The sequence below is a fragment of the Primulina huaijiensis genome, chromosome 17, assembly GCF_012295235.1.
Source record: "Primulina huaijiensis isolate GDHJ02 chromosome 17, ASM1229523v2, whole genome shotgun sequence".
Taxonomy (NCBI): Eukaryota; Viridiplantae; Streptophyta; class Magnoliopsida; order Lamiales; family Gesneriaceae; genus Primulina; species Primulina huaijiensis.
Genome location: NC_133322.1, coordinates 7,830,176 through 7,887,682, shown reverse-complemented (window position 1 = coordinate 7,887,682; position 57,507 = coordinate 7,830,176). Strand labels below are relative to the sequence as shown.

The 57,507-nt window shown below is 32.8% G+C and overlaps 3 protein-coding genes across 3 annotated transcripts; 2 read left to right on the top strand and 1 right to left on the bottom strand.

Annotated features, from left to right (window-relative positions):
- Positions 1-6,929: 6,929 nt before the first annotated feature.
- LOC140962580 (uncharacterized) lies at positions 6,930-8,066 on the bottom strand. Its single transcript, XM_073421532.1, has one exon. The coding sequence runs from the start codon at positions 8,064-8,066 to the stop codon at positions 6,930-6,932; it is 1,137 nt and encodes a 378-aa protein (XP_073277633.1).
- A 13,398-nt stretch (positions 8,067-21,464) lies between these two features.
- LOC140962415 (beta-galactosidase 15-like) lies at positions 21,465-25,698 on the top strand. The gene is made up of 17 exons (XM_073421290.1): positions 21,465-21,648; positions 21,760-21,968; positions 22,131-22,197; positions 22,281-22,373; positions 22,486-22,629; positions 22,719-22,807; positions 22,895-23,000; positions 23,100-23,187; positions 23,284-23,402; positions 23,483-23,644; positions 23,709-23,902; positions 23,996-24,099; positions 24,193-24,302; positions 24,373-24,600; positions 24,689-24,900; positions 24,986-25,262; positions 25,456-25,698. The coding sequence occupies exons 1-17, from the start codon at positions 21,484-21,486 to the stop codon at positions 25,567-25,569; spliced, it is 2,481 nt and encodes an 826-aa protein (XP_073277391.1). The 5' UTR covers positions 21,465-21,483; the 3' UTR covers positions 25,570-25,698.
- A 20,370-nt stretch (positions 25,699-46,068) lies between these two features.
- On the top strand, positions 46,069-47,220 carry LOC140962252 (FCS-Like Zinc finger 13-like). The gene is made up of 2 exons (XM_073421100.1): positions 46,069-46,771; positions 46,884-47,220. Exons 1-2 carry the CDS (start codon positions 46,173-46,175, stop codon positions 47,041-47,043), a joined length of 759 nt encoding a protein of 252 aa, XP_073277201.1. The 5' UTR covers positions 46,069-46,172; the 3' UTR covers positions 47,044-47,220.
- Positions 47,221-57,507: the final 10,287 nt, after the last annotated feature.

The following is a 57,507-nucleotide window of genomic DNA, read 5'->3' as shown; positions in this document are numbered from 1 at the left end:
AGAACGGATTGTATTTCATTGAGATAATGATCAATGAAATGACAATCACAAACTCAAAACAAAATCCTATCTTCTACTGCTCAAATCACCACCATTTCCACATCATTTTTTTTTCATTCTTCTTCTGACCGCCTCTTTTATTCCTCAAATTTAGTCCTTTCATCATGTCTTTTATACTCTTCACGCTTTTTGTAGTTATCTACTTCTCTTTTCTAGCATCGTTTCTTTGCATATAGTTTAAAATTTCTTGCAATTGGCTGCAAATATTGGTCTGAATATGATCTAGCCGGACCTCTACCAACCTGACAAGGTTAGAACCAAAGATTCAGGCTGATGTTTGATAAGAGCTAGATCGGTGAAAAAAAAGCATGTAGCTCTTCTCTAAAGAACCAAGATCACGAATAATATATTTCCAAAAATTGTCAAAAGCAGCAGAGTGTGCAAACTGCTTGATTTTGATATTTTTGACCATTTTGGAGAGGTTTTTGATTTGCGAGTAGACTTGATCGAGCTAAACTTTTGAAGAATTGTTGTAGAATTCTGAGAAGACATAAATATATATCAGAAGGAGATTATTCTTTAAGAATTAAAGAGCCTAGTTGAAAAGGCAGTTGGTTAAGAAATAGAATAGAGGATTTGTCGATTCAAGGATTAGAGGTTGAATCAGTGGTTGGAATTTACAATTTTTTCAGACCTTGGATCAACCACTTTTTCCAAATCAGGCTGTCCTGAGAAGATAACAATCTCTTGAGCTGGCAAAATTTTGGTTGAAGCACTGAGGTCTTCAGAAGTCTGATCATTGACTGGATTATTGATAAAGATTCTAAATTTGGTTCTCCCTCAGTATAAATCCCCTCTTTCTTAGTTGTAGAATATTCAATCATTGGAAAAAGAGGTCCATTATACTATAATCAAACTCAAATATGGATACACTACGGACAACTTCGTCTATAGAGATCAGGGGAATCTCTGGCCTTTGGGTCAATAAAGGGTAGTCCGAAGAATCTGGTGACTATTTCAGGTTCAACCAGCCTAATACTTTTCAGACTAGAAATGGGAACGACTGGGATTGGTGTCGGTACCAATGGCTCGGAGACATGCTTTCTCATTTTAATCTTCTTTGGTTTTGATTTGTCTGTTTGTTTCTTATTCTCTAAAAATACTTGTGTCAAGGGAAAATTTTCCCTGGCATCTTTAGAATCTGTTTCTGAAAACAACACCAGTTTCCTCTTTGTTTGTTTAGCCGATGTCTTAGCCGGCTTGGAAGCTTTCTTCTATTAACTTTTTATTTCTTCACCTCCAACAGTTCAACTCCAGTATGTTGGTTTTTCAAACGGTATTACTCCATTGTAGCATAGTCAAAAAATTTTACCTTGTGGAGATTCACAGCATCCATGACCTTCACTTTTATTTGCTCCAAAATATATATAAGAGTAGCAAACTTTTGAGACTGTGCTTATTTCTTCACCATGGATGTGAAGATTTTGAACAAAATATCAGACCAATTAACGTTGATCTTAGAGGCGATGCTTGCCATAACCAAGAATTTCTCATTTGTAATATTTTCAAACTCCCCTATCTTGGCCAACAATGGCTTGACCACCAAGTCAAAAAGAAGTCTATACTCCACCTTCAAGTCTTTCTTCTGGCTGATGGGAGAGGTGAGAGGAGAACCAAACAAAGAGAATCTAATCCTCCATTGTGCAGGTTACCATCTGGTAGTTGAGAGAAGGCTGTAATTATGACTGTTTGTAGGTAAAATATTTTTGCAAACAGCTTCTGGGTAATGGTAATGTTTGTTCCCTTAATTATTTAGATGAAAAAGACATATTCCATTTTGGATGTCTCAAACAGCTCCTTCAATATTGTCTCTGAATATTATAACCTGCAACCCAGAAACTTCCTCAGCCCAGATGCCTCAAGCATCGTGAATATGTTTACCATAGATTCGTCATTTGTGGCAAGGACAGAAGCAAAGTTAAAAGCAAGAGTGTTGTGTGAGAAGATAGTCATACTTGATGTTTGAAGGAATATGTCGAAATTTCAGCAAAAACGATCAGAAAGCAAAGAACAAATGGAGAATGCAGAAAATTATGGAATGCAAAATGTTTGCTTAATCATAAAGTGTGAAATGTGAGATAGATAGTACATATATACAATCTGATTTGAGAAACAAGATAGCCCAGGTGTATGTCCGTCACTAGATGAATTTTAAAATTTGAAAAGTCAAAAGTGACTTTTGACGGTTTAGATATCTAAATAAAAGTAAATAATTTAAAATATAGATAATTATCGTTCAATCAAATAAATATGGGTTATTTGTTGGCAACGTCAAATAGTTTTAAAAATATTTAATATTTGAAAAATTGAAAATCGGACTGTTAAAAAAATATTGATATAATTGAGAGAAAAACAATAGGAGTATATGATAATATTATATTTCCATATTTTTTAACCGCAAAGGTCAGATATGTGTATTTTTAATACTTTGTATTACCAACTCGGCTTCCATTCAACCTTAATTTCTACATTAAATTAAATCAACTAAGCCAAGTATATTCTTAAAATAAGATAATTTAGCATCTATTAGCGGTTTGGCGAAGATGTCAGTCTGTAGAAATGTATTCCAGTTGGATATCCTTCTTTATTACATGATCTCGGATGAAGTGATGCCTTATGTCAATGTACTTGGTTCGAAAGTGTAAGACAGATTGTAGGTGAATGTTATGGAACTTGTATTTTCACAGAAAATTGAAGACTCGACGACTTGAATTTCATAGTATCTAAGTTGTTGCTGAATGTCACGCCCTAAACCCGAGACGTGTCATCGGCGTTGCTTAAAAATTTAAAATCGTATAACAACAAGACACGAAGTACATCAAACTGCCAAAAACCAGTCTATTACATAAATCAATAATCGTCTTTACAATGCGATTACAACGAAATGCGGAAGTGTAGAACACGATAATACAACTAAAAGATAGAATGACAAGACTAGTATTGAATTGGTTTGACTTCATCACCAACCCGAAAAGTATTCTTGTTCTTTATCTTCGATTTTTTCCTCGTTCTTATCTGGGGTGGGAATGTAAGGAGTGAGTATTTGCGAAATACTTAGTAAATGGGGGTCGATCGGACATAACGAATATCAAAATTATAATTATACGAATACATTATAATAATTTGAATCATAAGCATGTTGAAGCGAATATGAACAAAATACAAACATAGCACTGAAAATCATCTCATTTCCATGGTTTACTGCTTACTCTCCTATATGTTACTCCTCTAAGGGACGAGGCTAAAAGAAAAGTTATTATAACCCACCGCATCAGGGCCTTAAACAAAACATATCAAATATCGGAATTTCCTTGTCATTTCTAATTCGAATCATTACTGTGCATTTCAAATATTTCAGACATGCTTTCAAATATTATAACTAATATCAAACAACAAATTGTTCAAAGGTTTTTATAACAATTAGGAACGAATATATCATGCCGATCGAATTTCAAGAAACATACATAGCGTATTTTTAAGCAATTGTGGACATACCTACGAAGAATAAGTATGTCGTTGTATATATATATCGAGTAGTACACTTATGAAATGCAAGTGTAAGTAAGAGTATAGCAAAACCCCACTTACTTGATGATAATCTTCAAAGATTTGAGGGAAAGACAACTAAAATTCGGACCCGAAAGCTGCTGGACTGCGTCGACCGGACAAGAATTTGTCTGCTGCGGTGCTTCGAAAATGGACAAGAATGAGTTGCTGAAATGCTGCTAGAAGGTGTGATTTCTTCTACCCTTTGGGCACTATTTATAGGCACATGGAAAGGAGGTGAAAAGGCTACCATTACAACCATGTATATGGCCTTCTTAATGGCCTTAAACACCATTAACATGTTGTTATGGCTCTTCAAATTCTTCTTTGAATTCATGGCTTGAATGTGTTTTTAATTCATGACTTTGTGTGTTAATTCTTTGGGTCTTCACATCCTTCCCGCCTTATGAGGAGTTTCGTCTTCGAAACTTTGCTATACCCGATCTTCAAAGAGATAAGGATATTGTTCTCGCATCTTTTCTTCCAACTCCCAAGTAGCTTCTTTTTCGGTGTGATTGGACCATTGTACTTTGACATATGGAATAGTTCGTCGTCTCAGTACTTGGTCTTTATTACCCACAATTCGGATTGGAATTTCTTCGTACTTCAGCTCCTCATTTAGCTTGCTCTCAACCAGAAGTGGTCCAGCCTCCAGAATATGACTTGGATCGGAAATATATTTCCTTAGCTGTGAAACGTGGAAAACATTGTGGATTCTTGACATATTAGGTGGAAGTGCTATTCTATAAGCAAGTGTTCTCACTCTCTAGGATTTCGAAAGGTCCGACGTACCTGGGATTCAATTTCCCAGTTTTATTGAATCGCATCACACCCTTCATGGGTGACACTTTCACATATGCTTTTTCGTCCACTTCAAATTCCACGGGTTTTCTTTTAAGGCCAGCCCAACTTTTCTGTCGATCCTGTGCAGCTTTCAGTCTCTCTTTGATCACAGCAACTCTATCCACTGTTTCTTGGATCAGTTCGGGTCCAACCATGGCTTTTTCCCCTACTTCATCCCAATATTGTGGCGATCAACACTTTCGTCCATATAGAGCTTCGTACGGTGCCATTCCAATACTGATGTGATAAGTATTATTGTATGCGAACTCGATTAAGGACAGATGTTCGCTCCAATTACCACTGAAGTCTAGAGCACATGCTCTCAGCATGTCCTCAAAAGTTTGTATTGTCCTCTCAGTTTGGCCGTCCATTTGAGGGTGATATGCCGTAGTAAGAGTAACTTTTGTCCCCATAGCTTTTTGAAAGCTCTTCCAAAAACGGGATGCAAACCTATGATCTCTGTCTGATAGTATGTTAATTGGAACTCTGTGTAACCGTACGATATTATATATGTATAAAGTAGCTAGTTTATCCAGATTATAGTTCATGCAGACAGGTAAGAAATGCGCAGATTTTGTGAGTCTATCTACGATTACCCATATATAATCATGGCTTTGTCTAGACTTTGGTAAACCGACTACAAAGTCCATGGAAATATGTTCCCATTTCCATTCCGGAATTTCCAAAGGTTGAAGAAGTCCACCAGGTCTCTGGTGTTCTGCCTTGACTTGTTGGCACACTTGACACTTGGAGACAAACATTGCAACGTCTTTTTTCATTTCATTCCACCAGAAGTTTTTCTTCAAATCTTTATACATTTTAGTACTGCCGAGGTGGAGTGAAAATTTTGACTTGTGTGCTTCATACATTACTTCCTGTCGAAGATTTTCAATGTCAGGTACACACAATCTCCCTTTCATCTACACAACTCCTTTGTCATCTGTCTGGAAATCCGATGATTTTCATTTTTCAGCTTGTTGTTTCAGTTTCACCAAAGTAGGGTCTCGATCTTGACTTATCTTGATCGTTTCCCGGAGGCATGGTTGTGCTGAAAGTGAAGCTAGGATTACTTTGCTCATATTCTTCCAACTCAAAGCGTCAGCTACCCTGTTTGCCTTGCCCGGATGATAGCTTATCGTCAAGTCGTAATCTTTCAGAGGTTCAATCCATCGTCTCTGCCGCATATTTAGTTCTTTTTGAGTGAACAAATATTTGAGACTTTGGTGATCAGTGAAAATCTCACATTTGGCTCCATAAAGATAATGTCTCCAAATTTTCAGCGCAAACACCACTGCAGCTAGTTCGAGGTCATGCGTCGAATAGTTTTGCTCATATGGTTTCAGTTGTCCTGAAGCGTAGGCAATTACTCTCCCATCTTGCATGAGCACACATCCTAAACCTCTTTTTGAAGCATCACTGTAGATGGTGAAGTCTTTTCCTTCAGTTGGCAATACCAATACCGGAGTAGAAGCAAGTTTCTTCTTCAAGGCCTCGAAACTTTGCTCACATTCTTCACTCCATTGAAACTTAGAGTTCTTTTGCATGAGTTTATTGAGGGGCATGGCTATTGAAGAAAATCCTTCAACAAATTTTCGATAATAGCCTGCTAATCCCAAGAAGCTTCGAATTTCTATCACATTATTTGGTCTCGACCAATCAATGATTGCTTCTACCTTCTTTGGGTCCACAGACACTCCTGCTGCTGATATTATGTGTTCCAAGAATGTGACGCACTTTAGCCATAATTCGCATTTCTTGAACTTGGCGTACAGTTCTTTTTCTCTATGCGTCTGGAGGGTGAGACGAAGATGTTCTTGTTGGTCCTCCTCACTTGATGAATATACCAGAATATCGTCAATGAACACTACAACAAACTTGTCAAGAAACGGTTTTAATACCCTGTTCATGAGATCCATGAAAGCTGCCGGAACGTTTGTTAACCGGAACGGCATTACCATGAACTCATAGTGTCCATACCTTGTTCTGAAGGCTGTCTTCGGAATATAGTCTGTTTTGACCTTTAGTTGGTGGTAGCCTGACCTTAAGTCGAGCTTTGAAAAGACTGTAGCTCCTTTGAGTTGGTCAAACAAGTCATCTATCCTTTGAAACAGATATTTATTCTTGACTTTGATCTTATTCAGTTCCCTGTAATCAATACACAATCTCATGCTTTCGTCTTTTTTCTTCACAAATAGGACAGGAGCTCCCAATGAGGATGCTCTTGGTCGGATTTGCTTCTTATCCAACAATTCTTGAAGTTGTTCTTTGAGTTTTTTCAATTTTGCTGGAGCCATTCTGTACGGTGCTTTTGAGATTGATGTAGCATTGGGTACTAAATCAATCTCAAATTCCACTTCGCGGTCGGGGATTGTGCCAGGGAGTTCTTCAGGAAAGACATTTGGAAACTCTTGTACTACCGGAATCTCTTCTAGTGCAAGTGTGGTTCCTTCCTTCATCTTGTTTAACATATCCAGGTAAACTTATTCTCCATTTTTCATGGCTTTCCAAGTCTGGGAAGCAGATAGTAAGGATTCTTGTTTCTTGACTTTGCCATAGTAAACGATTTCTTCTTGGTTCGGAGCCCTTAGTTTGACGTTCTTCAAGCGGCAGTCTACAATTGCGTGATTCTTTGATAGCCAATTCATTTCCAGAATGGCGTCGAACTCCACCATGTTTAGTTGAATGAATTCAGCTTGAAATAGGTGATCATTGATACAAATCTCACAATCTCTGTGCACCCTATGTGTTTCAATTGTTTTACTAGTGGGAGTTGCTACTCTAAAGGGTTCAACAAGTATTTCAGTTATCAACCTTAATTTCTTAGCAAACCTCTTAGATATGAACGAATGAGTGGCACCACAATCAAACAATACATATGCTGACATTTCATTGATTAGAATGGTATCTTCCATGACATCGTTTGAGTCATCTGCCTCTTTATGAGTCATTGCAAACACACGAGCGTAAGGCTTATTTTCCTTTGGCTTGCTGGGGGTAGTATCAGTATTTGACCATGATCTTTTCTTAGGCTCGGGACAATCAGCAATTCGATGTCCTAACTTCCCACAATTGAAGCATGCACCAGTATTCCTTTGGCATTCCCCAGAATGGAGGTTATTGCAGATGGGGCACATCTTGGCCTCTTGGTAGGTTGGACTGGATGAAGCGCCTTTGAATGACCCACTGGACTGATTTGGTCTTTTGAATGGCTGTTTCCCTTGAAAATATTGTCCAGAAGGAGGTCTCTTATTCTTGTTATCATCCTCCCGGCGCTTGATGTCTGTCTCGCCTCTTATTGCTGCACCCATTAGATCAGCAAAGCTCGTGGGTTGGTAAACTGCTAAAGATGACTGGATACGGATATTCAGACCACGCTTGAACCGATGCATTTTCAAGGTATCATCAGCCATGATAGTGGGTGCATAGGTTCCAAGGGATTTGAACTTTGAAGTATACTCCACCACAGACATATCCAAAGTTTGAGCGAAATTTTCGAATTCACTCAACTTCTGTAATCTCACTTCAGCAGGGTAATACTGTTTCAAGAATACCTCTCTAAACTGTTGCATGCAATAGGTCCATCTGCTGTCAAAGCTGGTGAGACTGTCTCCCACCATTTGCCTGTTTTTTCTTCTAAGAATGATGTCACCACATCCACCTTGAACTCATTGGGAATCTCGAGTAGGCGGAGTTGGGTCTCGATATTTTTGATCCAGTTTTGGACAATTTCGGGGTCCGGGTCTCCTTTGAATGTTTGAGTTAGATTCTTTCGCCACCACCTTGTGGTGGCGGATTGCCATTGACGTTTGTGTTTCCCAACCCTTGGATGACAGTAGCCACAATAGTTGCTATGGCCATTAAGTCGACTTGACTTAGGCCCAATCCTGGTGGTGGTGGTGGCAGAGGAAGGTTCCCTTCATTGTCAATGTTATTCCGGTTGTTGTTGCGATTTCAGTAACGCGGGTTGCGGTTGTTTCGTACTGGTCTTCCGTCCATGTCCTACAATGGTACAAGCTTCTAAGATATTTGTTTGCCAACATATATATGAGTTAATCATGAACTGAAAACGACCATTGACAAAACCAAATAAACTTTTTATTGATTCAAACGAAAAAGGAAAAAATAAAAATCTAAGTTTTAGGAATAACAAAAGGAAAGAAAATTCATGAGAAAGCAAATGGATTAAAAATCCTTATTACAAAGCAAATGAATTAAAAATCCTTATTACAACTAGTCGCGACACTAAATCCTCAATCATCTAAAATCTCGTCATCTCCTACTGCTTCGTCTTCCATTGGCTCTTCTATTGGTTCCATTTCAGGTTCCAAGTCGATATGGGCATCCTGAAGTTGTTGAACCTGATTTTGTAAGTGTTCATTATGCATATTCAGATGCTGCACCGAATCTTTCAGTTCTTGAATGATCACTGCATCTTGCTGATGTCGTTGGACCGCTATGAAAGAGGTCTGCTCCAAGAGAGCCTGGTGATGGGCTTTCTGTTCCTCCAGCTCGTGCTTCTCTTTTTGCAGAGTATGTAGAGTTACAATCAGTTTCCCATTGTCTTTTTGTTCTCGGGCGAGAGATGCTCGGAGATCCTTAATGATAGTATCTTTGTCAGGGACTGGTATAACACGCATGCGAGCCGTGGTCCGAGTGCGAGGCATAGAATAATTTGAAGCTATTTCTTGAAATAAAACAAATGGAAAGGCTTAGAACAATAGAATAAGATGTATATCAACGTTAACGGATAGTTTAAAGTGTTTCGACACACGAGAAAATTTCCAAGAGTAGAAAGTTCGGAAATTTTCATAGTGAATTCTTGTTTCAAAAGGATTTATCATGCATGGAAGATGTAATTCATGTGCTAGATTATGATGAAGAAATCAAAATAAGACTGAACCCGAGGCTCCACACTAAGAAGTCTAATTAAGAGTCCTATGTTACTTGGTAACTAGAATTTTCTTTTGATATCTTTTTTATTCGTAATAAATGCACGTTGGGAAAATCCCAGCCGGATTTTGGACCTAACGGCTCTGATATCACTTAAATATCACGCCCCGAACCCGAGACGTGCCATCGACGTTGCTTAACTATTTAAAATCGTATAACAACAAGCCACGAAGTACATCAAATAGCCAAAAATCAGTCTATTACATAAATCAATAATCGTCTTTACAATGCGATTACAACGAAATGCGGAAACGTAGATGTAATGCCCGAGATTTAATTACTGTAATCAGAAGTGGATTAATTAACAGTATTGAGATTGTAGGAGCTCAAGTGGAGAAGCTGGGCGTCGGTGCAATACAAGCCAAGATGTTGGACAGAACATCTGGCGCCCGAGCGGTAATTTTTGACCGCCGAGCGCCAGTGGATAACAAGCAAAGTTCTCGGACAGAACGTTTGGCGCCCGAGCGGTAGAAAATGACCGCCCGAGCGCCAGTGTGTCAAAACTTGAGTACTCGGGTAGAAGGTTCCGCGCCCGAGCGGTAGATTGTGACCGCCCGAGCGCCGCCTGATATGCATGAAAGACAAGTGTCCTAGCCACGCATGATTGATAACTTTCATTCCTTCCTAACTTAGCAAAGGAAACGAGAAGAGGCCGAGGAAAGCTTCAGAGAACTTGAATTTGAAGTTTGTGCAAGATCCGCCCGTTAGAATTTCAATCCGAATGCGGTACTGTGTTTCTATCGACGAGAGCTTCAACTAGACGTAAGTTTTATTGAATTTTGATATGGTTTGAAATTATGGTATTGTCAGAATCGGATAGGATTGATATCATCGTAGAACCTAGAACAGATTGAAAAACAGATTATTTATACATTTTTTATGATTTTTCAGAGATGGAATTGAGATTATTCAGATTTCTGAGATTATGGATTATATTGGATATTGGTTATGATTTGTAATTGATATATATTGTTGTCTGAGTTGACGGGAATATCAAGACTATACTGTTATGCCGTCGAAACAGAATTAGATTGAGTATTGAGCAGAATGAGTACTGATATAAGTTGTATATTGATATTGTTCCTATTCGACACATTATTTCAGATTGGTATTGACAGCTTCGAATTCAGGACTTCGACTTCGTCAGAACTACGACAAGAAAAGTATAAATCAATGTTAACCGGGAGATTGACTGAAGTCAGATTGGACTTGAGTTTCCCTAAATCACATACTTGTATGTTATTGGTTTCATACCTTTATATTGTTTGAATGAATATTCTTAGTCTATTGATTTATGGAAAAGCAGAGAATAACAGATAGCTATTGAGTGAGAGTCGCTGACAGATGTGCCAGATTATGACAGAGTGATCATTGGCTCATTGCACAATGTCAGAGTAGGCATTGGCGGATATGCCAAGTCTATGGCGGATATGCCAAGACAATGGATATTTGATTTATATCGATGTTGCTTAGGAATGGATCGAGTCCTATCGCGGAAATTCGGTATATTGTAATATCCAGGAACCGGGATCCCTAGATTAGAAATGAGTCGAGTCTGAGATGACGAGTCAAAGAGTTTTATCTGTATTCACTAATGTGTCATAAATTATGATTTATGTTTTGTGATACATGGTTTATGCTTTTGTATATGATTTTATGCATTGCATGTATACATTGTTTATACTGGGATTTTATTCTCACCGGAGTTATCNCCCAATGAATAGGAGATCTACACTTGCGGCCATACAATGCTTCATACGGTGCCATACCAATAGAAGACTGGAAGCTGTTGTTATAGGTGAACTCTATNCTTCTCAGGGAGTTGGGAGTCGAACTTGCCATTGGTAGAGTTCACCTATAACAACAGCTTCCAGTCTTCTATTGGTATGGCACCGTATGAAGCATTGTATGGCCGCAAGTGTAGATCTCCTATTCATTGGGGTGAAGTAGGAGAGAGAGCAGAGCTGGGTCCAGAGATTATTCAGCAGACTGTTGATGTAGTAGCCCGGACCCGTGATAGAATGAGGACTGCTCAGAGTCGACAGAAGAGCTATGCAGATCAGAGAAGGAGAGATTTAGAGTTCGCAGTCGGCGACCATGTTTTCGTGAAGGTGGCACCTATGAAGGGTGTCATGAGATTTGGGAAGAAAGGGAAGCTTAGTCCGAGATTTATTGGACCGTTTGAGATCCTCGACAGAGTTGGGACGCTAGCTTATTGTGTTGCTCTTCCGCCGAATCTGGCCGGAGTACACAATGTGTTCCACGTCTCCATGCTGAGAAAGTACATGGTGAATCCTTCACATGTGCTGAATTTTGAGCCGTTGCATCTCACACCGAACCTATCTTATGAGGAGAGGCCAGTGCAGATCCTAGACAGGCAGGAGAAGGAGCTTCGGAACAAGCTGGTTAAGCGAGTGAAAGTCAAGTGGCTCAACCATTCAGAGGAGGAAGCTACGTGGGAGTCTGAGCCAGAGATGAGGAGTCGGTACCCTGAGTTATTCGGTGAGTTTTAATTTCGAGGACGAAATTCTCTTTAAGAGTGGAAGGATTGTAGAACCCGTAACTTAGACTACGTATAAGTCATGCATAATTCTAGTATTTAAATTAAAATGATTTTTATTGCTTGAGTTTCTAAATTTTATTATTTTACGTATTAGTTTAAATTTTTGTCGTCTCAATTATTTCAGTGAGGCCGGACTGGAGTTGGAGTTTTGAGATAGAATTTAAGATTCAGAAAACATTTCCAGAATTTAATTTAGCTAGCAAGTAAGTTAATTTAAGTTATTAAGGAGGTTTGAGGATTTATTTAAGCACCTTGAGGTGAGTAGAGAATAAATTCGTTTAAGTTCCATAATTAAAGAATTAATTCACTAAATTATTTAAGGGATAGGTAAGGCTTTTAAGGGTTATAAATTTACTAAATAATTAACATTTTCCCCTCCACTTAATTAATGAATTTCGGCCACCCTTAGTGTCTAGACTATTTCTTTGCCAACTCACCTTTGACCAACTCTTTGTCATCTTTTAGCATGCTAATATTTTCAATTATTGACCAACCTTAATTAATTAATTATTAACCAATATCCTAACCTAGTCTAGCATGAAGAATCGATCACCCCATCCATTTCTCTCCCCAACAAATATTTGTTAGCAACCAAAATTCAAATTTCAAAAAATAAAATGGAGACTTGGTCTTGCTTTTTTTTCCACCTATATTGCACTCATTTCCCCTCACTCTCCTAACCATCTTTCCCCATCCCTCTCCACCGAATTCAGAGCCTTATCAGAGTAGAAAAACCGTGAGAATATCAGTGTAATTAAGAGAGAAAAATCGAGTGAAGAACAAGGTAGCAAGAACACTCCACCTCCTCCGCGCCGAGTCGTCTTATTCATTCGTTTTTCTTTCGAAACGAACCAGGCATGCATATGTTCTTCCTTGACTCTTCAATCAAGTCCTATTATCAATTATTTTTCATTACATGATCATCATTTCCATGTTAAAACCGAAATACATTAAGAAATTTCAGAAAATGCAACATGCAGAATTTTTCGGTTTTCTCTTGTGCTTCACGGGTTGCTTTGTTTTGTGGATTTCAGGTATTGGTTCCATTCCAGGCTCCCAAGGCGACATCTAGACATGTAATAGGATGCGTTAGGACCATGTTGGTCCATTCATTGAACCCCATGCACGCTTGAAGACACGAAAATGACAGCAACTTAACATTCTTGCCACTTGAGTCTTCGAAAAGAAAAAAAAAATCTGTTGCTGCTGTCCAAGGGAATGGACCTGATCATGGCTGCCCTAGGGGCCTATAGCCATGGTTAGATCACTTCCCTAGTATGTCTAAGACGTGACTATGTCACCCTTTTGGTGGCTTGGTCCATGGTGCATCGGTTTTTAAATAAAACTCAAGAACAGCCCCTTTCCCCTTTCGGCTTCCTCTCTTTTTCAGCTTGTGTTGTTTCGAATTTTAGGGAATGGTGTGGATCTTGGTTGGCCTATGGCCCTTAGCCACGGTTTACACCATGCCCCTAGATGTCTAGATCATGTCATGGTCAATAAAATGGCCATTGGAATGATTCGTGACAGCAAAACAAAAGCAATGCATCCTACGTGCAGAATTTGTTCTCGGTTGTAATGTTTGGTTCATTGCTGGAATATTTCGAATTGTGGCTGGTCTAAAGCCCTTAGCCATGGTTCAAATCATTCCTTGGGATGTTGGTAAGAGTCTCTGGTCGGTGATTCAAGCTCGAATGGCCGGTAGTCTCGAAAACAACGTAAGGAAACCAAGCGCAGCTACTGGAATTTTCTGGACAGCAACTTGCTGCGTCGGTTCGGTGGCTCGTTCGAGTTCTTGATTGGCTTTTAGCCTATGGCCTTGGACTGGACAGTGCCTCATTGAGTTAGGAAGGGCATGTTTTTGGCCTTTTGTGATTCGGATCATATTTGAGGGCGTACGAGAATTTACGGTGCGATGTGCCAAATTGACTTTCGAAAGAGCGTTTAGTGTTTTGGCCTCCATTTCACCTAGATTTCGACCCTCATCATTTTTGGAGCATTATTTCATCTTTTTGGGTGTATTTTAATCATGACTACATGTTAGTTCAGTGTTAGTTCGGGTTGGTTCGGGGTCATGTTTAAATACAGAGTCGTTGGACGTAATTGTCGCACTTTCGGGTTTAATTGAATAGTTGTGCATTTTAAAGCTATTGCATATTTTTCATGACACATTTAGATTGCAGCGAGCCTGTGAGCGATCCAATCCAATCAGCAAAATTATGACATGATATTTAATTATGTTAATTAATTATATTACGTGCAAAAATACAAATTTTGAGATTTATGTGATATTGCTTGTGGTCACTTTACTATCATGCTTAAGTCCGGTCGCCAGTTACCGGCCCGGCCGCCAGTTACCGGTCAGTTCGGTTGTTTCACCCAGTATACTGTGGCAGTAGTCTGATCAGACATACATTATTAAGTCCGGTCGCCAGTTACCGGCCCGGTCGCCAGTTACCGGTCAGTTCAGTTTTATTCCGGTCGCCAGTTACCGGTCAGCTCAGTTCAGGGACCACTTGCATAGACCATAATCTCACCAGAAAATTATTACAGTTATTTCATGACAGGGCTCCAAGGAGCAAACATTTTCATTATGATTTTCAGTTCAGTAATGCACGTATTATAATTTCTCACGACCAGTTATTTTCACATTATACCGCATGACATGATATTATTATCCCATGCAAAATTTTTACTATTTATTTACTTGTTATTTACGATATATGCATGTTGAGTCTTTGGACTCACTAGACTTGATTGTTGTAGGTGCTGCTGATGATGTCGGGACCGAGGGCGGGGACCAGTGAGCTAGCTTGGGTCGGCAGTGGTGGAACCCGAGGACCTCATTTCAGCATTTATTATTTTTAATTGAAACCAAGTTTTTATGTTGCTGAATTATTTTTAAGTCGGTATTTTGCAAACATTAGATTTCTTCCGCTGCCACTTTGAACATCAAACTTTATTCATCAGTTCAATTATGAATGAGGCAATTTTATTTTTTAAAAAAGAAAATTTTTAAATTTTCCGAAATTTTTCAAGCACAGATTTCTAGGCCTTTACAAGTACACTTATGAAATGCAAGTGTACGTAAGAGTATAGCAAAAGCCCACTTACTTGATGATAATCTTCAAAGATTTGAGGGAAAGACAACTAAAATTCGGACACGAAAGCTGCTGGACTACGTTGAACCGGACAAGAATTTGGCTACTGCGGTGCTTCAAAAATAGACAAGAATGAGTTGCTGAAATGCTACTGGAATGTGTGATTTCTCCTATCCTTTGGTCACTATTTATAGGCTCATGGAAATGAGGTGAAAAGACTACCTTTACAACCATGTTTATGGCCTTCTTAATGGTCTTAAACACCATTAACATGTTGTTATGGCTCTTAAAATTCTTCTTTGAATTCATGGCTTGAATGTGTTTTTAATTCATGGCTTTGTGTGTTAATTCTTTGGGTCTTCATTCTGAATCCAAAGTAGTTGCACACAACAACTCTCATCGGCTAGATACTCAGCCTCAACCATTGATGTGGCAATTGAGATTTGCTTTTGCTGAACCAAGAGATCAGTCTATCTCACCATAATTGACATGAATCGCTAGTACTCTTCCAGTTAATTTTACAACATGCATAATCTGCATCTGAATATCCAACAAGGCAAATACTTGAGTATTTAAGATATGAATACCCACATTTTGAATGCCTTTAAGATATTTAAGTATGCATTTATCTGTCGTGTAATGAGGTTTCATAGGAATAGCTTGAAAGCGATAACACAAACAAACCGCAAACATAATGTCTGGCCAGCTAGCGGTCAGATACAAAAATGATCCGATTAATCCTATGTACATAGTGATGTTCACTTATATTCTCTCATCATCTTTGCCAAGGTTGATTGACGAGCTCATTGACGTGCAACAACAACACAATTTTTCATATCAAATTTATTTAGTAAGTTTTTAGTATATTTAGCCTGATTGATAAAAACGTATGTTTCAAGCTGCTTTACTTGTAATCTGAGGAAGAATGTCAATTATCCCATCAGGCTCATTTCAAATTGTTTCTGTATGATCTTGGATGATATTTCACATAAATTAGGATTAGTACATCAAAATATAATATCATCAATATATATTTGCACAAGTAATGAATGATCACCTTCAGTAAATCTAAACAATGTTTTATCAATTGTTTTTATAACAAAGTTATGTTCAAGCCATAATTTAGTTAAGATGTCATACCATGAGATACTTGTTTTAAACCATGCATACAATACTTTATCAAATTTATTGACATGAACAAGATGAGTGTAACTAAAAAAACCAGGATTTTATTCAACATAGACTTCTTCATTAAGTAAACCATTCAGAAATGATTATTTAACATCCATTTGATATACATTAAAATCTTTAAATGCAAAAATGGCAAAAATATTTTGATGACCTCAAGTCTAGCAACATGAGCAAACGGTTCACCAAAATCTAAGTTTTCTTCTTGTCTATAGCTTTGAGCTATTATCTATCCTTATTTCATACTACTGAACCATTTTCATCCATTTTATTTATGAATACCTATCTAGTTCCAATTACATGCATATTGACCAGTCTGGGAACTCAATGACACACTTTACTTCTTTCAAGTTGAATTAATTTTTCTTCCGTGATATATATCTAGTTAAAATCTCCTAAGGCTTTATCATTTTTCTTGAGCTCAATTTGGGATACAAATACAGCATGCATGAATTGATCTGTCATTTTTTTTTCTAGTTCTAAGATGAGTAGTTGGCTTATCAATGACCAGCTCGAGTAGATGATTTTTTTTATCGAAGGCTAAGTTCAAACGGATTGTGTTCAGGTTGTTGAACTGTTGCATTTTCATGGTCCTCAACATCATCATCCACTCGAAGAATTTTTGGCTGGTGATTGTCCATCGACTTAGTTTCCGAAAGGCTTGATCTCGTGCAATTTCTTCACGAACGGCTATATTTCTTCCGAATTGAGTTCTGCTCAAATTTATCTCAAGATCACTGCTAGATTCAAGGTCAGTAGCATATAATCTATTGCTTAAATCATGCACATTTCTACTATTATTATGTTGGTAGATAGATGATTCATACTATATGCACAGATTATTCAAAGTTCGGAGTTCTATAATTATAGACTCTATAAGTTTTGTTGGCTGCTGAATAGCCTAAAAACACACAAATGTCATATTTAGCATCATAAGCGATTAATTGTGTTTTTTTATTGTTATTATTGAAACATTTACAACCAAATATCCGAAAATATGAAATTTCTGGATGTTTACCTTTCCAGATCTCACACGGAGTCTTTCCATTATTCTAGTTCATCGTAGATCTGTTTTCTGCATGACATGAAGTGTTAACAACGTCTGCCCAAAATCTTTGAGAGATACTAGTTTATGCTAGCATGGTTCGATACGTCTCTTCGAGTATTATGTTTCTTCTCTTAGCAACTCCATTTATTGAGGCGATTTAGCGGCTGAATGCTAATGCATGATGTCATTATCTTCTAGATAGGTTGAGAGCAGTCTAATTTTGAACTAAGTGCCTCGGCCACTCCTGATCCTATCCAATACAGAGGTTCTCTCACTTTGTAATATCTGGATCATAAATTGAATGGGCAGTGGTCTGATTTTTAGAGCTCAGGAGTTATCAATGTTGGGCAAACCTGATACCAGTTTGTTTGCCGAGATTAGCAATAGATTTGAAGTTTAGATTATTAATTTGTTTGTGCCAAAGCCAATTTTTATTATCATGCAAAGCAATAAAGCATGTAGAAACACTTAGGTTGTCATCATTCCAGCTAACTTTATAAGTGTTTTGTTCTCTCACTCCAGTTAACATTATGTCACAATTTACAGATTTAACAGTGCAAGTGTGCTTTCGAAACACAATAGAATGGTCATTGTCACATAATTGACTTATGTTAATCAAGTTATATAAAAGATTTTCAACTAGTAACATATCCTTAACAATTACCTTACCATGGATAATCTTACCCTTACTCATGGTTTTAACCTTGGAATTTTCACTGAATGTAATTATTGGTCTTTTAAAATCAGTTACTTCTGATAACATTTTGAAGTCACCAATCATGTGCCTCGAACACTCACTGTCCTAGAACCGGATATATTATTTAATAATCTTCTTCTTTTGTACCTGCAATCATCAGAATAAGACTTTGGTACCCAAGACTAGTTGGGTTGCTGAAAGAATTATTTCAGGACCCAAACTTGAATTATCCGAACAAATTTTCCATTGTGTTTTCCCAATAAGGTGCGGTTATGTGCATATACATGTGATATGTGTTGTGTTCTCTCTCTCACAGAATGTTATTTAGGTCTTTCATCCTTTTCTTCTAATCTGTATCTCTTTTGAACCTGCCGAAAATTGTGATAACGGTTTGCTTTTCCCTTCTAAGAGTAATGTCCAATTAGACTTGTCTTTCTGCAAGACCATTTCAAGCTGTTGTGATCGGTTTGATTTTGTCTACCCTTTAGTCATAATTGGTCGGACTTAGAACTCTCCGTTTCAATGTAACATAAGTCATGATGCATGTCTTTGTTATCAAAATTTGCATTTCAGTTGGGTTGAACTTCAGGTTGATCATGTTCATATATCATGCTAAACCTGAAAAAGTTAATCATTTTTTACATTCCCTTGTCTAGGTACGATTGAGTCTTGGCTCATATTTTTTGCACTCATTATTTCCGAACCCTATCTGAGTTCTATCGCCAGCTGGTTTTTGCAACTAATGCATCTTTTCTTTTGAATTAGAAGATTTGTTCCAAGAGTCGACTAGAAGTGTCAACCATTTGTTTTCATTCAACGTTTCTTGGAACACTCTCCGAATGTTATAATTTTCAGCCACTAGCAGATTAAATTTTACTTTCAAACCGCCAACCTCCTTTCACAGCAAGCATCTAAAATTAGTTGACTTATCTTTCAAGTTTTTGTTTTCTGTCTTGGAATAATTACAAGTCTTTTGTACTCATCCACCATGTCTTGAAGTGCCATGACAAGATTATCATGTGTAAACTCAGTTGAATCAAAATGAAATACCATGTCATTGGTAGCTTCCAATTCTACTTCAGAAGTCTCTAGCTCAATATTTTCAATTATACACTGGACATTCTCATAATCACTTCCACCTGATGAGGTCTTCGAATTGGATTGGTCTGAATCTGAGTCAGCCCATTTGCTTTTGATTTCTTAGCAACAACACTCTTTGATCTTTCTTCTTCTATAAAGATCTTCTTTCATCTTTGTACCTCCATTTTTCAAACGGTTTTTCTCATTTTTCTCAGGTCCGTTACAATCTGAAATAAAATGGATTTGTTTTTCACAGTTAAAACAATCTTGATTATTATCAGCCTGATCTTTTTTACGATAAGATTTAAATTTGGACTGGTTTTTTCATAAATTTTCCAAAATTTTTAACAAATAAAGATATAGTCTCATTGCTCATTTGGTCAGGAATTTTTCTGCTGGACACATTTTAAGCAAGGGTTGGAGTTGATGTTATGGGGGCTACTGCTTTTGTGGGTTGAAGAGTGAATGTCTCCTCTTCTGTCTTGATTCCTAGCTCAAATTTGTAAGTTCGATAATATGTGCATACATCATTCTTATCATCAAATGATCATAAATGTCCTCTCGACTTTAAGTCCATGTTTTTGATAAAGCTGACATACCATATCCGAATAGAGTATTTTTCTGTCATTTCTGGAATTGATAGGATATTGTGTAATATTTCTATATTGAACTTTTAACTGAATGGCTTGAAATACAACATCCATTTGGGAATCCTCAATATTGACCTTTCTGTAGTACGATTGTAAAACGACGTTTTGAACTCGTGCAATACATTTAATAGTTTGGACCGGTCACTTGTCAGAAGTGTCTTGCAGCTGGAGTTCAATAAAATACAACGGTTGGATTTCTAGACAGAGCGGCTTGAACTCCTAAACGGCTTGAAAAAGGCAGATTTGATCCATCGATCTAAAATCCTATTTTACAATAAAGTGAACAGTTGAATCCTCAAACAACTTGATTCTATTTATTTTATCAATCACTAAAAATTTAAAATAATAAAAATATTTTAAGAGAAGTTATCATGATCGGAATCAAGGGTCTCAAAAAAATTTAATGGATCGCACATCACCAGTTTTCCAGCATATTCCCTCTCCATTTGAAGCTAGGATTTGAACCTATGCTTGCATTCAAAAGTTGATTATCCGGAAATATTTTTCTTTGAAGAGTTAATGATCATTGACAAAAACAAATTTCCCGCCTTGATTCGTAAGCATGACAAGGTTGTAGCCTTCCAAATTTCGATAGCCTAAACCACCAAGTTCTTTTCTAACACAGACGATCCAATGATTACATCTTGCACTACTTAAATTGAATCCCCACCAAAATTGTTCATGATCTTTTGAAGCTCATCCAGTATGGAGTTTGGCAACAAGATGCAATTCATGTATACTAGTATTATATAGATATTTGAATAAATAAATCAATTACATATAATTACTAAGAATTTATATTGAATTTAATAATTTTTAAGGATGAGTTTTCATAAGATTATTCGTAATTAATTATGATGACTTTTTGAAAATGTTTTTTTAAGTACGTAATATTTTTTATAAATTAATGTGTTGGAATAATAAATTAGCATGAATATATAGGATAGTACTTTTAAAATTTTATGGGTTATCATTAGATAAAATGGTTGTTATATTATGAATGTTCTTGGTATTTAAAAAAAATTAATAGACCATTACACAAAATGTTAGTCTATATCTGTGATCTTAATAATAATATAATAATATCATATAATATAAAAAAAAAATTAAAACAGTTTATGGTATATCTTAAATCGAGACAAATTCTTATACTTGTTTAAATTTATATAATTTGTATTTATATTTTATGTACTAATTTATTTGATTTAATATATGTAAAATTCATGAATGGAAACCAAGAGTTCTCATCCGCCCTGATCACCCTAATTTTGAACATTAAATTTTAATGCAAATAACCTGTTTCTAAATCGTTAAAGTGAGTTTGTTCGGATCTGATTTTTCTTAAGTCGAAAGAATTTGACAACAGATAACCATTTTAGGTTCGATTATTCAAATCCAGAGATATGTTTGGATTTCTATAACTGAAAATCTCATTTGAATTTATCTATCTATATCCATTTCATAATCCTTGGAAGTTTCTCTCACAAACATTTGTAAAATGGAAATTTTCACTTAATTTTTATTCCCATTTTTAAACTTGTCGAGTGAATTATTTGAAGATAACCAAGATAAAAAGAATGTCCAAGTGACCAAAAAATCCCGAATAAAGTTAGCACAACAACAACAAAAAAATCTTGTAAACGATTATCGTATCTAATCTATATTCAAATCTCCAAAATTTTCAAATTTATCCCCAAAATTCTATAAATTCACACTATTAGTAACTTCATCACTCACATTTCTCACAACACAAATCCACCATGATTTCTTCGAAACCCCATTTCCTCTTCCTCATTTTGGCTCTACTTTGCTTCATCCCCTCGTACGCCGACATCGTTTCTCACGATGGAAGAGCCCTCACGATCAACGGGAAACGTAGAATCATACTTTCGGGCTCGATCCACTACCCACGAAGCACCGCCGAGGTACGTACAAAAAAATGGTTACCTAACATTTAAAAAATTATGTACCGAAACAAGAATCCTTAAACAACGAGATTCGCTAACGTCGTGTTCTTTTGATTGTCATATGATCAGATGTGGCCTGATCTGATCAAGAAATCTAAGGAAGGTGGCTTGGATGCCATCGAGACATACGTCTTCTGGAACGCGCACGAGCCTCTTCGTCGCCAGTATGATTTTTCGGGTAACTTGGATCTTGTGAGGTTCATTAAAACAGTCCAGAATGAAGGTCTCTACGCTGTTCTTCGTATTGGACCTTACGTTTGTGCAGAATGGAATTATGGGTAAGTGATATATATATATGGAACCAATGAGTTTATTATAACCTATGCTTTCAAAATCAACATTAATGTGAATAAAAATTTTAAATCTTATAATTTTTTAGCTTAATATTGATTTTTAAAATGTTAAGTATAAATCACATGCTTACATCTTGCCTACTTCAGAGGATTCCCCGTGTGGTTGCATAATATGCCTGGGGTTGAGCTTCGAACGTCCAATTCTGTTTACATGGTAATTAGCTAAAACCCTTTTAATATATATATATATATATATTTTTATTATTATCATTTTAAAAAAATTCCATACATTTTCAGAATGAGATGCAAAATTTCACTACATTGATAGTGGACATGTTAAAGAAAGAGAACCTCTTTGCATCACAAGGAGGTCCCATCATTCTTGCTCAGGTTCGTGTATATATATATGTATATATATCTCTCTCTCTCTCTGTGTGTAACCTTATATTATAATTTTGAAACTCAATAAATGGAAACTAATCACGTTTGAAATTATTTACAGATTGAAAATGAGTATGGAAACGTTATTTCGTCATACGGCGATGCTGGAAAAGCGTACATGAATTGGTGCGCAAGCATGGCTAACTCACTGGACATTGGGGTTCCATGGATCATGTGCCAAGAAGATGATGCCCCTCCCTCTGTGGTAAATATATCATATTTTTTTAATTATTATATATATCTTGGTTTACAATATTTAATTTAATTTACATTTCTTGATTGTGAAATTTGCAGATCAACACATGCAATGGCTTCTACTGTGATCAGTTCACTCCCAATAATCCAAACAGCCCCAAGATGTGGACAGAAAATTGGACTGGATGGTTAGTCTAGTATTTAAAATATATATATATTTGAAATATTTATTACAAATATTATGATTTATTTGATGTAAATGTTTATTTATTTAGGTTCAAGAACTGGGGCAGCAAACATCCATACAGAACTCCTGAGGATCTCGCCTTTTCTGTTGCTCGATTTTTCGAAAATATGGGGACATTCCAAAATTATTATATGGTTTTATCAAATATATTTCTTTTTACGTTTGATATTAATTATTACCAAAAAAAAATTAATCATCATTTTTTTTGTTGATTTTTGTTAATATTATTACAGTACCATGGAGGAACCAACTTCGGAAGAACCGCAGGTGGCCCTTACATTACCACATCTTACGATTACAATGCACCCCTTAACGAATACGGTAAACCAAATTCATTACATAATATTTATATAATTCTTGAAAATGTAAAATTTTTATTTATTTTATTTTAATGTTAAAATTTAATATATACTTCAGGTGATTTGAATCAACCAAAATACGGACACTTGAAGAAGCTCCACGATGTGTTGCATTCGATGGAGAAAGTTTTGACCTACGGAGATTATAACAATACCGACTTGGGATCTTACAATTACGTATGTTTTTAAATTCCATAATTATATTATATTACAAAGTTTTTAATAATTTTACATTTGATTAAGACGAATTTTTGCAGATCACTGAGTTCAAATACAATGGTGTCTCGAGTTGTTTCCTTGGCAACGCCAACTCCTCGAGTGATGCTACCATAAACTACAACGGGGTCGACTACCACGTGCCCGCATGGTCCGTTAGCATCCTCCTCGATTGTAAAACCGAAGCTTACAACACGGCTAAGGTATGCTAACGCATGGATTCAAAACATTTATTGACTTAATCCTAAACTTTTCGAAAATTTTTAGGTGAATACTCAAACGTCGGTGATGGTGAAGAAGCCGAATGGAGCAGAAAACGAGCCGACCGGACTGAACTGGAAATGGAGGCCGGAGATCATCGATGAACCAGTTGTTCTTGGCAAGGGTCAGCTTTCCTCCGGCCAACTTGTCGACCAAAAGGCTATTAATGATGTTAGCGATTATTTGTGGTACTTGACAAGGTATATATTTATACGATGTATATTATATAATCTCTAAATTATATATTTTAAATTAAAAAAATTGTTTTAATTTTAATTTTCTTTTTTGAACAGTGTGAATCTTGACAAGAACGATCCAATCATTGGTGACACAATGACTCTTCGTGTGAATGGCACTGGACATGTTATGCATGCTTATGTCAATGGGGAGTATCTTGGTGAGTAATTAATTTATATATGTTGGAATTATTTAATTTTTTTTTTTTTGTAAAAATATAAAAAAGGGAAAATTTTTATTTTGAATTTTTCAGCCTCCCAATGGGCCACCTATGGAGTTTTTAACTATGTTTTCGAGAAGGATGTTAAGTTCAAGCCTGGAAAGAACCAAATCTCTATACTAAGTGCTACCATTGGACTAACGGTACTTATCGATATGAAAAATTATATCTGCTACTACTACTATTATTACTGATCGTTTTTCTTTTTTACAGAACTACGGAGGTGAATTTGATTCGGTACGAGTTGGACTACCTGGACCGATCGAGATCATCGGAAAGAAGGGCGACGAGACGATCATCAAAGACTTGTCAAGCCACAAATGGAGTTACAAGATTGGATTGAAAGGGTTGGATGACAAATTATTTAAGGCTGATCCCAAATCTGATTCCCAATGGCAATCCACTGATCTCCCTGTCAATAGGATGCTCACTTGGTACAAGGTAAATATATGCTTATCGTGTTATTTTGTTTAAGTTTAAGAAGATATATATATATTTATATATAACTATTTATTCTTTGAAATTTTAGACTACTTTCAAGCCTCCGATCGGTGACGATTCCGTCGTAGTAGACTTACGCGGACTAGGGAAAGGTCTTGCTTGGGTTAATGGCAACAGCCTCGGCCGATATTGGCCTAGTTACATGACCGAGGACACTTGCTCGAACGATCCTTGCGACTACCGAGGCGGGTACTGGAGCTGGAAATGTGCCACAAACTGCGGGGAACCTTCACAAAGATGGTTAGTCACTTTAAGGAAAAAATGTTACACAAATTGAATTTGAAATGTTTTTATCCGAATGTTAACAAGTCATATGACTTCTTAGGTACCATGTGCCCCGTTCTTTCATGACCGAGGGAGACAACGAGCTCGTGCTCTTCGAAGAATTCGGAGGCGACCCGTCTCTTGTCAACTTCAATACAGTTCGTGTGGGAAGCGTATGCGGCAACGCCTACGAGGGCAACCACATGGAGCTTTCGTGCCAAGGGAAGGCGATCTCGGAGATCAAGTTCGCGAGCTTCGGCGAAGTTGGAGGGGCTTGTGGCTCGTTCGAGAAGGGCTCATGTGAAGCTTCCAATGACGTGCTCTCCATTGTCCAAAAGGTATATAATTTTAAAGCAGATTGTGTATCCATGAGACGGTGAGTGAAAAGTAATACTTTTAAGTATAAAAAATTAATATATTTTTATGAGTTGGGTCGATCTATTTGATAATTTTATTACATCCTTAATTTTTTCTAATTTCATAATTTTTTTTTATCAAAAAAAAAATCTTGTTACGAATTGTTTTTTGTAGGAATGTGTGGGGAAAGAATCTTGCTCGGTTCATGCAAGCGAAGACACACTCGGATCAGCAGGTTGTGATGCTGGAGTGAAAAAGAGGCTCGTGGTGGAGGCAATTTGTAATTAGAGTTTTTGTTTCGTTCGAATTGGAATTTCGTTTAGGGTTTTAGACTTAGGAAATTTAATGGTTCTTTATTTTATTTTTATTTTTATTCATAGGGTTTGATATTTGGTGGAACTTCTGTTACTTGTTAAATGTCTAGTTGAAGTTTGCATTTTCCATTATTATCTCTATAATTGCTTTTATTTTTATTTTTCTGGTTTTTGAAAAAATCTAATTATAAATATTTAAAATTTGAATCAAAATTGAGATATTTGGATTTTTTAAAGCGAAAGTTTTCTTCAAATTTGAATAATATTATCAAAATCATTAGAGAACACAAAAATTGAATTATATTTATACATTCCATAATCGACCAAAATCGATTTTCCCTTTTAAAAATGTATTAATGGAGATTGAAGAATGAATTTTTTAAAAAAAATTCACCATTATCAATCTCGTTATTATATCTTGTAAGATATCTTATATTTTTTAAAATATTCACTGTTATGTACACACGTACGAATTAGGATCACATTTGTTCCTATATAAATTATATGAATGACCAAATAAGGCCAGTAACACCATCAAAGACTTATATTTGATGTACGTTTTTTCATATATAACATGTCATTTCAGCGATGAACACGGATATATATATAACTCAAGAGTCCAAGTTTCGTCAAACTGGTCTTGAGAGATGACCATAGTTATACGCTCATAATACGTAGAAATTTATGGCAAAACCAACTATGGCTCATTGCGTTCTAGAATTGATTATACTTTCCAATTGTGACTTGCCTTCCAAGACGTCGAGTGAGTTCGAATCCACAATTTTTTTTAATCCTCCAAGGCATCGTTTGGTTCGTATGATGGGATAAGTAAATGATATATAATAATAAGAGTGATTATAAAATAAAAAATAAGGATAAATAACATATTATGATAAATTATATGACATTTGACATTATTTTAGCTTGCTTGATTATTTTTGTTAATTATATTATAATTACTAAAATGCTCTCATCATATATTAATTAGTAATATATTCTTAAAATGATTGGATAAATAAATAAAATTTCTAGAATTAATTTAATTAAAAAATTATAAATAAAATTAAAATATTATATTAATTATTAAAGTTTCAGTAATTTCGATTTCCGAAAACAACTAAAAATCGATTATTATTATAGAAAATAATTAAAATTTGATAATAACATAAATATGAATTTATTATGATAATTAAAATAGTAATACAAATTTGAATATTAACTAATGGTTAATAACAATTATAATATTACGGTTAAAAACAATATTATAATAATTAAAATATGATCGATAATAATTAAATTATTTATAATATTAATCAAATTAAAATTTATATTTAAATATTATTAAATTTGTTGAGTTTATAATTATTTTAAACTTTAGGATATTAAAGGAAAATTGAAATTAATCAAACATTCATCCCTTCTCTCCCAAAGAATTATATAACCACCAACAAGATGACAATAATTCATACAGTGCAAGTCGGTGTGAGCTGAACGGGCCTATCACAATCTTAATCATGCACATCAAACACATGATAAGTGAATGATTAAAAATCAATAACCCCTTATCTTTTTTTTTTTGAACGGATAACCCTTTATCATGCACACCAAACAATGCTTGTGTCGTGCTTGTGTGACATCTACAAGCTAAAACTTTGATACAATTTTTTAATTTTTAAAGAAATGAACTTCGATACATTTCATGTGCGTTTAGGCATTAATTAGTTTAGCTAAGCCATGATCTTGAACGAACTACCCAAACTTTGAGGCCGCGCCCTGCTAGGAAGAAAAATCAAAACCCTAGGCCTCTAGAATCTCATATTTTGGTTCTTCCTCTTGCCCTCTACTTTTCAGCCTTTAAACATGCACCTAAGGACCCTTAAACATGTGGAAAAACATCCCTTCTATTAATCCTACCATGGCAGCCCTTTTGTGCATCATAAGCAAGAGTTTTGAAATATGAAAACTCTAGTTTTATTATGTTTATTCCGTAAAAACGAAAATATATAAAGTGTATCATGTTTTTCATGCAATCGTGTATCAAACACATAATATGGTGTGAAAGATGAGTGAAGGAAGATTAAGGCGTATCTTTGAGTATATTATGCTCGAAAATCAACTTGCGAGGCGAGAAACGTCGGCGGAGAGGAACCTTGCTGAATTTTCTTCAAGTTTCATGTGAAAAGCCTTAAAATTTGTGTGTATTCATGGGTGTTCTGGTGGAGAAAGAATCCTAGGGCTTTTAGAAGTGTGGGCGTGAGTTTTGTGCAGTAAGATTAGGTTTTGTTGGCTTTATTTTTTATATATAACCTATGGTGCAAGTTTAGGTCCATATAACTCAAAAGTCCAAGTTTCGTCAAAATGGTCTTGAGAGATGACCATAGTTAGGGCAACACCAACTACGACTCCTTGTCTTTCAAAATTGATTCTACCTTCTAAATGTGACTTGCCTTTCAAAACATCGAGTGAGTTCGAATCAACAATGTTTTTTAACATTCCTAGTGTTTTATCATTGTGTCATGCTCGCGGGACATCTACAAGCTAAAACTTTGATACAATTTTTTTTAATTTTTAAAGAGAGGAACTTCGATACATTGCATGCGCGTTTAGGAATTAATTAGTTTAGCCAAGCCACGATCTCGAACGAATTAGGGCAATAACTCATGTGAGACAATCACACAAGTTAATTTTGTGAGAGAGTTTTCAATACGAACAACTCATAAAAAAAATATCATTTTTTATACTAAAAATATTACATTTTCATACTAAAAATTATAAATCGATTCTACCTCACTTATTGTCAAAATTATATCAATGTAAAACTAATTACACAGATCCACGGAAATCTCTCCATGTGTTGTTTATCCGAGTGCATGTCCATTTTTAAATGTTTGTTGAATTTTTCTCCTACATATACGACAATTCATTTTCAGCCATCTAAAATTCATGTAATATAATACAACAAAATTTTTAGACAATTTTTAATTAATTTTTAATTGACAATAAAATTGCAGTTTATTCTCTCATTTTTTTCATTATTATATTATTACCCTCATTCAAAATTGCAATTTAGTCTTTCAATAATTTTACAATTGTGATATGATTCTCATTTAAATATAAATCAAATTAATTATAAAAATGACTGTATTTGCGTGCCAAAAGTCTCTAGTAGATAGATATATGTGCACAGGTAGAAGAAATGAATACCTAGTTGCCCTAGTTATAGAGCAGGTTGATAAAATGGCATACACAAATGCATGACACGCTGCTACCTTGAAAATTAATAGACTCGAGAAAAATTATTCTCATTTATTTATTATTTATTATTATTGAAATTAAAAATTATGATTCAATTATCCCATGTGATTATTTAAGTTAAATAACTAAAAACCTGTACAAGACAAGTATATCGCATTGGTACTAGCAAAAATTCACTCTCTTTATTTAAGCTAACTAAATTCAACATATAGCTACTTAGCTAGGGAGTAGGGATATTACAAAATTTAAATGGTAAATTGGAGATAATAAATATTTAAATTTAAACATAAATTTATCTTGATTCTTCACACCCAAAAAAAATGTGTTTAAACTCCTTGAAATAAAAAAATGAAAAAAATACGCTTATATGTGTTGATTTTAATGATTGATTTTACGGGTTAGTAAATGATATCAAAACCTAAGTAAAATTATTTCAAACATACAAATTTACTATTATGGTATAATTAAATGTTTCAGGAGTAGAATTTTCTCAAATAACATGGATCTGAACTCATGTCCGAGATTGATTATTTACATGATTTATTCCAAAACTTTGGAATATTTGAAATAAGATGATCTCACAAATGTTAGATATCAAGAAAAAAGTAGAACTTATCAAAGTCCTAAAATTTTTTAACAAGAGATGCACAGCAGTGATATCGATGTCATCATAAAAATACAGATCCATTTGAGAGAACATCTTGAAATGCTTCAAAACGAGTTCAACAAGCTTGCCCTAAATGCAGAAGTTGTGGGTAGGGTACAACAAGCTAATAAGAGAGTAATCTCTTATCGAATTACAGGCTTATACTTAGCTATGGTCTGTAATGCAAAGGCTTATCCTCTCAGATATTGAGAAACCAGTTGTTTCCCAAATGGAGAGTGTTTTCGAATACATAACTATATATCTTGAGCAGGGGATTCAAATACACCTAGCACAAGTGTTAAGACGGGATCCCCAGATGAGTCAGTTGAAACAAAAATTGAAACTCCAGATCCTTATCTCGAGTCTTCAAATCAACCCTTCACCTCGGATATTGAAGAGAGAAAGATCAACCTTAGACCTAATAGAGACATGGGCAAATCTAAGATTGGTACTAATGAAACTACAGTTTCTCACTTCAGGTGTATCAACAAAACTAAGAGAAATTAAAAACAAGAATATGCTTTAGCACAGCCACAATCAGGGTTGATATATCATAAAAATATCGCAGGGTATGGATGAAACTAAATTCATATACAAATGAGGTAAAAGCATGGTATGAATTCAGGGCTCTTGCCTCGATTTATACTACATCACCTAGCTTCCAAGAAATCTTAGGTTTACCTAAATGAATCCAAGAAGATGTTCATGAATAATAGGCAAACAACGACTATTTATCCAGATGAGACATTTTGGAATTATAATTTTTCAGTACAGAACCAAAACCAACAAGAAAAGCCTCACACGAAGCCTTTAATTTTATCAAGTTAAGGAGGTCAGACACAAGTGTTCAAAAATTTATCAAGGGTCCTCCAACAGAAGAAACACCCCTTGTTGCTTCAATAACTGAAGATGACATCTCTACCAGAAGAGCCTGAAGTCTATGTGTCTGTCTAACCGAGATGAACAAAGTCAAGTTTTCATTTAAATTTTATCATAATTTTGTAAATGGATCGCTCCTGTTAAATATTATGATAGGAAAAACAACAAGTTTTGCAGAAGACTTATTTGAAAAGAAACGAAATCTTTTGTGGAATAGCAAGCTGTTGGAGAGCAAAGAAACTCGTCGGAAATTTTGTAACATGGCTCATGTGGGAAGATACTCATTAAAAATCTGCCCAGAATGCCCGAACAAAAAGGAACCAGAGTTTGGCAAGCGCTTTAGACCCAGATTGGACTGGAAGCATCTTGCAGAAACATGACCAATTGGTGAAGGACAACAAAAAAAAATTCATCGGGGACAATACAAAAGAAAAAGATTCTCCGACAAAGAAAAGTAGATGTATGATCCAACCACTCCATTAGTAGAGGATGGACCACCACTAAAAGACGATTTCAATAATTAGTGGAAAGATGGACCACTCAACCATTCATTAAAGAAAAGTCATCAACTAGTTGTTGAAGGACCACCACTCACAAGATGTTGTCGGTCACAACTGGCAAAAGAATTCACAAGCTTTGAAGTCCGGATTTTAAATCCACCAAGATTTCTATAAATACTAAGATATAAGGAAGATGAAGATATCATTCAACCTCTTCATTTTCTTTCAAATAAATTGTAATATTTTCTCTTACTATTTTATGTGTGTTGTAACTCCGGTCACTATAGGTAGTTAAGTAAGTTCATTCCCCTCTCTACAAGAGGTTACAACGTAATAATAGCTTGTACTTTTTATTTTTTGCATATTTTTGCTCAATTGTTGATGTAACATTAGACAAGTCAGCAATTTTTGATATCATGTCAGTATTTCACGTTGTCATCTTTGGCTCTACGTCGAAATAACTCTCTTCTACAATATCATTAGATTATATGTGTCCCTTATATTTCACGAGAACACATTGTTTTTCAAAATTGATCCGAATATGTATTCAGTATTTTACGGGAGCTCCCTAAACATCTAAAGTATTCAAAAAATTTGTAAAGTGTGAATTTTCCCAAATTTGTCAAAAATATTGTACAACTATATTTATCTTAGGTGTTTGAAAAATACTATACCTATATTTCCACTTTTAGACTTTGAATCATTCACAAGAATTTCAAAACAATCACACTATTTCGACTTTTAAAAACGTAAATTTTGAAAAATTATATAGTAATGCCCTGTTTAAATTTATTTGCCATGTAACAACACTTTTTTTAATGATTTTTTTCACGTGGGTTGCTTTGATTCTTCGTTCTGTCATGTTTTTGCTTGTTTTCTTGTGATTTTCGTGTCTTTTTTTGTCGCTATTGGGTTTGTATATTATGGTAATAACCGAGGAAAAAATGTGTCGATTTTGATTCCATAGGATGCGACTAGTTCTTACTCGTTTGATGATTCCTGGGTTGTTCTTGATTTGCAAATTCTGTTGGTCGATCTGATTGTGTTATTAATTTTAAAATAATTTTGAAATTTATACTGTAATAACTACGTATTACAGTCGAAGAGTCATTTTCTTCGTTTTCATATTTTATTTAATGTATTGATTTAAGTAAAAAAAAAAAAAAGTTGTTATAGAACTAAAAGAATATGAACACAATTAAGATTTCGAAGTATTTTTCTATTTTATTTTCTGAAGATGAGCTCAAGCTCAAAAATTGTTAGGATCGGCTTTGATCGTTTTTTAGTTCATTATGTCTTGTTTTATTCCGCGTATTGCTTGATTTTTAAGTTTTGAGCAAAATAAGAGTTTAAAATATAGTTCTCATTTTTCATTGTTTCGATTTTATCAAACGATGTCGTGTCAAGGTCATATAAGAAGGAGATGAGTGGTTTCACACCTTTGATTTCCATTAATTTCCTTTGGAAGATCATAAGATGAAGATGCTTTATTATTTCCTTCAAAATCCTTCTTCTTTTGATTTTTCTATAATTTTGCTGCATTTTGATGCTTGGCTACCAAAGCTCGATCTTTCAAGAATTGTATTCTCCCTCATCAATCTTCAAATTTGATGCATTAAGAAATTCTGCTCTCCTGTTAGAGACAATTATTGCATCTCAACAATTTTTTTCATCGAGAGTTTTGATTTGACACCGTACACGTGAACATCATCTTATCAACATCAGGCCGTTAATGTCATGTTGAAAAAATAACCAAAATTGTAAATAAATAAATATGTTGGAGTATAATGAATTTGACGACATATAATACCAAAAAAAAATCAGTTTATTCATTATTTATTTTTGTTTTAATTTGAAAAATATTAATTTAATTGATCCAATGTGGATTATTTGTTTTATTTTTTTAGAAAAACTGACCATTCCAATTTTCTAATCTTCGTCAATTTTTACATCAAGTTTTAATACGATAATTTCGAATTTTTCGAATACGATTATTTTAATTTCTTAGAAATTTATTAGTTAAATTATATTATTCAATAAAATGTGATTATTTTTTTATTTTTAGGAAAACAAATATTCGTTTGATTTGGGTCTGGAATCCACTAATTACCTACCCTTAAGCGGAAAGAGAGAACAATGTGCGAAAATCAGCGGCCATCTTTAGCTTCTCGCCCACTGGATTTTCATGCTATTCAATTACACATTTAATTAGTTGTGTACTATTGATCATAGCTATTTTTTTAGAGAAATTTTTTTTTTAAATGGTTGAAATTGTTTATTTTTTGTTATAATTTTTTTCCCAATTTATAAGGTTTCTTTCTTTATCTATATTCGTAAGCATGTATTATTCTTATAATTAACCATAATTACATAAGTATATTGTAAAGTTTTTTATACGAAAATAGTGAAATATAAAAGAAATTGTGTGATTTTAAAAAGATTTACCAATTCTATAATGGGAGACAGGCAATGAATTATATATTTCCACTATGTGACTAAAAGTCGATGACAAGTTGGTTGAAGCATTTAAAATGTGTGAAATATTTAGTTGCCACAAGCCAAGAGTATTCTCCGTCTCATGTATTTAAGTTTGTGTGTGTTTTCGTACATATTAAAAAGTTATTCAAAAAATAAATTTTTGAAAGAAATTTTCAATTTTACTCTTATTTAATGAATTATTTGCTGTGATAAAAAAATTATACAAATATATAATCTGATGTCCGAACCATTTTTCTTCAGTTCGGTTCGATTCAGTTTTCTATCGAAATGGTTGGGTTATTTCGGTCGATTATTTCGATTTTGTTACAATTATTTAAATTAACAAGATAAATATATTGTAAAATATAATATGTTATCTTTTTACATGATTTCTTAATAAAACATTTAAATATAAAGTATAAATGAATTACATAAACAACAATCAACTAAATATTATCATCTCAAAAAATATACAATAAAAATAAAATTATTAATTTAATGAAATTACGGTTTTTTCGGTCGGTTCGGTTTTGACATATATAATCCGAAACCAAACCAAATAAATTTTGGTTTTAACATTTATATTCGAATTATAAAATTCAGTTTTCGGTTCGATTCAGTGTTCGGTTTTTTTGTTTTGAATTTTCTGTTTTTTCGGTTTTATCCGAAGTTTGAACACCTTAACGAACGTAGATTGTTTAAAAAATAGATAAAAATAATATTAAGTATGGAAACTGAAAAATATTTTTGAGACTGATGAAAAAATAACTAACATTTAATTTGCGCAAAAACTTTTTGTGAGACGGTCTCACGGGTCAATTTTGTGAGATGAGTCTCTTATTTGAGTCACCCATGAAAAAGTATTATTTTTTATTATAAAAATATTATTTATTATTATAAATATGTGCATGATTGACTCATATTATAGATAAAGATATGTCAGACCGTCTTACAGACGATTTCAATTAGAAATAAAATAGCAAGCAGACTAAGTCAAATTTTAATATATTGATTATTATTTCAATTATCGATCTCACATAGACTAATATTTAATTATTAAAATTTTTATCACTTACTTAAGCTATACAAAATAAATAAAAAGATGATATATGAATTATTAATCTAAACTATTAAATAAAATAATTTCAATTAAAAATGACGGATTCAAAGATCAAGGAGGATTTAACTTCAAATAAAGAAATAAGACACACAACGGCACCAAACTCTACTATATTGACAAGTGTTAAAATTCAATTAATTATTAAATTCTTGACAATCATAGTGAAATTCTCAATTTATTTATTAAACGATTCCTCGAGTTAATAAACGTATTTAAATATAACAGTCCAATTATTCTTAATTGAATTTAATTATATCTAAATACATTAAATTTTTATGGAATTTCAGTTTTCGCCTAAAACCGCACAGTGAAACCGAATACTATTTCTAATCAGTTTAGCTATGTGCTGATGACGTCTTTGTTGCTATGTTTAAATATTCATCTTCTGATTCGTGATTAATCAACAGACATGTAAATAGGTGATCAAGCTATTAACAATAAATATTAAACTAACATCAATCAATAATTAAAATCAAAGAAAATAATATATTGAAAATAAAATCAAATATCAAACAAAGTGTTGTTTTACCCTATCGTGGCCTTATTCTAAAGAAGTTTATTTCATAAAATCAAAACAAAGTAAGAACACAATGTTTAAAAATTAATAAGAATAAAATGTAGGAATGAATACGAAAATCTCAACATAGTTGACGCGATTCCTCATTTGAAGCCGTCTTCCTCCTCTCTCTCAAACTCTAAATTTCTTCTTCCTCCAAGTTCTTTAAGGGAAAGTTGTTGTCTTCCTTCAAGGTTGCCTTTCTTCCGTCCTCTGCGTTCACGTGTGTTGCTTTTTATTTCTTATATATCACCTTAAATGACCAATATCTCAAAAACCCAAATTTCATTTTTTTTCTATCCTTCCTTTCTTTCTTGTCTCACGTGAATGGAAAGAAAAATAAATAAACAAAATCCCCTTTTTTATTTTCTTTCTTTGTGATATTTTTATACTTTTGGAATATTTCAAAATCATGTTAAAATATAATTTAAAACTCTCTACCAATTCTTTAATTATTTATTAAGATTATTTGACCTTATCTCCAAAATTAAACATTTTCATCTTTTGGTCAAATCTACAAATAATATCAAATTAAATCAAATAAGTACAAGATAATGAATAACAATATCAGATAAACACGAATATGATAAATTAAAATTCTTAAAATCTCTATTAGATTTAGGTTTATCACCATTTCATAACTTGCTAATTTATTTGGAACGGAGTGAGTATTTATTTAATAATAATGTTCTGGTTCAAATATTTTGATTTCCTTTTACAAGTCATCTTTACAAATTCAAAAAATTTGAGGGACTGTTTGGTGTTTGACGTTCAATGAATCAAATCCCTGTATTAAATATGTCAAAACTTAGCTTCATAAAGGTGAAAAGGAGAAAAAGAGAGAAAAAATGATACTTCGAGCCAAACTGATGCTTTCATTTTAAAAAAAAAAAATCAATTCTTTTTAAAAATAAATTTATTAGTATTGAAAATAAGAATTGAAAATTAGTGTGTGATAATTTATTTAATGATTTAGTTATTTTTGGATTATTTTCAAAGTGATTCAATAAATAAGTTCTCAATTTGTGAAGAATATATACAAGGTAAAAACTTGTGTGAGACGGTCTCACGGGTCGTATTTTGTGAGACGGATCTCTTATTTGAGTCGTCCATGAAAAAGTATTACTTTTTATGCTAAGAATATTACTTTTTATTGTAAATATCGATAGGGTTGACCCGTCTCACAGATAAAGATCCGTGAAATCGTCTCACAAGAGACATACTCTATATACAATTGAATGGAGAAAATTTTATAAAGTGTGTAGTTTAATATATTTTGTGAGTTTGAGATTTTATTCTCTACCGTAAATTTTTATTTTTAACACGTTATCAGTACGAAACTCGAAGGTTCTCCTTATTTTTTCATGTTCCAAAACACAAGAAAAAATAACAATATTCAAAAGTAAGAATATTTATTTTACTGTTTATTTATTTTTATTGTGTATATATTTAATATATAATATTATGTTATCATATAAAAGGAGTCTATGACACCTCATTATAATAACATGATGTGATTATATTATTACACTGTTTATAAATTTATATTGTGTTACTGTTTAAGATGGTTCTTTTAAAGATTATTTTGTATAATTATTTTGGTTATTATACTCACTAGTCTTGTATTTATCGGAGAATATATGTCTCGCGTTGTTTTAATTACTTTTAAGTATGCTTGTACTTATAATTTTTTCGTTACTTTGTATTGCCTTATTAATATATTTATAACTTAACTAATAAAATGTATTGTTATTTTTTTCTAGTACTAACATGTTAAATTTGGCAAAGCTCGAATTTGTTGCGCTTGACATTACGGGAAAAAATTATATGTCATGGACTCTCGATGTAGAAATGCGTCTTGAGTCATTGGGTCTAAATGAGACCATTAAAGAAAATGGTATCTTATCATCACAAGAAAAAAGCAAAAACTATGATATTTTTGCATCAACATATCGATGAATAATTAAAATGCGAATATATCATGAAAAAGATCAAATGACTTTATGAAAATGATTAAAGGAAATATTTGAAAATATAATGGAAGTTATACTTCTGACCGCACGTGATGAATGAAATATGTTAAGATTCTAAAATTTCAAGAAAGTCAGTGATTACAACTCGACAATGTATCTAATAATCTCGCAATTAAAACTTTATGGACATGATGTTACGGAATTGAAAATGCTTGAAAAAGCATTTTTCACTTTTTGCGTATCAAATATGACTCTACAACAACACAGAGTGTGTGGATTTGCGAGATATTATGAACTTATCGCATATCTTCTTGTGGAGAAAAAGAACAACGAGCTGCTAATGAAAAATCATCAGTCCCGACCCACTGGATCAACAACATTTCCAGAAGTAAACGTCATAAGTAAAAATGAATTTAAACCTGAAACTAAAATCAAAGTCGTAGACAAGGTTTTGGTCGAGGTCGTGGTCGTGGTCGCGACCGTGGTTTTGAAAACAATCGAGATAGTTACTTCTATGACTCATCTCAAAATTGTGTCACAAACCACCCACTAAAAATGCATCACGAGAACATGAGTGTTAATGAAAATCACTCCAAACGATTTGAAAGTTCTTGTTTTATATGCGGCACTCCAACACATTGGCCTCGTATTTATCGCTTATAACTAAAACCAACAAAAACAATTATAAATATAAGATGTCGTGTAGACTTGATTAAATGTTATGGTAAAATACATTTTTTGTTACCTAATGGTAAAAAATTTCTAATAAATGATGTTTTGTATTCACCCAATCGAAAAGAAATTTGTTGAGTTTTATTGACATATATTTTCATGGGTATGATACTCAGACAATAAATGAAATAAATGAGAAATAGTGTGTCTTACCACATATAAATTAGGAAAGAAATATGTAGTTGAAAAACTATCAATGCTCTCTACTGGATTGCATTATACACATATAAGTCCAATTGAATCAAACATGGCAGTTGATAATTCTTAAATATTAATTAATTGGCATGATCGATTAGGACATCCTGGTTCAATAATGATGCAAAGAACTATAGAAAATACATGTGGTCATCAACTGAAAAACCAGATGATCTTTCAAAATAATAAATTTCAATATAAAAGCATGTTTTCTTGGAAAAATTATTATAAGACCATCACCGGCTAAAATCCAAACTGAGTCACACATGTTTCTTGAACGTCTTCAGGGTGATATTTGTGGGCCAATTCATCCACCATGTAGACCATCTAGATATTTTATGGTATTGATCAATGCCTTCATCAGATGGTCACATGTATATTTATTATCAACTCAGAATGTGGCATTTGCAAGATTACTTGCTCAAATAATAAAATTATGGAATCAATTTTCCGATTATACAATCAAGACTTGATAATACTAGTGAATTTACTTCTCAGACTTTCGATGATTATTGTATATCAATGGGAATAACTGTTGAGCATCACGTTGCTCATATACATACACAAAATGGATTAGCTGAATCATTGATTAAACGCCTACAACTGATTGTTAAATCAATGATTATGAAAACAAAATTCTTTATTTCTATATGAGGACATGCAATTTTACATACTGCTGCATTAATTCGCATCAGACTAAGTGTATATCATAAATACTCCCCATTGCAGTTTGCATTTGGTAAACTAGACATTTCTCATATGAGAATTTTTGGATGTATGATGTATATGCATATTTCACCGCCTCAACGAACAAAAATGAGATCTCAAAGAAAGATCGAAATTTATATCAGTTATGATAATGCATCAATCATTCAATATATTGAGCTTCAGACAGTTGACGTGTTTACAACATGTTTTACTGATTGTCATTTTAATAAGGAAATCTTCCCAATATTAAGGGGAGAAAAGAAACATATCGAAAAAGAAATTACATGGTATGTATCATCATTGTTACATATGGATCCAAGAACTAAACAATGTGAAAAAGATGTACAGAAAATTGTGCACTTACAAAGAATAGTAAATCAAATACCATATGCATTTGCAGACACAAAAGAGGTAACTAAATCATATATACATGTTGCAAATGTCCCTGCTCGAATTGAAATTCTAAAGAAACAAATTGAAGACACTCATGATGTCATAAAACGATTGAAGCGAGGAAGGCCAATCGGTTCTAAGGAACAAAATCTTGAAAAAAAATGCATAGAGAAACACGACGATCATAAAATAGAGAATGATATTCTGGTAGAAACAGATGATGATGAAAATGTTCTGTTAGAACAACAAACTGACGAGAATCATGAAATCTCTATCAATTATATTAATACTGGAAAAATATGGAACCGAAAAGATATAAAAGAAATTGATGAGATATTTTCTTACAATGTGGCATTTGACATCATAAATGAAAATGAAGATGTAACGTACCGTACTTTTTCTACTTAAAATTTGCGGAAGAATTAAAAATTTTCTTAAATAAAAAGTTAACATTCAAAATTCGATAAAGGAATTAAAACTGTACGTCTCTCAAGTTGTTGCAACAAAAGATTTGAAATTCAAAGTTTGACATAAGAAATAAATGTTTTCATAAACCTTAAAACATGGCGGTCCTCGGGTTTAGCCTCCCGCTCAGTCCAAGCCTGCTCCTTGGTCCCCACCTCCAGCCTCCTCATAAACATCCTCACCTGCATCGATCAAGTCTAGTGAGTCTAAAGACTCAACACGTATAAACTGGAAGTAACGAATAATACGTAAGAAAACCACATGCAACTTCAAAATAGAGCTTACATACTTAAAACTTGAACTTGCATATCAAAAGCTTGAACATGTGTACATACATACATAGACGTGCCATCAACATAAAACTTTTCTTAAACATGCTTGCATACTATAACATACATAACTTCATCATTTTTCGTAGAGGCATGTTTCAAAGCAAGTGACCCATAACATAATCGCCTGATCAGACTAAACCACAGTACTGGGATGACAGGGACGTATCCACTGCACCATACATGAGATCCCCGTTCATAATTTAACGGGCTGATTGGTCCACGTTCATAATTTAACGCTTTCCAATCTCGATCTAAACCCGTTCATAATTTAACGGGCGGATTGGTCCCCGTTCATAGTTTAACGCTTTTCAATCCTAAACATAATTTGGTCACAAGACATTTAGCATACCTCAAAAACTTAAAATATTTTCTTGCACGTCAAACATACTTACTTGGCGCTGTGGGATTCGTTGGACTTCGATTGGGGCCACTGCTGCATACTAACATGAGTTCAAACACTTATCTTTCATAGCTTAGACGTAGGTACTTGTGCTCACCACCGAAGTAAATAAATAGCTTATGACATTCTAAACCACTCGGGACTTGACCTCGTTTAATCATCATACTAAACCATGAAATAGAACCCCAAAACAAATCCTATATTTTATATTCATAACCACAAAACACTTCCTATACTTTATATTCATATTTTAAAAATTTAAAAAAAAAAATTTTAAAGAGAGGTACACGGACCCCGTGTAGGGGTCCGGGTAGGCTCTGGAAATTCGTATTTTTGAAGGAAAAAGGACACGGACTCCGTGTCGGGGTCCGAGTAGCCTCTGGACTTGGACATTCACAAAAATTCGCTATCTTATTCATTCATTCTCTCAATCCAAGCCTAAGGACCATGAACCAACACCTCGAGACTCATCCTAGGATGCTATTACATTGATTCAAACCCGTAAAAACACCCCAAACATCTCCAAGCATTGACAAGCAACTTCAACACAACAATAACCCGTAATCCGACATCGTTTCGCTTCCTACGACTTCTATTATATCTCAAGCCAATCCCGACCCAAACGAACCACCAAATAATATCTAAACTCATCCCATAACATATCTAAATGCAGTAGCACAAGCCCGGCGGTGCCCAACGAATCCTGCAAGTCAAAAACTTCAAAACATGATGAACATCATTTTCATAAAATCGCAGGTTTAAGCAGTCACACAAAAACAACCATAACTCACTCGTTTCTCTTCCAAAAATTACGAATTTTATATCAAATCGAAGGTATCAAAGAGACTACGTTTTATATGTTGAAAGTTTTTCCAGAAACTCGACCAAAAAATCGCAGTTTTTAAAATGACAGCAAAAACGTGAGTTGTGATCCAAAAACCCTTTCAAACTTGATCCAAACATCATTGCTCAAACTTCCACACATTACACATGTATTTTTACGCATAAATAACAACACAACGCATAATATGACAAGATCGATGCATAAACGAAAGAATATACGTGCCTTTTGATATTTAAAAATACCGAAACGACGGTACCGACGCGGAGACGGAGCGAAGGTTGATCCGGGACGATGGTGGCTCGATTTTCTTTGAATAAAATCAACGAAATTTGCTGGAAAATATAGGGGAGAGGGGCGGCTGCACTTGGTGCTCTAGGAACCCTAGTATTTTGCTCTCAAGGAATTGAAAGAAGATAGAATGACATGTGTGTGCTGATGGTGTGTGTAAAAACATGTAAGTGTGTGTGAGTGTGTGTAACGTGTGTGTGATTAATTAGGTGTAATTAGGGGCTAATTAGCTTAATTAAATAAATAATAAGCAATTTTCATGATAATTAAAATACTCATTCTCCACAAAATTACTAGCATTCCTACATTTGAAATAAAATACACATGCTTCAAACTTTAAAAATTTTAAACCCTTCAATCACTAAATAAATAAATTAGACTTTAAAATACTAATACTTATAAGTCATTTAAAATACCCCAATCCTAATTTAAAATAAAATACCACGTAAAAATATTTGCCAACATCGTTACCGGTCTCTGTTCCCCGATCCCGCATCAAATAATCGACTGAAACATGAAACTCTAAAAATACATTTTAACGTGCATCACATAAACGTAAATAATTTAGAATAATGCATTTAAATAAATCATGCACCACTAAGACTCATTTTAAAAAATTAAATAAATGCTTTAATAATTAAATAAATGCATGGTTTATACGTGTACTGAATTTGGGCACTACAGAATATCATGAACCAAAATCTTTTAGTGAATGTAAAACTCGACAAGATTGGATAAAATGGAAAGACGCCGTCCAGGTTGAATTGGATTCGCTAAATAAACGTAACGTTTTTTGGACCTATAGTCCTTACACCTGAAGGTGTAAAACCTGTTAGGTACAAATGAGTTTTTATTCGAAAAAGAAATGATAAAAATGAAATTGTAAGATATAAAGCTCGACTTATTGCACAAAGTTTTTCTCAAATGTCCGAAATGGAATATGAAGAAACATATTCTCCCGTTATGGATACAATTACTTTTTGATATTTGATTAATTTGACGGTATCTGAAAATTTAGAAATAAGTTTTATGGATGTTGTTGCAACTTAATTATACAGATCATTCGATAGTAATATATATGAAAATCCTTAAAAGATTTAAGATGTTTGAATCACAAAGTTCAAAACCCAAAGAATGTTATTCTGTGAAATTGCAAAGATCATTATATGGGTTAAAGAAATCCGGCCGAATGTGGTATAATTGGCTAAGTGAATACTTAATAAATAAAAATAGATATGTAAACAATTCAATATACTCTTGCGTTTTCATTAAGAAAACAACATTATGATGCTTAATTGTTGTTGTATATGTAGATAATTTAAACATCATTGGAACGGATAAAGAAAATCAAGAAGTTATGTTGTACTTGAAAGAAGAATTTGAAATGAAGGACCTTGAAAAAACAAAGTATTTTCTGGGTTTGCAAATTGAACAAAAAGAATGTAGAATATTTGTTCACCAGTCAAATTATACAGAAAATGTCCTTAAACGTTTTAATATGGATAAATCAAATCATTTAAGTACTCCAATGGTTGTTAGATCATTACACATATAAAATGATTTATTGCGTCCATGCGAAGATGATGAAGTTATTCTTGGTCCAGAAGTATCATATCTAAGTACTATTGGTGCCTTTATGTATCTTGCAAATTGTACAAGACCTGATATATCTTTTGCTGTAAATTTATTGGCAAGATTTAGCTCATTTCCAACAAAGAGACACTGGAACGAAATTAAACATATATTCTGTTATTTACGAGAAACGACAGACTTGAGACTTTTGTATTCAAAAGATATCAATCAAAGTATAATTGGTTATGATGATACTGGGTATTTATCTGATCCACACAAGGCACGTTCCCAAATTGGATATGTATTTACTCGTGGAGGCACTGCAATTTCTTGACGTTCACAGAAACAAACACTCGTAACAACTTCATCAAATCACGCCGAGATTATTGCACTACATGAAGCTAGCCGTTAATGTGTGTGGCTAAAATCAATGACCCATTGTATCCAAATCTCATGCAGATTATCATTCGACAAGAAGTCTGTGACACTATATGAAGATAATGTTGCATGTGTTACTCAAATGAAAGAATGATACATAAAAAGCGACAGAACTAAACATATTCCCCCTAAGTACTTCGCATTCACTAAAGAGCTTGAGACGAATAAAGATATTGATATTCGTTACAGTCAATCAAGTGAAAACTCATCATATCTTTTCACAAAGACACTTCTTATGACAATATTCAGAGAGCATATATATAACATTGGGATGTGCAATGAAGAAATTTGTGAAATATCGTTCGTGTTAAAATGAGGAGGAGTTTATGTGATTGCATTCGTTTTTCCTTTACTATGATTTTTATCCCATTGTGTTTTTCCTTGTAAAGGTTTTAAACGAAGCAATATAAAAAACATGTAATGAAGATAATCATTGTATCATGATCAACATCACAAGGAGGAGTATTGAAAAAATTGAAAATTAGTGTGTGATGATGTATATAATGATGTAATTATTTTTAAATTATTTTTAACAAGATTCTATAAATAGCTCTCTCAATTTGTGAAGAATATATACAATTAAGTAGTGAGAAATTTATAAAGTGGATAGTTTAATATATTTTCTAATTATTAATATATTTTCTAAGTTTGAAAATATATTTTACTGTAATTTTTTTTTTTAACAATTAGAGTTTAGTAGTAGGTTTGGTGAAAAGTAGGATGTTGACAAAAGGGCACATAAGTAATTTCACACTGATCAACATCTTTTTCATTTTTTATTCTTTATTATTATTTTTTAATTTTACATCTTAATTCACAATACCATGCGTGAGAATTCAACGGCACCATAGACTTCTTCCATGTCGATTGATGGATTCTCATAAGTGGCTCGCGGAATTATAAATTTTCATTTTAAAATAAATTTATAAATTTTATTTATGTTATTTTCCAAATTTACTTAAAAATACATAAAACATATATTTATTCATACATTATTAACAATAATAGATTTTAAATGAGCTCTTTCTATTTCGGGACGAGTCGACCTAGTCTTATGCAAGGTCCAAGTCTATCGGTTCTTGAGACAATGGTTCTTGTGTTTGCAACGCTTGTTCATATGCATTCTTTCTTCAACAATTTTTTACGAAGACGGACGTTACCGTGGATCAGCCACGATTTATGACATGAATAATGTTAAAGGTATAACCAAAATATCGTACAACGATATATCGTGAGATTTTGCAATGGGATATTGATAAATAAAATTTTTGTATTGAATTTTTTATATTATCAGAATTATTATATAAATTTAATTGTAAATGTAGCATTACTCCAAATGATAATGATTTACTCACTTCATGGCTTAGATGGTAACCGTGCCAAAATGGCCATGGATCTTTCCCACGGACGTGACATGGGGTCATGGCTTCTTCTTTTTATTTCATTTTCCTCTCAATTATTACATATATAACTTTTGCTATAATTATTTCAAAAAAAAAACTTTTGCTATAATTGTAAAAAAAATTAACTATTTAATTAAATATTTTATTCGCCTAATTTAGGCATGGACTTAGTAAATGATATTGTATTGGTGGTGGTGTCACATCATATAAATGATTTTTTTTATAATTCCAAAACATTATGTTATGTTATAAATTAGTATTATAATTATTTTTTTATTTTGAGAGATTAACAGTTGAATTAAATATAACAAGATGAGAAAACAAAAATTAAAGAATATTTTTATAAAATTGTGTCATATAATTTTTTTTTAAAATATACTCTAAAAATTAATTTTTAAAATTAAAAAAATCTACTCCAATTATTTTGAGTCACAAAAGCAACGCGGGTCCTACCACGAGTGGGCTTAGTCCACAATAGTCCAAGAAACATGAAATTAATAAAGGGGCCTACATTCCAAATACGTGGGCTCTATAATAATTACGTATGATACAGACAACCCAATCGCCGGCGGGGGTCTTGGACGGAATCTTCCCCCGGACTGATTTACCGGCGAATGGGCCCCATTTATTGGATCGGGTCACAATCTTTGAAGTAGACGTTGCTTAAAATATTGTCCACTGACAAGTGACAATTTTTTAAAAGAAATTAACTTCAGAATTGTTAAATGTTCACTCCGATTTAATTAATTTTTTCACAGTTATATATATAGATTTGGATAAATTTATTTTGAGTTAGTTTTTGAGTTTAGTTAGATCAAGTCTCAAACTTAAAATGATGTCAGAGAGTTTCGATATATCGTTACGTGTTGGACTAACATATGGACAATCTTATATTGTTTCGTAAAGTTCACGCTCTAGTTATTTATTTCAGGACCTGATATTGTGTGTTAAATGTCTCACATCGACGAGATTAAGTTATTGAGAGTTGTATATATATAAACTTAGACAATATCGGGAGTTGAGTCAAATTAAATCTCAATTTTAACTAGAAATCCCCAATTTTGTATTAGTGGAATAAAGTGGTTGAATTATTGATGAGAAATTAAATCATTCCATTATTATTATAATACTAAGATTTTACACTCGTATATATATATTTTTTTAAAAATTTTTAATTGATTTTTCAAGTATACAACTTGCTATAGTATTATTTTGAAAAGATTTATATTATATATTACGTGTCAGATGAACATTATTTTCAATTATTTATATGAAACCATGGGCTATGAGTCTACCAACAAACGTCAAGCATAAATTGAAGACCCGTAGAGAACGTTTTTCAGGACTTTCAATTTCAATTCTCTGTTCTTTTCAATCCAAGTAGCGGGAATTTTACAGCCATGTTGGTTAGGAAATCCAATCCGGCGATCGGAATCCTCGCCGGGACCTTTGTTTCGGGTAATAAGTCCGGGTTGGTGGACGTTGCAACCAGCTCGATAAGCCACCTAGAGCCCAAGAACACATCACCAAGGGGTCCAAAAAGTTATCATCTCGGCGGGGTTGGATTAGGCATTGTGGCGGCCCTCGAAAAGTCAGGCGATGCTCACGGCGAAACCCCTTCAAACAAAGCGTTGTGTAGACGGAATTCGAGGCGGTCCAACCCGATTCCGGTCACTTCGCCGAAGATTTCATCGAGAATAGGGAGAGAATTGGATGATATGGAGATGGATAATAATCCAGAAGAATACACAATAGTGACATTTCATGGCCCAAATAAGTCCCACACTAAGGTGTATGGAATTGAACATGGTCGAGGGGGTGATTATAGAACCACCCCTTTTAGAATACAAACAAGCAATAATAAGAGCCAAAGGGCTAGTGTTTTTCATATTTCTCCGGCAAGATTCGGGCCGTCCGGCGGAATTCCGGCCGCCGATTTCCTTAGCTCGTGTGACATGTGCAAGAAGCAACTCCATGACAAAGACATATATATGTATAGGTATTTTTCTACATCCTTCATGTCTAATCTCTAAATTTTTACCCTACACTTCTTTAAACCTTGGCAGATTTCGTCGTGGATTATTGTTTCTAATATCTGTTTAAATTTGTAGGGGGGAGAAAGCGTTTTGCAGCACGGAGTGTCGATACAGGCAAATCGTGATCGACGAACGCCACGAGAAGTGCGGCACCGAGGCGTCGAGGCCGGTGGATGTATCGAGCTCGTCGCTAACAAAGGAAAATTTTTTGACCCCCGGAATCCTAGCAATCTAGAGTTTGTTTAACTTTTTTAAGCAAGAAAAATAAAGATCCAATCGATATATACACATACTTATATGATCATATAATTTCTAATAACATATGTAACCTAGCCGGGATTGTATCACCCTTCAAAATATATGAGAAGGATAGATTTTTTCGGAGTGAAATGATTAGTTCCATTTTTCCTTTTTTTTTCCTTTTACTTTTAACTTTTTTTTTTTGGGCAATAATTGAGATCTTGACGTGGACTGTGTATCGATCATTGGTAGGGAATCGTATGCCACTCGTTGCATAAAATATCTTTCAATTATTAATTATTTTTTAAAAGTTATTTCGATTTTTATTAATCACAACATATTTATTATATTCCTATAATTGTACAACGTAACGCTTGAACAGTGTTCTAAACTATAAAACTTTGATGAATATTTGAAACACACACATATTTCATTTCAATATATATTCAGAAGTAGGGGTGAGAAAAAATATCGAATTTTCGGTAGATTGATATTATCAAACCAAAAAAATGTCGAATTTACCGAATTTTCGGTATATCGAAGATTTCGGTGTTTAACAATATCGAATTTTTCGATATGATAAAGGTATGCAATTTGAAAATTTTTGTATATACCGGAATATCGAAATTCCGAAAAAATATATATAAAATTTAAAATATATAATATTTTAAATCAATAAATTTATAAAAAAAAATTAAAATGTAAAGTTTTTTTGGCTATGAAATGATAGATATCGATATCGTATCGAAATTTCGGTATATCGTACAATTTCGATATAATCGATATGTTAGTTATATGTATCGAAATTTTCGATATAATGAAATTTTTTGTACGGTATCAGTAAGAATTTTTTTATATCGTAATTTTCGATATGATATACGATATAAGATTTTTGATACGATACGATACTGTACGGTATACCAATCCTATTCAAAAGAAATTAGAAGGCATAAAGATATAAAGGTATACATCCTTATTTATATAAAAGCTTGTATCCTTCTGGATGCGTTACGTGCTTATTTAATCGATTTTTTTTATTTTTGTCAAAAAAAAAAAATATATATATATATATATATATATCAAACCAATTTTAACCAATTGCATTATCAAAAGTCTCTAATCTCTATATAGGCAAACTTATAATGGTAAATTTAGATTTTTTTTTCTTATGCAGTTTTATAATTTATATTTTTTTTTAAATTATACTTGAAAATCATAGATTAATTAAGCACATATTTAAATAATTGATTTTTCGTTTGATTTTTTACTGTTCTTTTTATTACTGTTATTATTTTTAAGAATTATCATCGTTAATTCAATTTTAAATAATATTGATCCAATTGTGGTGGGCTTTTAACTTGGGTTGCCTGAATAATTGGATAAGCCCATAGTCAGTCAACAAAAATACTGGTCATTGGAACTTGCCTTGCGTCAATTTATAATATGTTTTTAAATAATAATTATTTATATAAAATATATTTAGTTTTGTTTTATTTTAATTTTTTAAAATATATTTTAGAAATTATTATCATGATAATACGAATAAAAGGAAAATAAATAGTTCTAACCCATAAATTATCATTTCGAAAGAAAATTTTTGGGTCGTTACACATCAAATTATTAAAATACATTTATAATTTGAATAAAATTAATTTGATAATCAACATCCATTTTCCAAGAAACTTCGTGAGCGATAGATTTATCGATTTCAAGAATTTAACACTTGGCAAAAATTTTAAATTGGTTATATAAAAATTGTTTAAAATATTATTAAAATTAGACACTCCGTTGTAGGGATGTAAATGAACCAAACCGTTTGTGAGCTATTCAAAGCTCGATTCAATAAAAGCTCGTTTGAGATCGTTTAATGAGGCTCGTTAAGATAAACAAATCAAACTCAAGCTTTACAGTATTCGGCTCGTTAGCTCGTGAACATATTCGTTGGTAAGTTCATGAGTAATCTTTTAGATGAAAAAATAATAGTTTTGATATTTGATTTATTGATTTTGCATATTATTTATGAAATATATAGAAAAATCTATTAAATTTATTTATTATAACAAATTTACAAATTTTAATAAGAATAATATATTTTTTTTAAATATATAATTTATTTTTAATTAATTTAATGAAAATTTAAATGTATAATTCATATTTATTAAGCTTGTTTAGGTTCGATAAAGACTTGAATAAGCTCGTGAGCCATGCATATATTCGTTAAATAAAGCTCGAGCTCGGCTCGATTATATACGAGCCAAGCTCCAACATTCAAGAGTTCGGCTCGGTTCGACTCGATTACATTCCTACTCCGTTGATACTCAATTTCTTGAATGTGAAAACAGAATAAAAAAGACTTGGGTCGGACACCCTCAAATAGATTGAATCTTGAAGACACTTTTCGCTCATCAATTCAGCCCGTCCGGCCAGACATAATGTGCGGGGGTTGAGTCCTCGCTCATTGAAGAAGCCGATAGGTCTCGTTCAGAAGCCTTAAATAATGTTTTATAGATAGTCAAGTTTCTATATTTAATAATATTTATTTTTATTTTTTAATTAATATACTTCACTCACTAAGTTTTGAAAATGTCATTTCTTGAATAATTTTTTTTTAAAAAAAAAAACTGAATAAATTAGGTAATGATAAAATATTAAATTTGTTTTTTTAATAAAATTTTTAATTTATGTGAAAAATAAATAAATCTTGGTGAAATATTTAATACCTTAGGCAGATGAAAGTCCAACGCTAAAATGATAAGTAGAAAATAAAAATTATCAAAATGTTATAAATATATTTTTATTGTAGATGATTATCTTATTTAGTTAGATTTGAAAGATTTGTAATTAAGATAATTAGATAAATATGACATGATAATATCTTTAAATGTTTGTATGTTGTGATCTTCTCCTATAAATAAGGTGATCGTGTTAAATAAAAATTGCACTTGATTATTGGCTCATTCTCTCTTTTCTTTCTTGAGTGGGTCTCATGTGAGACCGTCTCACGAATCTTAATCTGTGAGACGGGTCAACCCTACCGATATTAACAATATAAAGTAATACTTTTAGTATAAAAAATAATACTTTTTCATGGATGACCCAAATAAAGATCCGTATCACAAAATATGACCCGTGAGACCGTCTCACACAAGTTTTTGCCTTTCTTTTATGAATTATCTCTACTCATCTCTATTTCTTTTATGGTTTATAACATGTTATCAGCACGATGTTGTAAACAAACATATTTCTCGTTCTATTGATGCTATTGGAATAGCACATCGTGCTGTCAATATTCAATTTTATGAGATGTCTGTTAGTGCTATAGAAGTAGCACAATTATAATTATTGATATATTGGTGCCCGTGAAATATCATGATGTCGATGACTCTAAAGTAGCACAACATGATTTTATATTGAGAAAAATTTATGATTAAGATATGATATAAGATTTATATATATTGAGAATCCAAATAGATTCAGAATATAAAGAAATTCATGATAAAGATATAATGTAATGATTTCATATATTGAGAAACTGAAGATATTCATGACTTATATCTAATATTAGATCCAAGATCCATAAGTATTACTGAAATATATAGATCAATGACAAAGTATATCAATATTTGTAAAGAAATATTGGTCAAAAGATCAAAAATTTGTTGATATTCATGAAGAATATTTATATAAGATCCAATATTTGACAATATTCTTGAAAAATATTAATTTAATGCCCTTTTGGTTAAATATTTTTTGAAGATATTATGAATTGAGAAATTTATTACAATTTTTTTAAAAAATATCGATATAAGATCTAAAATTGTCTATATTCCTAAAGAAGATGATTAAATCTCTAAGATATATCAAAAGAAAATGCATGATCTATCATTTGTCATTATTTTGTTATGTATGTTCAATGATGAACTGCATATGCTATTTGATAAAAATATACATATGAATATGTGGCAGTGAGACCAGAATGTTTGAAAGAGAATATATGGCAGTGAAACCACAACACCATCAATCGAAAAAGAGAATAAATTGTCAATCCAATTAATTGATATCGTCATCTATACTAAATATCGATGATTATGGTAGTCTATGCATGATCATGGCAGTGAATTAAGCATAGAACATTTATGTATTTCTCATCCTCTGTCACCCATTTTCAATTCCATGTTTCATTGCATGTTATTTTTATGTTAACTAAGATGCTTCTATTATGTTTTTTTAAGCTATCATCCACCAGCATATATAATTCTTCTGGTAAATTCTTAAATCATGGCATAACCACGTGAATCTGATTAATTATCCATATTTTGTTTTCTTTTAACCTAATGTTATTTAATGAAACATTATTTTATATGGATATTAATGTTTATTTATATGGATATTGATGTTTATTTATTGATGAATATTGAAAAGGAACGTTTAAATTCTCAAGTTTAATTTTTCAATTTCAATATCTTAGTTATAGTATTTTATTTATTCAAAGAGAAATAAAGGAAGACAATTATTCAAAGTTATCTAATTAGTGTGATGCATTCTATAAGATGAATGTGATATTACCAATGAACACAATTGATATCAAAGAAGAATATATGTTGGAAAATTTCATGTTCGCAATCTTGATTTTGATGATAACAAAACTTGTTATTTTGTTTCTAATGATTTACCTAAGTGCGCAGGAAACTGAAACTGATCAGGCTTCTAACTGATTAGTTACCAAGCTAAAACTGAAGTTTTCGAAGAACAAACTGAAGGTGCCAACTGATTGCCCAAACTGAATTAGTCTAACTGATGTATCAAAGACCGGTTCAACAAATTGATCAGTTGATAAGTGATTCAGCAGAAGATCTTCAGAAGCCTGACCAGCTGATTAAGAGCTCAACTGATGAAAAGCCCAACTGACTAGTTCAACTGAATAAGTGAAACCAGTTCAGCTGACGAGCAAACTGATTTCACCGCACCAGTTCAAGACCAGTTCAACTGACGAGTTCAGAACATCAGTTAGGAATCAATCAGTTTGCAGAACACGACAAGCTTACTCAATGGAATCCAGCTGTGCACAACGGTATAAAAGCAAATGTCCAGTCAAAGGACAATAATACATTGCAACAAAGCTTAAAAACAAAATATTTCAGAAGAGCTGTCGAAAAAGTCGAGACACGAAGTTCAAGGAACGCATTCAAAGCTGCAACGATCACATGTGATGAGTCTTGGTGTACGATCATCTTGCTACTATAAATACAGACTAAGTCCATCAACAACGAAAAGAAGAGAGAGACACAAGAGTGTGGAAAAAGAAAGGGCACACTTACTGCTTATCAGCTTTCAAGAAGCAATTAACCCAGAAGGAATACAAAAGATATATCAGCTTAGTTTAGAAGCTCTTTTTCCCTCAGCGTGTGAGAACACCTTCCCGGTGTATTCATTGTTCAAGTTCTCACACACAAGCACACACACCACCACTCAAATACAGTCTTGCAGAGAGACATTAAACTTGTATATATAGTCTTTGACACACATACGTTAAAGAAGTGTTGGCTGAAAGGTGTTGCCTTCAGTCTAGGTTAGGAGTTCAGATTAGACAATAGCGTAAATCCTAAGCTGAGTGGGTTTGTACAAAGTGTTGTATAGATCAAAGTCTTCTAGTGAATCCTACCTGAGGTGGTAGAAAGGGTGACGTAGGAATATTTCAAGTCTCTGAATATCCATAAACATACCTTGTGTATTAACTGTTTAACTATCGTTTTCTAAACTGATTTGATCAGTTCGAGGTGTTATCAGTTCAGTTCTTACCATAACTGAACTTATATATCCCAGAACTGATCCCCTGCTTTTCAGTTATTTAGTTTACATATGTTAAAATGCTTTCAAATATAGCAGCTTTCTTCACGAAGGATTACTTCGAGTATTTTCCGCTTGGTGCTTTAACGAAACTCGATTTATTTCATCGGTGTTAACATTATTAGAACACGAGCTATTTCAGCTCATTGGAGAATATTGTGTTTGAAGCATCTCGAAGGTGCCAAGCACACGATCCTTCAGTAATATATTATCTCAAAAGAGATATGAATTATAAATTGACACAAAATATTGAGACATACATCAAGCCCGATATAAAGTTTGTGGAGGTCGATGATGTCTACCCAAATTATATTTTCATCGTACGTTGATATGAATTTATTAAGGATCTAGAAGATCGTTTGATTGACGATGATAATGATCTTGTGTATAAGATGGAAAAGACGAAATTCTGTGTACGATTATAGATTGAATATTTTCGAGAAAAATGTACATAAGTTATTGTACAAAGAAAATGTACAAAAATACTTTGATAAGTTGCATCAATTTGTGATTTTTTGACCATTTGATAGTCAAAGTATCATTTTCGCCAAATTGAAAGATGAGGAAAAGATATCTGGTCTTGAAGTACCATATATAGGAATTTATACGTCATCATATATCACAAATTACAATAGTGATATATATATTTTCTGTAAAGAAGACAATTACAACTAGAAAGACACATGACTGGTTTTCTTTGCAATATCATACAGATTATTGATTTACATAAAGATATTAACAACAACTGAAGATAATATGGTTGATCTTTTTATAAAATTATCACATGTATCAACTTTTGGCAAATCAATGTACAAGTTCTATTTACGAAGAATTGATGATTTCAACTGATGTTTTCAATAGAGGGAGCAGTCAAAATTGTATTTTTTTTCCTCGTCTATTATTTTTCCCACGTGCCTTTTCATGACAAGGTTTTTAATGAAGAAATTAACAATTAGTGAGAGATGTCGTACTCTTTTTCCTTCATTAGGATTTTTTCCCACTGGGTTTTTCCTAGCAAGGTTTCATGATGTGTATCTATCGTCGGGAAGACATTCAAAAAAAAATCTATGAATGTACTCTTTTTCTTTCGTTCGGATTTTTCCCAATTTGTTTTACTGAAAAGTTTTAATGAGACAACATTGAGTCCCAATGAAGTTTCTTAAGCACTCATCTTGTCAAATGGATATTTGACGAATCGACTGTTTGTACAAATAATCATCTAAGAGAGAATGTTATAAATATATTCTTATTATAGATGATTATCTTATTTAATTAGATTTGAAAGATTTGTAATCATGATAAGTATGATAAGATAATATTTTAAAGGTTTGAATGTTGTAATCTTCTCCTATAAATAGGGTGATCGTGTTTAATAAAAATCGCACTTGAGTATTGACTTATTCTCTCTCTTTTTTTTTTTTAATGAATTCTCTTTACTCATCTATTTTTCTTTTATAGTTTATAATAATAGAAAATTATTTTTGGCGATTGGAGGCTTCTACTTTTTCCTTTAACATAATTTGGCAATATTTAAATTTTCTGATAATTTTATCTGGTAATTAACTTTTTAAAGAAATTCATATACACTACTGTTTAATATTAATGTATTCTTGAAATATTTTTTGAAATAAGTTGATGCAACGTCTATTATTGAACTTAAAAATATAAGAGTATGTATCTTGTGAGGCGATCTCACAAATCTATATCAATGAAATGGGTCGACATGATTCATATTTAGGATCAAAAGTATTTCTTTGACACAAAAAGTAATATATTTTTTCCAGATGAGTAAGAGATTCGTATCACAAAATTAATGTGTGAGACAATCTTATATGAATTTTTATATAAAAAAATATTAATATAACATTCCAAAAATTAAACGAAAATTTTTTATAGAGAAAAATTATTTAATATAATTTAAAAATAAAAAGTGACAGTAATTTTAATAAGTGGTGTGACCAGAGGACCAACATTTCAAGTAACCTGGTCACATCGGATATGTCACCAAATTAGACACGTCCATATCAACCGGGACCATTTCATTTGTATCGACTAGTTTAGGTAATGCGATATCTATCATCCCGTCACAAAAAAAATAGTTTAAAAGACATCCACTTCAAATGAAATATTTTCTATGGTAGAACCGAGTTAGACGTGGAGAGTTTGACGAATTCCTACTCATTTATTTAAAGATGAAATATAAAAAATGGGAGTATGTTATCAAAAATAATATTTAATAATCGTGAAAAAACACGGATTAAACGTGGTTAAATGTAAATGTGTCAATTCGGGTGGATTGAGTCGGGTTGATCAATAGTATTATTCAAAATTGCTCAATCCGAACCCAACCCGAACCCGAGCCAACCCGAAAACTCTCAACTTGAACTCAAACCCGAATATTTTAACTTAACAAATAATAACAAAATCTCCCTCATATATATGATTTAAATTTGAAAGTCTAATTGTAAAAAAATAAAATATATTTACTAAATCAAATAAACAATTGTTTAAAAATAAAAAATGTTCAAAATAAATATTAAATTATGAAAATTTATGATATAAATATACAATAAATATTTTTTCAAACATACAATATATAAAAATGTAGGCAATATTTATTAATTATTTTTTAAAAAAAAATTAAACATTTTTGGGTCAACTCGGGTTGACTCGAACCCAACCCAACCTAACCCGATCATTTTTTCCGGGTTAGTTATCGAGTCTAACCCGATCTTACCCGAACCCGAAAACCCCAAACCCAAACCTGATTTTTTCGGGTTGAACCGTGTCAGGTTGATGAGTCGTGTCTGATTTTGACACCTCTAGTTAAATGCAAAACGTTGAGAAAAAGTTTTCATTCATGAAAAAAGTGTGAGAAAAACAATGGACCTAAGGTTGATTATATTAAGCACGAAAAAGCATGAAAAATAAATAATAAGCGTGAGATTTTTTGATAAAATTTTAATCCTTTTTTTTAAAAAAATTAGTTTTTGGATAAAAACTAAATTTTAGATTAAAATTTTGATAATATAAAATTTTAAACCAAAAAAATTCGAGAAGGACCTAAATGTTCTATAATAATAACTCTTGATAGTAAAAAAAATTTCTAAAATTTATACATTTGTTCTTAAATTTTGCAATTTTATGCTTTCTTTAATATATTGATTGACTTGATAAAATTAAAATTATAATAAAAAAAAACTTTTATAATTTTATACTAAATCCGGTTAAATTTGTAAAACTTGACATTCTTGGTACAAGGAAATCAAACTCCACCCCAAGATGAAATATCATATATAACTCCAATCCTTTCAACATCGCCAAATGCTCGTCTTGAAGTCCCAATCCTACAATTGGGACCATTTCATTAAATTTCAAATTGTTGAAAATTCATATTTAAAATGTGTATGTTGAATATTTGAATGTTGAAAATAAGAATTGTAAATATTGAAAATTAGTGTGTGATGATGTAGGTAATGATGATTTTATTTTTGGATTATTTGTAAAGATTTTCTATAAATAGATATCTCATTTGTGAAGAAAATCACAATTGAGTTGAGAGAAAAATATTATAAAGTGTGTACTGTGATAATTTTGAGAGTTTGAGATTTTTACTTTTTACCGTAAATTTTTACTTTTTCACAACACGTTATCAGNATTTTCTATAAATAGATCTCTCATTTGTGAAGAAAATCACAATTGAGTTGAGAGAAAAATATTATAAAGTGTGTAGTGTGATAATTTTGAGAGTTTGAGATTTTTACTTTTTACCGTAAATTTTTACTTTTTCACAACACGTTATCAGCACGAAGCTCTAAAAGTCCTCCATATTTTTCCAAGCTCCAAAACAGAAGAAAAAGGTAACAAAAGTAATAATATTTATTTTATTGTTTATTTATTTATTGTTTATATATTTAATATATAATATAATGTTATTATAAATAATAAAAATAAATTTTTCAAAAAAAGTTGTTATAAATCCTGGGAGGATGTTAAGATGACATCCCACACTCTCGGTAAGAGATACGACAAGTATAAAAGCCTATAAGATTTTTAAACAAAATATCTTATGATATTTCATTATAATAATGTGATATGATATACATAATTATTTAAAACATGACTAATATTATATACACCATATTATTACCATAAAATTATACAAATACATACATTTATTTTTTGAACACCAACGGTCATAAACGGTAACAAAACAGCTAGTTTTTGCCCTATAAATATGATCTCACAAACACATTCAATCACTTCAACTTTCTCTTCTTCTCTAAAAATTATTCTTCATCAAATTTTCGAAGAAAAAAAGAAGATGGCTTTTTTAAGGTTATTTTTAATTATTTTGGTTATCATACTCACGAGTCTTGTATTTATCGAAGAATATCCTCCTCGTGTGTTTTTTTTATTTTTACGAATGCTTCTATTTGTTGTTTATTCATTACTTTGTATTGTAATATTAATTAACTAATACAATGCATCGTAATTTTTTTTAGTACCACCATGTCAAACTTGGCAAAGCTCGAATTCATTGCTTTTCATATTACGGGGAAAAATTATATGCCATGGACTCTCGATGTAGAAATGCATCTTGAGTCATTAG

Excerpts from the sequence above, each read along its gene's own strand:
- LOC140962580 (XM_073421532.1), bottom strand. The coding sequence starts at position 8,066 with ATGGTGGGAGACAGTCTCACCAGCTTTGACAGCAGATGGACCTATTGC.
- LOC140962415 (XM_073421290.1), top strand. The coding sequence starts at position 21,484 with ATGATTTCTTCGAAACCCCATTTCCTCTTCCTCATTTTGGCTCTACTT. Across the intron at positions 22,630-22,718 it reads ATGATGCCCCTCCCTCTGTG|ATCAACACATGCAATGGCTT; the intron begins GTAAATATATCA and ends TGAAATTTGCAG. Across the intron at positions 25,263-25,455 it reads TGCTCTCCATTGTCCAAAAG|GAATGTGTGGGGAAAGAATC; the intron begins GTATATAATTTT and ends TGTTTTTTGTAG.
- LOC140962252 (XM_073421100.1), top strand. The coding sequence starts at position 46,173 with ATGTTGGTTAGGAAATCCAATCCGGCGATCGGAATCCTCGCCGGGACC. Across the intron at positions 46,772-46,883 it reads AAAGACATATATATGTATAG|GGGGGAGAAAGCGTTTTGCA; the intron begins GTATTTTTCTAC and ends TTAAATTTGTAG.